At 37.7% G+C, this 72,089-nt stretch overlaps 4 protein-coding genes and 1 pseudogene across 4 annotated transcripts; 1 reads left to right on the forward strand and 4 right to left on the reverse strand.

The window, feature by feature from the left end:
- LOC145060253 (dolichyl-diphosphooligosaccharide--protein glycosyltransferase subunit STT3A-like) overlaps nucleotides 1-493 on the reverse strand; it is a 2,038-nt pseudogene extending 1,545 nt beyond the window's left edge.
- A 22,510-nt stretch (nucleotides 494-23,003) lies between these two features.
- Nucleotides 23,004-23,950, reverse strand: LOC145057074 (thaumatin-like protein 1). Its single transcript, XM_079004839.1, has one exon. It carries the CDS (start codon nucleotides 23,908-23,910, stop codon nucleotides 23,230-23,232), a length of 681 nt encoding a protein of 226 aa, XP_078860965.1. The 5' UTR covers nucleotides 23,911-23,950; the 3' UTR covers nucleotides 23,004-23,229.
- A 10,562-nt stretch (nucleotides 23,951-34,512) lies between these two features.
- Nucleotides 34,513-36,507, forward strand: LOC145060254 (transcription factor MYB3R-1-like). The gene is made up of 7 exons (XM_079007955.1): nucleotides 34,513-34,637; nucleotides 34,748-34,799; nucleotides 35,055-35,112; nucleotides 35,210-35,304; nucleotides 35,387-35,490; nucleotides 35,566-35,694; nucleotides 35,859-36,507. Exons 1-7 carry the CDS (start codon nucleotides 34,513-34,515, stop codon nucleotides 36,505-36,507), a joined length of 1,212 nt encoding a protein of 403 aa, XP_078864081.1.
- A 14,003-nt stretch (nucleotides 36,508-50,510) lies between these two features.
- On the reverse strand, nucleotides 50,511-51,441 carry LOC145057077 (MIZU-KUSSEI-like protein (Protein of unknown function, DUF617)). The gene has a single exon (XM_079004841.1). It carries the CDS (start codon nucleotides 51,313-51,315, stop codon nucleotides 50,563-50,565), a length of 753 nt encoding a protein of 250 aa, XP_078860967.1. The 5' UTR covers nucleotides 51,316-51,441; the 3' UTR covers nucleotides 50,511-50,562.
- Nucleotides 51,442-51,519: 78 nt separating this feature from the next.
- Nucleotides 51,520-55,479, reverse strand: LOC145057075 (protein IQ-DOMAIN 22-like). The gene is made up of 4 exons (XM_079004840.1): nucleotides 54,883-55,479; nucleotides 52,540-52,734; nucleotides 52,269-52,337; nucleotides 51,520-52,191 (listed from the first exon to the last, which is right to left on the reverse strand). Exons 1-4 carry the CDS (start codon nucleotides 55,285-55,287, stop codon nucleotides 51,652-51,654), a joined length of 1,209 nt encoding a protein of 402 aa, XP_078860966.1. The 5' UTR covers nucleotides 55,288-55,479; the 3' UTR covers nucleotides 51,520-51,651.
- Nucleotides 55,480-72,089: the final 16,610 nt, after the last annotated feature.

A 72,089-nucleotide genomic window follows, 5' to 3' on the forward strand; every position in this document is an offset into this window, starting at 1 on the left:
TACTTCATTTTGGGTATTTTCAAATAAACTAAAAACATAGAATTTATTTGATTTTGCGAAAACATCAAAGGCTTCAGAAAGAGCAATTTCGGATAATATGCATGCAGTTGGAGCAAGCACAAGCATTAGTTTTACTTGTCATATCGTTAGACAAAAAAGTTTAAGTTGACAGGAAATTAAACATATGAAAAAAAGGTAAAAATGTAAAATGAGTAGAATCCTTACCATGGCACTACAAAAGTATACAAACATTACTATATAAAGGATCAGAAAGGAACTTGCATCAAATAGAGGTGAAAAGCATGCCTGCAACATCATGAGTGTTCAGCACTCTCGTGTAACATTCCATCTCCCCAATGTTCCTTTACTTCAATCTGTTCCAAAATTAGGCAAAATCAATGTTATATAAATGAGCATTATGCTTATTAAGCAAGAAAATCAATATAAATTACTATATTACCTCTTTGAATCGGGTCAAATAGTATTCAATCATCTGTGTTGTGTATTTTCTTGGTACTTTGACACAACAGCACCAAGAGCACAAGCTCCAGCACTTCCGCGTAAAAAGGTTACATCCCTATCATTATCGATTTCAACAATATGTTAAATATGGATTTATATATCAAGATAATGAGATTGGAGTACTATAGAGGGTACCTAAAGCTTGCAAAACCAGAGTCACAAGCTTCAATAATGCAAGCAGAGGTGTTCAGATCATTCTTGTTGCCATTGACTGGAAAAATTTTCAAGAGCAAGAAAGCGGTCCCCGGAGTACCATCACAAAGAGTAGAGTCGACATGTATTCTTCTTTCAATGGTCTGCCATGTGTTCACCACAACCTGTTAAACATTTCCACAAACACGTTGTAGGCATGCACACAAATGCAGAAAACCAAGAAACACACAGTTCCCCTAAAAGATTTAGTATCTATAACCATGTGTGTGTGTGAGAGAGAGAGAGAGATGGTACCGTGTGCTTGAGATATGTGGCGGCTCTTCTGAATTTTCTACGGATTTGTAAGGAGGGTCAAGGGAAATCAAATTCAGGAATCAAGAACTTGGATTCCATAAATACGAAATCCTAATTGGAAATCAGGCATTCGTTTTTCAACGAGTATTAGACTTTCAGTCAATCCCACATTTGAGTAATAGATTTTTAGCAAATCCCAGGCTTTTAGCGATTGAGCGAGTCTCAGTTTGGTTTCGGTGATAGGCTGCTGGCGACTGACATTTAGAAATCTCAATCTAAAATTAAAATCAGATGGAAGAAATCAGAAATCATAAAATCAGCTGGGAAGAAATCTATGAAAAAGAGTTGAAGTGGAAGGTGCGTTATGAGTGTCGATTCGCTTAGGCGGCGAAGCAGCAGCAATGGTGAAAGTTAAAACCCTAAGTCGTCAGTTAATAGAGAACAACATTACATGCTTCCTTCTGCGGACATTTACCCCAATTTCCCCTTTCGTCTCTCACTCTAGAAACCCTAATCCCTCCGCCACAATGAACACCATTACAGTTTCCACGGCGCCTTGAAAGCCCTAACCTGAATCTCTCGATCAGAAGCGTATCTAGAAGGAAGCAGGTCAAGGAATAGTGCAAGAAAACTATTGGCGAGTATTCTCAATAACAATAGAGAGATGAAGAAGGTGAAACTACAGCAACGATGAAGTAGATGAATGGAAATCAGAAGCCCTTTTTCTTGATTGAGATGATGAAGTTGAGAGATGGAGATGAAATCATAACCTTCAATCTTTGATTGAGAAGTTGCACAACAGTGTGAGGAGAATGAAAGATGCGTGAAAATGCTTAGGGCAGGGAGGGTAGCGGGCTTTTCTTTTTCCGCTTGTAACTAAGGAACGCGCGTTCATTAAAATTATAAAGCGACACATATAGAGGGTACGCATTTAAGGTACAACGCCCTCCGTGTTTTTAATTTTTTTTCTTTTGACACTAATTTAAAGGCACGCAATAATGCGTAACCTAAATCCTTAAATTTTCTGAAGAGATGACACTTTTTTAATGTCACTCTCGTTTGCGTAACATAAATTAATGAGTGTCGTAATTCGCGCGTCGTAAAAGGCCTTTTTTCTAGTAGTGCTTCAACCTTTGAGAACTTAGCACCTCAAATGTGATGCCTCTAATAGATCACAAACACCACAAGAAATGGAAGAATATTAGTGAGAGGGTAAGAGGCACAAAATCGGCTAATGATCCTTCTAGGGTTTCAGTGGTTGCTTTTAGGAGTGCCATAGGGTCCTAATATAGTTGAGCAACTAGGGTTTCAGTTAAAACCCTAATCTAATTGCTTAGTCCTTAAGTAGCCCATAGGATCCTTCCAGAAGGCCCCTTGGACGAATTCTATGTGGACTCCTACATAAATTTAGTCCTTCCCTTCCTTATGAACACTAAGCCCAACTTTGTAACTATCGTATAATTACAGTATCAGTCCCCTTAATTCAATTAATCTCTTTTGACCACAAAATTAATTCTTGACCAATATTAATTAAATAATATGATTTCTCCTTTAATGTATTCTCCGTATAATATATTAATAAATCATAATTAACCTCTTTCTCCATAATTCATCCAGTCAAGTTACTATGGTGAAGGCGATCCATAAGGACCATACTACTATCGGGTCAAGTACATATCAAATATAGTATTGGCCTTAGACACCTAATCCAACATGTTTTACATGTATTAACGCAGATAAATCCTTAACACTTAAGGGTACATGCAACCTATTAGATCTATGTCATAACACTATTAAAGTAACATTGTATTGAACAACAAGAAACCTATGAAACCTATGTAATTTGAAATTAAAAAACAAGTTAAGAATGGCATAGCTTTTTTATTGTTGTAGTAAACTCTCAAAAATCATTTCTTCTTTAATTTGGAAGCTAGCACCACAAGTGTCGTGCCTCTAATGGTTCACACCCAAACCTTAGCAACTTGAACAAAGAGGATATAAGAGACAAAATTTCGACTATACTTTTGGGGAGTCAAGTGGCCAAAATTTAGAGGCTATGAGACCCTATTTATAGCTGACCAAGAAACCCTAGAAAACCCTTACTTGATTAAAATAATAATATACTAAATCAGGTAATTATCTGGTTTCTTAATTATCTCTAAGGGATTAATCTAGAAACCCTAGAATCACCCCAAAAACCATCCACCTCTCATGGGGAAGGTTTTGGACCCCTTTTTGTTCAACTATTAAACAATTACAACTTAGGTCTTTGTACTTTTAATTAATCAAATTAACCCTAAAATTAATCTAATTACTTTCCCGTTAATTCTTAATCACATAATACTATTTCTAATTAATACATTATTCTAATAATATATTAACAGATCATTTATTTTGATTTCTAATTAATTTATTAATCATATAATAAATTAATAAATCTCTCTCTCTCTCTCTCTAAAAGTTATCATATTCAATTACTAGGTTTGAGGGCAACCCAAAAGGACTGTGCCACCATCAATTCATGTATATGCCAATTATAGTAATGGACTTAGACACCTAATCCAACAGTTCCACCATGATGGATGTTTGACCATTATTATGTATGATGCGCCACATGCACATCATGATATTCCACTATGGTTAAGGTGGCCCATCATGTGCGTTGATGAAACACATGTGTTTTATCACATGGAAGAATGTTCCAGAAAATGTTGCATGACGAATTGTGATTGGTTATTTCATACCCCCGACCGACGGTGGAAACGTTTGGATCGATGCATATATATATATATATATATATATATATATATATATATATATATATATATATATATATATATATATATATATAACAAAACACCAAATTATATTACAAACAATATTTTTATTTATTATAAATTATTTTGGGATTGCATTGTTTAAAAGTCAAGCATACATACTAAACATTACTAGAAACGATCAACGGATGGAACTAAACTCCAACAAGCTTCCTCGAAGACCTCATCCTTCTCGTCACAACTATCCTCCACACTCATCTCCATGAGAATACATGTATTTTGAAAACGTCAACATAATGTTGGTGAGTGCACATGTTTTTATAGTTTTCGACTTTTATTTGGTTGTATTAATTAAAGAATCATTTTTTTTGAGAAAAAATTTCCTAAAGTATTTTATCAACCCTAGCTTACTATCTTTTTAGGATATCTAACGATCATATCTTATTATCTTTTAGGATATTTTATTAATCCCAATTTTCTATCTTTGTAGGAAATCTAACAACCCTAACGTGTTTTATCTACCACTCTAAGGTATCTCTAATGGTAGTCGGATCTCTAAGGTGTTTGTAATGTATTACCATGAGCCCCCATAATCGACGCTTTTTGACTAATAATTGCCCCCTCCTCGGAAAACATTTAAAATAGTAAAATTGGGGCCCTGAACTCATGCTAGTCGCAGGAGACCTTTGTAGGTTTGAATCGAGCTCGGGACTTCGGGGACCGCTCCATAGGGCAACAACTTCGGGATTGTTGAGAGAGTAAGTAGTGAGGGTGTGATAAATGAGTTCTGCACAACCCTTTATCTATAGTCATGGATTTGGGGTGCGTGCAGCGCAAGCATCAATGCGTGTCGCGCACGATCATCGTGGATCCATCTAGAGAAGGCCATGTGTCACTTCCTAAATTGGACACATCACTCACAATCTACTCGAATCTAGTGTCAGGCGTGTGACAGGCATAGACGCGCACCTCGCGGGCATGGAATGATTTTGTCAAAAACATATCTCTTTCGTGCGAGCTCCGATCTAAGCCCTCTCTATATCTATGTGATGATCTCAATAGGTACTACAACTCTCCTTTAGGTTGTTTTAGCTAGTTTTGACTTTCATTTTTGTGCCTAACGGGGGTAAAAATAAAAGATTTTTTCAAAAATCATATCTCTCTCGTACAGATCCCGTTTTCGACACTCTTTTTCCTAAAATTTATATCTTAAGGAGTACTACGAAACTCTTTTTTCACTTTTAGTCAAAACTCAACCAATCTTTAAGTACCGTTTTGATGTAATTAATTTTAATTACGTGGTTGATTTTTATTTCTATAAAATCTATAACTCTTTCTTTTGGATTCATATTTTTACGAATCTTATATCCTTGAGATCACGCTAACGAGTACTATCCAAGTATGTTAACCAATTTAGAAAATGGTACAACTTTTCAGATGCTAATTTTTGAGCCTAATGGATGTTTTAACAAATAAATTTAATGACACATTTGTTGGATATAGTGTCTAAGTCCATAACTTTATTTGGTATATACTTGACCCGACCCGACATGGTCCATTTGGGTTGCATGGCATTGCAATACTTGGATAGACAAAATGAGAGAAAGTACACTTGTGATTATTAATATATTATAAATTCTAATATATTAATAATAGTATTATTTAATTAGTCTTGATCAAATATTAATTTAAGTATTAATTTGGTGATCAAGTTGAAACTAATTAAATATATGGGGTTGATTATGACAATCATCTAAACTTTTATAGTGGATTAAATGATCCATGGTTTATGGGTTATGGATATAACTATTTGGAGCTCCATGGATAGTCCATGGGAGTTACAAACACATGGGTCATGAGAATGGAAGAGTCATGACAATTATGAGTCTTCATGATGAAACCCTAATTGTGACACCACTATAAAAGGGACCCCATGGCTAGGAAAATCGATACTAGAGTATTCTTGTGAGGGCATAGCCGATTTTGAAGTGTAGAAGTATTCTCTCTAATTATTCCAAGGTTGTAGTGTTGTGTGAAGCATTTGAGGCACAACATTTGGGGTGCTAGGCTCACAAAGTCTTGAAGGGATCCAAGCAACAACAAGGTATGTATTTCTACTAGTTTTTTTTTTTATGTATTATGTATTCCCCACGCCATGCTAGTTAGGAAATAACCTTGAAATAGAAATTTGCATGTATATAGAGAAAACATAGATTCAAGGTTATTAGGGTTGCATGTACACTTAGGAAGTGTTAGAATGGTCAAAACCCTTCAGTAGTATCAGAGCCTAGGATTGTTTTCTGTATACTCGATGCAAAACTGCTTGAAAATCGAAAATTCTGCACTCTGACGACTGGACTCGCCGAGTTCATGGGGAGGACTCGACGAGTCCATGAACAAATTCATCCTACTCGACGAGTAGAATCATGCACTCGACGAGTAAAAGCGTCGTGGGCAGTTTTTTCGTGTTTTGTTGCTGGAAATGGATTAAAATCATTATCCCAATTTGTTTTGGATTTGTAAAATTTGTTTTTCAAAATGATAACGATTATGTTAACCCGTTTTACATGACTTTTATCAATTTTCAAGTATTGTATATGTTTATATGATTTCTTGAAATTGCTTGACATGAATTTGTGTTCTTATGAGTTTTTAGAAGATCATAGGAATTATGTGTAACCTCCATGTGTGTTTAATTCATGATCTTAATGGCAATGATGGTGTCCATAACTTGTCCTCAAGTTATGGATAACCAAAAGTCACTTCTTTAAATTGTGATTAAAGAACTAAAGAGGTTTCATAAAATGAAGAGTCTTCATTTTTTATGAACCATTAAAACTCATAAGTTACAAATTGAAGAGACTTGGAATAGTTTCAATTCTTGCCCTCAAGTTTTGGAATTTGAAAAGTCTTACTCATTAATACTTTAATTCCAAATTAAACCTTAGATTTTTAAAAAGTTTAAAAATCAACACTTATACTATTATTATAATTTTATTTAGATATGTATAAGAATATGTCATTCTTACCGTTAGTAGGCGTCATTCACGAAGCCGGTCTATAAGGGGTATAAGGTTGTTGCCTATAAAGTGGTGACTTAATGGGTGCCGACTCTCACCCACCGCTTCCTTGATCGGTGGAGGGTCGTTAGCCGAATGGGTAGGATACGACTTTAAATACTCATTAAAAGTATAATGAATTATAAAGTAACTATACATTATAAATTCCCAATCTTAGTTACTTTAGGAAAATGTGAAATTGGTTCTAGCCCATAAAATTACACTATGTACCTTACCAAGTCGTTAGTGGAGCGTGTGTGGTTAACCGGCACACTAACATGGACTAGTAAGAGTGGCAAAGGGTAACTTGAATTTATTATAGATCGGTGGAGCGTGTGTGGTTAACCGGCACATCGATTAGGTAATATTGTTGAGGGTACCAAGTCAATTTGTATGGTTATTCACACATTGTTTGTGATCCTCGACATCCCAGTCACAAACTTGAGAGGGCACAATTGAGATTCAAACATGCCATTGAAAGTTCAATGTATCTCAAAAGATCTAGTAGTTTCAAATCCAATTAAAACTTAATTATATTTCGTTTTTCATGGTGGAAATTGGTAAATCATCATTTACCTACCTTCAACTATTTTATAACTTGGATTACGACATCCCTCTTCCAGTTATAAATAGGTTGTTGGATCCTAGCCTTAATATTTCATATTGGGTGTTATATTAAGGACTTTAAATCAACTAACTTGAATTTCTCCTATTATAGATGTCTAGTTTAGACAGCTATGGTCTTCTCAAATCTTTAGGAACAAGCTTCCTAATGAAGATGATATCCCAAATGGCAACCAAGCTGAAAGATCAATCCCTTTGTTGTGAATTAGTGGGACTGGAAATCATACTTCACTTCCTCCACCTCCTCCATTAAATCCCCCTATCCCACAAGTTTCAGGATCTGATAAGTTCTAAGTCACTCAATCCCTATTGGAAAACAAAGTCTATATGTGCTTAGGTCTTGGAGATTAAGTCACATATTGACAAGCCGGGAGAGTCGGGTGTCGAAGTCTCAAGGTAGCTGGCTGTTGACTTGGTCACTCCCTGATGACAGATCACGACATGACCCTTAATGATCTTACCTATTTGCTTGATGATACTGAATCAGCAATGATTTGGAGCATTGGTAAAGCAAAATTTGATTGGAAGATCAACTTCCCAAACTTCCATGGACATTGACAATGGTAACATTGGAAGTCCAGAAAACCTTTCTCTTGCCAATTGAAAGGGATCGGCCGTAGTCAACTCGGTTGACCAAATGGTAAAGAGAAAGGCTAAGTATGTGATAGTCCCGTGTACCGGTTCCAAAGAGTCCATATGTTTCTGTTGCCAAAGGAAGGGCATTGGTTGCGAAGCTGCCAAATTTACCTAAAAGTCCATAAGGATAGTAAAGTCAAATGTTTGACTCTACTTCAGGTAAAGTCCATTGTCTAACTCTATTAAGTTTCTATTCTAAGATTCTTATTGTATGATGTGACTGGGTCACATGTTGATGTTTTAGGAATCAAAGAAAAGTGAAGAAACTTAAAGGAAGTATATGTTGATTCTGATCGCGAAGAGGGATTTTGATCATATGGTTCGGTGATTAGAATTTTGAGCTGTTACTTAAGAGTTGAGACATATTGCTTAGGAATAGATAACAACAAGGTTTTCATATGGGTTGTAAGGATAAGTTTTCCGCAAACTTTTAAAATAAAGAAAAGTTTTGATTTTATTTATTTTAAGTATCCCTACAATGGCATTTGTGAAAAATTGTTGATTATATGTTTCCATTAATAGCAATATTTGAAAATGGATTTGATTCTTTCATTTGTGGTAGTATCATAATTTACCAAATAAGGAAAGATTCTCATCACCCAAGTTTTAGTTAGATAGAAACTTGGAATCATGCAACTTGTATTGTATGATGAATGAGAAGTTTTCATCTTTGAGAAATTAAGACTAATACCTTGTTCACATGTACATGTGAGTCAAGTGAAGGACAAAAAGATTAGGTACACTTGGTTGTGTGTTGGTCAGGTCCACCACAAAAGGTTTATAATATTATTCATTATGATTTACTAAAGTTTAGTAAATATGTTTATACTTACAAATTTAAGTATAATTCTGGATCATTGAAGAGTTTCAATGATAGACATAATGAGTAAGAAGAATCAAATAAGGTAGAAAGATAAAAGCTTCTCCAATCTGAAGAGATGGGAGAGTACTTGATTATTTTGTTTTATGATTATCTTAGTGATTATGAAACCATATCACAATTGATCCTCTAAGGACACCTTATTTCATTTGTTTGGCTAAGGAGAGGAATCATGAGTTGTTGAAATGGTTAAATCAAAAGAGAAATCATACATCAAAATCAAATCTTAGAGTCATACTCCAAGATTGAGCCATTGAGTGACATAATCTTTAGAAAGTTTATAACACTTATCAAATGTAGAGTAAGATGTGTCCTACTCTTGTACATTTAAGGTTGGTTAGTTGTGATGTTTTGGATAAAACAAAGACCAACTAAGTCCAATTATGGGAAGTGTTTAACTTGATAAGAATCCGCACTAACTATTGAATATTTGTTTTGTCAAAGGAATGGTTCTTGACAAAGAGAATCATATATGTCAAGAGGTCAGTGGGAGTCTTAAAAAGATCTTAAGATAGGTTCAAGAACTAATCAAGAGTTTTGTTAATCACTAGCCCACGACTTGAGGTTTGTAACCTATCGTGTTGACATATTCTGTGCTCATCCCATTTAAGGTTGGCTTTGCATTGGAGTTCTAAGAGTTCTCGGCTGTTTGCATAACTACCTGGAAGCAATAGTATGCCATTGTGCTGCCGGGTGGCAAGAAATTAAGATTGCACAAGTTCAGTCCATATGAATTTGGAAGTGTCACTAACGTAGTCCTGTGATTATGGTTTTGACAAAATTCACATGGAAAAGAACACATACACCATAAAATCTAAGTGTCATAAGGTTTTTCTTCGATTCATGAAAATGATGTTGAGGAAACGCTTCCACTAAGAAGATTTTAAGTAGATAGCGGTTGTGATATTTGCATTCTCATATAGTTAGTGGAGCGTGTGTGGTTAACCGGCACACTAACTAGTGAGAATTGCAAAAGGTCTAGACAAACATGTAAGCTATCTAAGGAAAGGTGTATGTTTTTGATAAAGTATTATCAAAGCAATCTAGTATCAGAAATATGAACTTTGGTAAGAAAGTCAATAAAGTATTGATTTCTAGAAGTCCAGTTGATTTCTGAGTACATGTCAAAGCTAGTGGGTGTTGGATTAGTGTCTAAGTTCATAACTATTTTGGTATGTACTTGACCCGATGGTGCATGGTCCTTTTGGGTTGCCTTCACCAAAGCAACTTGATAGGATGAATTTGGAGAGAAAGGATTAAATATGATTTATTAATATATTATGGGAATAATATATTAAAGGAGAAATCATATTGTTTAATTAATATTAGTCAAGAATTAATAAGAATTAAGTTTGTGATTAAAAGAGATTAATTAAACTTAAGGGACTGGAATTGTAATTATAAGATAATTGCAATTGGGCTATGGATTGCCTTATATTATAAGGTTGGACGAATTCTATGGGGAAACCCATTAGAAATCGTCCAAGGCCTTTAAGGAAAGGAGTCCATGGGTTGCTTAGGGCTTAAGCATCCAAATTAGGGTTTCCTTGTTAGATAACCCTAATAGCCTCACTATATATAGAGCCCTTAAAAAATGTGGACAAGCTTCATTCTAGGGTTTCCACACGTTTTGGGCAGCCTCCTTCTCTTCTCTTCTTCATCCTATTGCTCTTGGTGTTTGTGAACCATTAGAGGAGTGACATTTGTGACTCTAAGCTTTCTAAAGTCTTTACAAGGAGGATTTGAGATTGTTATTGCTACATAACAATCAAGGTATGATCTAAACCCTAATTATATGTTATATTGATTATCATATGCTAGATCTAGGGTTTATAGTCTTGGATAAATTGCATGTACAATAGAGAAACCTAGATCCAAGCATTAGGGTTTGTATGAGCACATAGGATGTTCTTATGGCCAAAACCCATCAGTGGTATCAAAGCCTTGATTGGTTTCTATTGTATTGATGCCTTGTTAATTTGTTCATGCTTGAAAAATTCGATTTTTGTAAGCCTGCCGGATGGAAGTTACGCTTTGAATCTGTGTAAGATTAGAGAACTTAATGCAAGAAGGAATATGGAATTGTTTCCATATGTGGAAGTTACTCTTTGAATCTGTGTAAGATTAAAGAACTTAATGCTAAGAAGGATGTTCAAAGGAATGTACTTTGAATTTGAGACTTCATTTCCATGGAATTGTTTTCCATTGGAATGCTTTATAATGTCTGTTGCCAAGTCTTTGTGACTTATGTGCATAGTCATTACAAGGGGATCATTGCATATCAGTTTAGAATCTAACAGATTACAGTAAATGGCAAGAGTTTGGTATTCTTGCATTTACAACAATGATTGGAATTGTGAAATGAGCATCATTGGAATATTGTCAATTGATCTATTTCACAAAGAGAGGACCATATGTAAACATAGTATGCATACTTCGAGTATGGCATAATTGTTGTTTGGAAAACCATAGTGTACATGCTTGGAGCATGGGACAACTAATGTTTTAATTCAATCATAAAGTTGATTATCGAAACATAAATAATGAGTAATCAATATGGTGCTTAAATAAAAGGTGTTTTATTTACACTCAAAGTGTTGGGGCCATATAAGATTAGTATTATTCTTGTGTTTCACTTTGCATGTTTTGACTTCCAGAATAATTATGTTATGGTATATATCATATTATTCAAACCATCCACAGTCAGTCATATGTTGGAAGTAGATATGAATCAAGACTATCATGAATTTGGCTTGTATGATTTGTCTAAAGTGCTTTAGACAATGCAATGGTTGCTACAACATTCATGAGTACTCATAAGGGCTGAGTATTGGATTCAACCCACACACACTTGCATCACTTCATGGAATTTATTTCGAGTGATCGTGAGACGGTAATATCATATAAATCTTCAAACCTAGAGATATGAGTTGTTAACTATGAGTTGGTTATTCATTCGTTGTACGAAAACACATTGGTAACTCGATGTTATAAAACGTGCCTTTGTGAATAATTCAACAAGTAGTTAGTACAAGCATATCAGTCGAAGTTTATCTGTTCCTTCTAGAAATAGAAGCGATATTTGGGCCCCTCGATGATTTGGTTTTGACCTATGTACCGGGCCCGGTCAGAACCTAATTGATGTGTTCAATTTAGTTCTATGTCGAAACAAATCAGAGACCGAGAAACAAATGCTGGACAATAAGTAAGACCATGTTCCATGTGTTTGTCCGGCTGATATCATGAGAACAAAGGAATATATGATCACTTATCTTAAACGGCGTATCATCATCATCTCAGTTCCGAGAGACTTTGAAAGAGCTACGATTGCTAGTCGGATTTTGAAGTCATATTTGCAAATGTAGTTATTAGACTTATCCAAGTGGGAGACTGTTGGATATAGTGTCTAAGTCCATAACTTTATTTGGTATATACTTGACTCGACCCGACATGGTCCATTTGGGTTGCATGGCATTGCAATACTTGGATAGACAAAATGAGAGAAAGTACACTTGTGATTATTAATATATTATAAGTTCTAATATATTAATAATAGTATTATTTAATTAGTCTTGATCAAATATTAATTTAAGTATTAATTTGGTGATCAAGTTGAAACTAATTAAATATATGGGGTTGATTATGACAATCATCTAAACTTTTATAGTGGATTAAATGATCCATGGTTTATGGGTTATGGATATAACTATCTGGAGCTCCATGGATAGTCCATGGGAGTTACAAACACATGGGTCATGAGAATGGAAGAGTCATGACAATTATGAGTCTTCATGATGAAACCCTAACTGTGACACCACTATAAAAGGGACCCCATAGCTAGGAAAATCGGTACTAGAGTATTCTTGTGAGGGCATAGCCGATTTTGAAGTGTAGAAGTATTCTCTCTAGTTATTCCAAGGTTGTAGTGTTGTGTGAAGCATTTGAGGCACAACATTTGGGGTGATAGGCTCACAAAGTCTTGAAGGGATCTAAGCAACAACAAGGTATGTATTTCTACTAGTTTTTTTTATGTATTATGTATTCCCCATGCCATGCTAGTTAGGAAATAACCTTGAAATAGAAATTTGCATGTATATAGAGAAAACATAGATTCAAGGTTATTAGGGTTGCATGTACACTTAGGAAGTGTTAGAATGCTCAAAACCCTTCAACATTTTATTCTTATTATCTAAAAAATCAAATATTACAATACTTGGCTATTACACCTATCTTCCCTACTCTTTCTTAATGGCGATCAGTGACGGAAACCCCTCGTTTGTCACAGTTGATACCATTCATGGGAAAATAGGCTTGGCCCATTAGTGTTTTAGGTCTGATCCCACAAGTATAAAGTAGATGTGTAACCTCTGGTTTTGAGGCACTTTCATTGTTGACACTTATATTGAGATTTATTGCATATTGGTCCCTAAGTAAATGAAAAGTGCAAGAGCCATTGTGGCATTTTGGTAAAGTTTGGTCTTTAGTCCAAATGCCAAGCGTTTGGCATAGAACGCTCAGCGTTAAAATGCCAGGCGTTCTATGATGGACATCAGGGGTTTGCACACAGAGACGAAACCCTAATTTTTAGGGTTTGCACCCTATTTAAAGAACATTATGGCCTCAAAACCCTTCACCGCTCCAGCCTCAATCCTCATTCCAAAAACCTTATGTGTGTATGAGAGTTTGAAGCCTTGGTTCATCTTTTTGGTATCATTTAGTGTTCTTGATAAGAGAAGGAATATCTTTGGAGTATTGTGGTTGCTCTTTAGCTTGTGGATTTGGAATCTTTACATCTTGAAGCATCATTTTGAGGTATAAAGTTCAGATCTTGATGTCTCATTTGTTAGATCTTGATTTAAGGCTAGTTTATGTCCTTTTTGGTCCCAAAGACTTGATCTTTGTGCGTTTGGAATGCTTTAGAGGTTTAGACTGTCCTTTTAAGCATAATAGTGAGTCTAGAATCATAAAAATGCAATCTTGGGTCTTCATAATCCTCCATGCAAGTTTTGAGGAGTCTTAATAGGTTAAGGAGTTGGAGTTTTAGCTTTTGGGCTCATTATAACCATGCATGGCCATAAAGTTTGCAACTTTATGGCTTTAGACGTTCCATTATGATTGGATCTGAAGTTTGGACATGAGATCTTAAGCCATTGATACATTAGCATAGAAATTGGTGGACAACGAGCAAACACCAGGCGTTTGCAAGGGAACGCTAGGCGTTCGAATGCCATACATCATAGACAAAATGCCATGCATTCTCTAAGAAGCCCAATAGATCGATTTTGGGCCTTGGGCCATTAGGGGTATTTTGGGTATTTTGGATGGTATTTGAGAATTGGTATTTTGGATGGATTGGTGTCGGTTAGAGCTGAGATTCTGTGACATCCCCAATTTCTCAGCCAAAAAAGACCGATTTGTTTATGCTTTGTTTTTAAAATCAGAGTAATCTTTTAAAGAAAACAGTTGCGGAATTTGTTCCCAAAAAAATATGATAAGAACTTATCAAAACATTTCTCAAAGAGAAAGTACTTTTCATTAAATAATAAAATCTCGGGATGTCATGTTCCGATACTAACCAAAAGCATAAACAATATAAAATTGACCTTACAACAGTTATTTATAACTACTGATCTATAATCCAAAATCTCTCGTCAAGTCCACCAACTTATACTCTTGTGCCATTACCTGTAATGCAAAGAAAACTGAGTGGGTCAGGCTTGGGAGCCTGGTGAGCATATAGGGTTTTCAACCCATAATAATATAATTATTATATTCAATTATCAAACAATTAACCCAACTACCCATCCCCATTATCTTCTTTACTCTTAAGGTTTTACCCTAAGAATCAACTATCCTTCATTCACTCATTCCTAAGGATCGACCTAAGGAACTGGCACAAAGTCCATTACTGCCAAAGTTTATTCATCCGGTACTAAATCCATAGCTATCAGGCGCTAACTCCATAGTCACCAAGGTTCACTTAACAGGCGCTAACTCCATAGTCACCAAGGTTTATCTATACGGTACTAAATCCATAGCTACCAAGGTTCATATATACGATACTAAATCCATAGCTACCAAGGTTCTTCTATACGGTACTAAATCCATAACTACCAAGGTTCTTCTATACGGTACTAAATCCATAGCTACCAAGGTTCTTTGTTAGGCACTAAGACAATAGCTGCCAGGGTTCTTTGTTAGGCACTAAGACAATAGTTTCCAAGGTTCTTTATTAGGCACTAAGACAATAGCTGCCAAGGTTCACTCATACCATCTTTCATCACACACCAACTATATCATCTACCCATGTTCTACCCAACATATTTGTAGATATAAATACATATATAGTTTAACTCATTTAAAAACAATATAAATCATCCATACCACACTCATCTAAAATAAAAACAATATATAAACACATAGCACATATTTCATAGCAAATACTTCATATTTATGTGTTAGAAGAAGGTAACTACACAGTCACCCAAAACATATACTTAATACATTCAAACAATACTTGTAATAAAATCACATTTATGAAAGGCACTATACACTCACTTGATCAGAAGATGATCGGACAACACTACGGCTAGTAGAAGTAGTAACTCTTCGGTGAAACCAGGATATCTTCACACACTGGGTTTCTCGCGGACAGAGCTTCGGTTCGGAAACTCTTTTCTTCTCGGGATCTTTGGAGCGTCGGGACTCACTTTGGGTCTCGGGATGATATCGAGGCTTCGGGGGTATTTCTTTGCACGTAAATCGATGCAATACGGGTGAGAGATGTGAGAATGAGCAACCAAACTCGGCTGGCCCTTGAATTCTATTTATAGGGAAAATTTCTCATTTTTCACGTCGTGGGCTTGGTCGACATTGCATGCATCATCGTCCACTTTCTCTATCAGGCTCCAGAAGGCGTCATAAGCCATGCCACGTCGTGGGCACTGTTTCCACATCGTGGTCTCTGACAGTTTTGGGGTTTCGCGCCCCGAACTTCAGAAATTCATAACTTTCGCATACGAACTCCGTTTTCGACGTTCTTTATATCGACGCGTAGGTAAAAACAAGATCTACAACTTTCCTTTAGACTCTATTGGATAATTTTGAATTTATTTTTATTATATTATTTTTATATTATTTTTAGTAGACCGGGACAGAAAAATTCTGTTATAAACTCATAACTCCTTCGTCTGACGTCCGTTTTCGTATGTCTTTCCGTTGCACTACTATTAACGAGATCTTCAATTCTCATTTAGATTGTTTCGGCTAAATATCACTCGATCTCATATTTGAACTTCTGGTTGTACACTGCTAAGCCAAAACTTCGAAAAATCATAACTTCCTCGTACGAAGTCAAATTTAGACATTCTTTTTATGCACGCTTGTGGTTTAATGTATTCTAAGACTTTCATTTAGATTTATAAGGCCAAATATCGCTCTAACGCAAATTCACTATTTACATCGCGTTGTGTCGTGCCGGTTCTTTCGCGAAACTTCGATAGGTCATAACTTCTTCGTTATAACTCGGATTTCGGCGTTCTTTATATGTACGGAATCCTTGTAACATATATTATAACTTAGTTAAGATTAATACTTCTAAATAATCTTCCATGAAAAAGTCATTTTGATGCTTATTGTCTCTAAATTGACTAGCCTGGATCTACGGGCGTTACAGATTCAGAGTCGGGACCGCATCAACTATTGATCAGATCGTGAGGTGAGTTTTTCCTCACTTTACTTACGGGTCAAAGGCACCAAGGCCGACCCATTGGATTAGATATCCTATTATGTGATAGTATGCTATCGTGTTGTAGTGATCTGTTAGATCGGTATCATGATATATAGGATGATGCTATGCTTATTGATATGTAGATCTGCCTGATTTTCTGTTGACTGGTTATATGTTTATCTATAAAATATACACATATTTGGTTGGTGGTTGAGGCTTTATTGCTATGTGTGTGAGCCAACAGACCGGGTGCATTCCTACCTGGAGGTTGATTGGACCCGAACGTATTCCATCCCGAGGATGACTGTACCCGTTATGTATTGGCATTCCAACCTGAGGTATTCCATCTCGATGATGATTAGACCCGGAGGTTGATTGGACCTGTGTATTCCAACCCGATGGTTGACTGGACCCATTGTATATTCACAGTCCAACCTGATGGTTGGTTGGGCCTGGGGTATTCCAACCCGATAGTTGATTGGACCTGACATGTTTTTGTATTCTATCCCGAGGCTGATTGGACCAAACATGCTTATGATACGAGGGTATTCCATCCCAAGGATGATTGGGCCCATCGTAGACATGCATGGTATTCTAGCCCGAGGCTGATTAGGCCTAGAATGAGTGTTTGTGTATGTGAATTGTTTGTGGGTGGTACTTTGGGAGAACTCACTAAGCTTCGTGCTTACAGTTTGTACTTTATGGTTTCAGGTACTTTAGAGGATCGTGGCAAGGCGAAGGCGTGACCGTACACATCATGGGTTTTACGACTGGTCATGGATCTTGAAAGACTTTGACTTTAAATAATGTTTTGGAAACAATAATTTTTAAATACTTTTATTAGTAAATGGTTTGTTTTGAAAAGTTTAAATTTGTTGAAATTTTGGGATGTTACAGGATGCTTACTAAGTCATTTTGTGTCTTTTGTATCCTTAGTGAGTATGACGAATCTCTAGTGAATTTTACTTGTCACCTCTATTTGAGAACTCTGAAATAAAGAATACTCCCCTCCTGCCTGTGGACCTAGGTCATCTAGACCGAACCATGTAAATATTGTGTCTTGTGTGCTTTTGGTTTTGCTAATTATCTGCTTTACTTCCTAACAATTATAAACTTGGTTATCCATTTTTCATTGACATCATTCCAAAGGTGAGTGATCTGTTACATGTTATTGATTTTTATTCAACAAGTCTTGTTGGGTGTTTGTATAAAGTTGTGGCGAAAGAATTAGGAAATTGATTGAAATATGTTATAACTTATTGGTTAGTCTGGTTCAAACTTTGGTCATTAATGGGAGATAAATTCTTCACAGTCATTTCATGGTTAATAAATTAACTATTGGTCAAAGCATTTGAAGAATAAGATTATGTGTTCAAAGTTGATTTTGTAACGCCCTGTTCTAAATATTCGTTTACGGAATTTCAGAGGCCAAGGCCAGGGGCATTTTAGTCCTTTATTAAATTTGAAGTTATTATTCGAGAAGTTTTCGGGTCGAGTTGTGTTGTTAGATACGTAGGGTTTCTCGTCACCTTTCCGTGGACATAAAGTTCGCCGAAAACGGATCAAGAATAATGAAGTTACAATACTTTGAAGATGTTGACAATAATGGACCCTAATGGAAATTTTTTTTGGCAAGGCAGCCCCTTTGCACGCATGTAGTGCACGTGTGTTTAGCTGGGTACGCCCAACGTAAGGCTGCTGTACGCCCAACGTAGAAGAGCAAGTGATCGCGGGTCCAGGCAAGTGTACGCCCGGCGTACGAGAAGTACGCCCAGCGTACGCTCAGAGTCTCAAAACCCTAATTTTTGGGTTAAGCACTATATAAAGGACATTATGGTTCCAACCCTAGCCCCCATATCAGCCTCCCCAACCTCAGAAGAAACCCTAGAACGTCCCTACCTTCATTTTATGAGATCTTGACCTTGGAGAACCCATTTTGGTGGATTAAAGCTTGGAAGCAAAGAGAAGAAGGTTGGCAAGGAGGAACCTTTGAAGCTAGAGCTTGTAGATCTGGGATAAGTGCTTCATTTCGGACCTCTGCAAGGTAAAAAGTCTTGAGCTTGATGATTAACCTCTTAGATCGCCTTAGTACAAGTTTATGGACCTTTTTGGTCCCAATATTGGGACTTTATGACTTAAGCTCGTTTCTAAAACCAGGGATGCCTCCCTTAGAGTCATATGAGTCCCATAAGCAGTAAAGTTCCAATCTTTATGGTCCCAATGAGCTCATGCATGAGATCTAGCCTTGGTTTTAGAAGTGTATGGTCACCTTTTTGAGTTTGAGTGTATTTGGTGGATTGCAAGTCACCAAGTTAGTGACTTCATGGACTAAGACATCAGTAAGGAATCTGATTTAGTAGTCTCTGGAGTGGGGTATTAAGCACTTAATGGAAAAGTGCCTTAATAGGATGGTTACGCCGAGCGTAATTGAAGGTACGCCTCGCGTACTCGCTAGCAGGCCAGTACGCTTAGCATACAATGGAGTACGCCCAACGTACTCAGCAAAGTTGGGTTTTGAGCATTTGGGCCTCGGTGTGGGCTGTGTTTTGGACTATAGGTCCTTGGGCCTTAGTGGGCGAGCAGAAGTCAGATCATGAGCCCAAGGGCAGTTTGGGCTCAGGGAGAGCCATATGTGAAGTAGGCCCAATTTAGTATAATTGGGCCATTGGTGGGCCTTTAATGGGCCAGTGGAGCATTTAGAAAGAATTAAAGAGTTTGGGCCATGATTATGATCCACATCATAGTAGGGGTAAAATAGTCATTTTACCCATCGAAAGGTTCCCCTTTGATTTAGTGTTTGACTTGTCATGATAGCCAGAGAGCAGCCGGGACAGCAGTTGAGGATCTTACACTCGAGTTTTCAGCAGTCAGCATTCCGAGGTGAGCTTCCATCCAGTAAGAACGGGTCTAAGGCCACAATGCTGACCCGTTTAGCTAGTAGTAGTTTCCGGACTTCGGTCTGATGCAGTAGTTAGTATGTTTGATGCCTTCGTGGCTCAGACAGGATTTATGTGTTATGTGTTCTGGGCTACGGCCCGATGCAGCGTGTAGTATATGTGTATTCATGCTAGTTGATATGTTTATGTTATACTATGTTCAGTCAGTTTCCGGACTTCGGTCCGATGTAGGGGGCAAGGCCCCCATTTAGTCCGGACTTCGGTCCAATGCAGGGGACATGGTCCCAATCAGTTTCCGGACTTTGGTCTGATGCAGGGGCAAGGCCCCAGTTAGTCCGGACTTCGGTCCGATGCAGGGGACAAGGTCCCAGTCAGTTTCCGGACTTCGGACCGATGCATGGGGCAAGGCCCCAGTTAGTTCGGACTTCGGTCCGATGCAGGGGACAAGGTCCCAGTCAGTTTCTGGACTTCGGTCCGATGCAGGGGGCAAGGCCCCAGATAGTCTGGACCTCGGTCCGGTGCAGTGGGTGAGGCCCAGTATGTGCTTTATATGTTAATTGTATGGTATGTGGTAGTTTGGGGGAGCTCAGTAAGCTTCGTGCTTATGGTTTCCAGTTTTTAGTTTCATGTACTCGGTTTTCAAAAGAGGAGCTCGGAGAGGTTGCAGTGCACACACCATAGGCAGTTAGCCTGAGAATGTTTTACTCTGATAATGAGATTATGTTTTGAATTAATACTCGAAAATTATGTTATGACTTATGATATGGTTTTTATAAATGTGGTTTTAGTAATGTTTTAAAAGAAATTTTTAGTCGTGATTTTGGGTTGTTACAGATTTGGTGAAGGATTACAATTCATTGAGCTATAAGTAGTAAGTACCATGATTAAGTGATGGAAGCAAGATTATTTTTCAAGTAAATAGAGAAGATAAATACTAATTTTGTTACATTCTTTGTGTTTTTCAATATTAGTTAACATACCACCAATAGAAGAATTCAAGATTTTAAAGCTGATTTTGTGGATGATTGTGATTCATTGAGCTTGATATCATGATTCGGTGATGGAAGAAATATGATTTTCAATTAAGTAGAGAAGATAGATAATATTTTTGTTACATTCTTTGTATTTTTCAAAATTAGTTAACATGCCACCAATAGAAGAATTCAAGATTTTAAAGCACTTTGCCAAGATGATCATTTGTCGTATAAGGTGTTTTAAAATGGTGGGTTGGGTATAAGAATCTTATCTGCTACAAATCGACCATTTTATTCAAAATGACGTTTGGGATTTTTTACTGAATCAGACTTATCATAGGTAAAAGTCATTCAACATGTTCATGGTATGGATGGAATTTTTACGGTTGCGACTTGGGGTCCTAAAATCAACTTTCGAGTACTTCAGGGCAAGTGGTAAATGCAAGTGATAATTTGGTAAAAGATGAATCTCGATAGAGATTATTTTATGGTGTAAAGACATGTAATAACAAACATAGATGATTTTTGAAAGGACAATCAGTTTCAATCAAATTCTTTACGAAGAAGATTCCTTGTATTGTCGTCTGCTTTGGAGAACACAACAAATCATATGGTTTCTTCATATTATTGATTTAGAGGTTGGATTTGGGATTAGGGGAGGGAACAAGATGAAAAAATTAGTTATTTTCAAAGTGATGTTTTAATATATTGTTGAGGTTTCTTGAGTTAAGAGTTGTTCAATCAAGTGTGTTTTTTGTTTCACCGGTTAGATATTATTTAGATATAATATCAGAATAATTTTGTCCCGGTTAAAGTTAATATCATGCGTTAGAGGATCAGTATAGACATTTTGGCTACATGAGCAAATTTGAATAGAAAGGGAATTTAAATGAAGACTCTTTTTTGTATGTTTTGCAGGTTTGAGGTTGAATCTCAATAGCATCTTTTTATCCTTAGTGAGTTCACTAAGGAGGTTTGGGGAAAAGTTATTGAATTATTAGGGTAATATGGTTACGATTCTAACAACTATTAATTATTTATTTGATTTCATGAACCTTTCTACTTTAACGACTTTTAGAAATGTATGGCATGATGTTGTGGTGTTTAATGTGAACGGTATGAGAGAAGTAGCCACGAGAAGAACATGCGAGAAGCAGGTACCCATGTGGAACTAAGGATGTAAAAAAGTCCCGTGGGACCCAAAACTCGTAGGGCCCCGATCCCATATGAAGCGTATTTACTATTTAGTAAAATATTCGGGGACAGAGGCGGGGGCGGGGGCAAGGTTAACCCTTGGTTAAATTTCGGGGACGAGGACCTGAATGGGCAGTCCCATCCCGAACCCTATGGGGGTCGTGTTAATATATTATAGATATTTTTATATATTAATTATATAAATATAATAAATAATAATAATGATTTTAAGTTTCCAAAAATCAACAAAAAAGTCATGCTTTTTTTATCTGTTAGTATAAGTTTTTGAGATGTGATAACATTTTTCTTTTTAGCATGTAAAATTATGTTATAAATAACTATCTTTAACCGGAAAATAGTTTATTTAAGCTTAAAAAACAATTTTTTTTAGCCCAATAAAAATAATCCCAAAATCAAGCGTAGGGGGGGGGGGGGGGGGGGTTGTAAAAAAACTGATGCATATAGTTTAAAAAGCATACCCTCCATTCTTACTCTTTTTATTTATTTATTTATTTTTTATTATGTTTTTTTTTATGGATGCTTTGATGGTATATAGTTTTATTTTTAAGAGAAGCGGTTGAAGGAAGACTTGATTGTTGAACGTCGTTGATACTTGATACCATCATGGGCTATGCCGTATTCTTGATTGATGTCTAGATGTAAAAGGTTTTATTTTTTAATCGGCTAAAAATCCTCAATTGAGAGAGTGCATATAACCACTTATTGATGTTAAAAAGAAATTACTTGTAAAAGTGGATTGTCTGGTTTAAAAAGTAAGGACTTTCAATGTAAAATTTCTATCTCTTTTATAAAAATATATTTGGCTAGAAAAAACAGAGTAAAATGCATCACATTTTTTTTGTGCGATACGTTGGCTTTTAATCATTATGTAATATGAATTACATAATCCACCTTTTTAGTTAATAAAAAATATATCGTTTCAAATAAAAAGAAGTGTAACTATATAGTTTAATTTCTAAAGCATCAATCTAATTAAAAGTGTGTTTCACTTTCAAGATTTAATCCTTTGAATATTACGTTAATCTTTTGGAATATATTATTAACGAAAAAGTTAACTTTATTTGCAATGGATTATTTGGTGGTATATATCTCATAATCTCAACAAGATCGTTATCAAGGATAATGTTGTTACTTGTTATGTCTTTTTCTTGGATAACAAATATATGTTGAAAGTTAAATTCTCTTGGGTCGATTGGCTGATAAAATCCTCATCTAATCCCTTTAATTTGAATATACCAAATTCAGATAAAAGATTTTCATAGGTTGTAAAACATAAATATATAGCCCAATCATGTACATATATGATCAGTTACATACTCTAGAATTTCTCATAATACAGATTCAATATGGATAACACTAGCTATCCTTATTCTTTAATAACAACCTAGAAAAAGTGACACTCGATGATGTCACCCTCCTTAATGTAAACTTATTCTTTCAAAGTTGAAAGTTACATAGAAAGACTTCGATCATGGACAAAACACAACCTTGTAGTTAGTTCCACCAGGGCAAGTAAACAAACTAGACTCATCATCTTGAGGGTAGCTATAAGCATCAGGACACCTATCCTTAAAGAACTTAGAATACTCAGTAGGTCCACAGCTACCACGTTCAATGGTGCAACAATACTCAACAGTATTAAAAACCGTGCATGGGTTATTACATCCTCCCTTAGTTCGCAATTGTTCAGGGCACTGACCATTAATATCAGCAGCACACCTCATAGTCTTGCATGAAGCACCAACTGGGCTAAACTCCATCGGAATATTGAACCCATCGATGACAGATATGTCAACAAAGTCATCGTTGTTGAATTGGTTAAGAGCAAACTCAGCTAGGGTATTGGGTGGTGCTCCATAACCATTACATTCAAGCATTCCATTACAGTCGCCTGTATCACATTTCCCTCTTCCATTTGCATCAAAGTTGCAACCTGTTCTTCCCCAGATACGAGCTTTAGGTGTTCCTGGTGCAACTGTGACTTGCCATGATTGACCTGTTTCAAGCTGTTTACCTCCACCAGTTGAGACAGCGGCCCACACTGTGTATGGACATTGGTTTATGACATCGAAGTTGGCTCCTTGAGTGAAAGAGAAGAAGAAGATTGAAAGAATAGTGAAAGGAATAAGAGAGAGTTTAGCAGGAGTCATGTTTTTTCTGTTTATGGTATATATATAGTGTTTAAGTGTGAGTTAAAATTGTATTTTGTTAGAAGGGTTTATATAGAAGAGAGATGACATAAGTTAGGCATGTGAGTGAGTTATTTTCCATAGAATTTTCAATGATTATGAGATGGCTTTGGAATTTACGTTTGAATTTTAAACATATATAAGTACAAAGTTTGGAAGAATTTGGAAGTATAGGTTGATTAATAGCAAAATGTTGATAAGATAGAAAAATGTAATTAAGAATAGTCAAATAAACACAAGAAAATAGTTACGTCTTCTAGACATTGAATTTTCCTTTGCAGGGGAGATTCACCAAAAATCACATTTCTTAATTATATTTAATTTTTTGACCAACTCCAAAATTAGGTCCGTTAGCAAAGTTTCAAGAAAAATGACATTCATTTAAAAGAATTATATTTTGAATTTTTTACAAATTTCAAAATTTGATCTTAAAAATAAAGAAAAACAAGCTTTATATTGCAAAAAGAAAAAATGTATGATTGTTCTAATTTCGGATAAAACCTAATTAATTGGCCAATACTCGATTGGTATAATTCAAATGTACGATTCGAATATTCAGATTTCTAGATTGGTTTAAGCAAAATCCAAATTAATTGTTGAATTCTAGATTTGTTCATTTAAATTACTAAAACCATAAACAAATATTTCATTACATCGAATAACAATTATTTATATATTTATTTTTATGATATATCTTTAATAACTTTAACAATTTAACATAGTTGTTTAGAAAAGGTTGTGACGGAGAATTTGGAATTTTGAATTGTATTAGGTCCTAAATTCATTTAATCGACAAACAAAACTTTTTAAATAGATTTTCATATGTCAGAAAATAAATTTGATATTTTAACTTTAAAAACCACATATAATACCAACCAATAACCAATTGAAATTTAATTTGATTGTTTTGTATAAGATTTTAATTTTATTCAAATTATTTGGATGTGTAAATTAAAAACTAAAATCAATTTGAGTTAGATGGAATCATATCAACTTATCAAATCAAACTAAAAAAAAAAGGCAATCCAATTTAATAAAGGGATAATGACTTGAAAGGGTAACGAACTTTCGACTTTTTTCACATTTAGTCACTAAATTTTTTTTCGTTATCTATTTGCGATTGAACTATTGAAACTGTTCACATTTTACCCTTATTGACCGGCTGTTACCGGTCATAAGGGTAAAATGTGAACAATTTCAGTAGTTTAGTGGCAAATAGATAACGAAAAAAAGTTTAGTGACTAAATATGAACAAAATCGAAAGTTCGTTTCCCTCTAAAAAGTTCAATGACTAAATGTGAACAAACTTCCTCTTATATTATGTTTTAGCAAATTATTTATTTTTGTTAAATTGTAGCAACATTTGTTAGGGCTTGAATCACTTCATCTTTGGGGTTTTGAATGCCTCAAACCCCTCTTGCAAGTTTGTGTTATAGATCTGGACCCTAATTCATGCGGAATTATGACCATTGGTTTGACATGCGGAATTTGTGACATCGTCTGAACTCCTAATTCATAGTAAGGGGTTAGAGTATCATCGCATGAATAAGTAGTTACAACATCGCCTGAACTCGTAATTCATCACCTACAGGTTATGCGCCTGCTGGCGTTTCCACTGGGTTATCTAGAATAGTCTGTGGTCGCCATCTATACTCTGGTAGATGACTACATCGCCACATTGCCGGTTAAGGTTATGGTATCTCCTTTCATCCTACATCACCTATTCATCATCATCTATTTACTTAATTATCATCACCTATCTCGTATCATTTTATTTCATCATACACCAACTATTTCATCTACCCATGTTTTATCCGCAACATATTTGTAGATATAAAATAAATATACCGTTTAAATCTTTTAAAACATGTATAAAATTGTTCATCCAGCATAGACAGCAAGTATTCAAATAATATGCACACATAGCACGTAATTTATATAAAATACTTCATATCTATGTGTAAGATGAAAGTAACTATATATACCATAAAAATCCCATAAATGCTTCCTAACTTCAAACCCTAAGGTTTACTCTACTAAAACTTCATATTCTCGGCTCTTTGGACCTAGAAGGGTCCAGATTCCTAACTTCAAACCCCAAGGTTTACTCTACTAAAGCTTCATATTCTCGGCTCACTGGACCTAGAAGGGTCCAGATCTATAACACAAACTTGCAAGAGGGGTTTGAGGCATTTAAAACCCCAAAGATGAAGTGATTCAAGCCCTAACAAATGTTGCTAAAATTAAACAAAAATAAATAATTTACTAAAACATAATACAATAGGAAGTTTGTTCACATTTAGCCATTGAACTTTTTAGAGGGAAACAAACTTTCGATTTTGTTCACATTTAGTCATTAAACTTTTTTTCGTTATCTATTTGCCACTAAACTATTGAAATTATTCACATTTTACCCTTATGACCGGTAACAGCCGGTCATAAGGGTAAAATGTGAACAATTTCAATAGTTCAATGGAAAATAGATAACGAAAAAAAGTTTAGTGACTAAATATGAACAAAGTCGAAAGTTCGTTACTCTTTCAAGTCATTATCCCTTTAATAAATAAGTATCTTTTTGTCACTTGTTATATTTTCTTTCATTTTGACATATAATATTTTTTGTAATTTTGATTACTTGTTTTTCACTTGTCGTGATTTTTTATTTTTTTAAAATGTCACCTAATACTATTAATATAAATTTTATAAGACTTTCACAAATTAAGGTTCCTTCCATAATATACGCCCTAAATTTAAGGCCATATACATATCAAATATTAAAATGCTATTTAATATTAATAATCTACCTCTACCTACTCTAATAAACAAAACTTATAATTTGCCACATGTCCCTCTTTCTACATTGCAAAGCTGCCACGTGTCATCTAATGCATTTAATCCTATTTTATAAAATAAATAAAACTTAAAAAATTGCATAAATGTAGAAAAAATCCCAATTTATTTTTAGCTTCCTCATTTTCGGATCATATAACTTTCAAAATTCAAATTAAAAATCCATTTTTTTTGGAAACAATAATAATTTACGTTCAATTTCATTGGCTACAAATCTTATCTTTTTTAAACTCTTTTCAAGATTTGAATGAATCCCAAGAAATCAGGATTTTCAAAATAATATTCTGATTCCGTTTCTATTGTGCTTTGTTGTCTTCAACATCCATTCTCATTATCAATTATAATTCTTCTTTCTCATCTTCAATATTACGATTTCTGCACACTGTCGACATAACAAATCTGGTGAGTTCATCTTCATAACTCAAAATTTATAACCTTTTTGTGAAAATATATTAATACCAATACACTTCTGTTTGCTAACCTTTTTGTGAAAATATATTAATACCAATGCAATTATGTTTGCTAAAAACATCTGTTGTGAAATCATTATTTGTTATTTGTGTTTTGATGTTCTTTGAAGTGTGATTTTCATGGTTGTGCTGGACAGAAAATGGTCTCAGGGATATTTTAGTCTTTTATTGACTTTTTTTACTTTCGTTATTTGTGTTTTGATGTTCTTTGAAGTGTGATGGGCTATTACTAAAAGTGTACCCAACAACAAGAAATTGATGATCAGTATGATTGCTAATGATCAACAATGTTGATATTGTTTTTGTATTTGAATGTGTGTGTTTTGATGCACATATTACCTTTTTGGTGACAACTTTAATTTTGAAAGTTCCAGCACTAAATACCACTCTGGTCCTTTTATTCTTACTTTGGATGTCAAATTTTATGTTATTAAAACATTACCTGAATGTTGTTTATGAATTCATGGCGTTGACATAACCTTTTTTTTTTTTGCATGTTTCTAACCAGTGTAGTTAATCTTTTTTATTTTTCTTAAATTCAAACATATTTGTTGTTAATTTTTAATTTTCAAATAGTTTGTTTGACCCATAAAGTAAGAAATAAAAAACAGTAGGCGAAGTATCCACTTTTTGGATGATTCAAGTTAATTGAAATGTGAAAGTATAAATTTTATTTAAAGTACAAAAAATAACCCTCAAAATTCAATGGTGTTCCAATCAAACCCTCATTGATTTTTGCAAATAAGTTGGCAAAGTTCTGGAATGGAAGATCTTTCTGTAATTCCATTCTATTGATTTTTGCAAATAAGTTAATTTTTTAATGTAAGATATCATTTTTAACGAATGTCATAAAACTACCCCTCAAAGGTCTAAAGCAGAGTTTTTTTTTTTTTTTTTTGTTTTTTCAATTTTGGTCAATAAAAGAAATTGAAGATATTGAAGCTATAAATATAAAATAAATTGAACAAATCAATAATTTTTACCTTTTTGGTCATTTTGGTGATTTTATGTTTTTTTTTTTTTTTTTTTTTGTTTGTTTTCATATAATAGCATCCTACTTTTGTTTTTTGTAGCATCCTACTTTTGTTTTTTGTTTTTTTTTTTTACTTTTGTTTTTTCTAGAGGGCAAAATGGGCAAATGGGTGACCTTTTCATGGTTGTGTTGGACAGAAAATGACCCTAAGGGTATTTTAGTCTTTAATTGACTCTTCTGTTTTCTGTTTTGTCTAACAAATAACCCCTTTATCTTTACCTCATTTAGAGGTACTTTATCTAATTAATCCTAACATAAGGTAAAAAAAATTTTTAGTGAAATCGATTATTTTTACCTTTTTGGTCATTTTGGTGATTTTTAGTAAAATCACATTACTCAGTTAATTAATAATTTTCTGATTATTGGCTCTCAGTTTTTATATAATTGATTTTTTTTTTTAATTTTGTTGTTCATCTTTATATATCAAGTAAACTTATTATAGATTAAAGAGCAGAGAATGATTGAAGTTATTGATTTTAGATAAAGATGATAATTTGACTAATAAAACTTTCAATGTTGTGTTTAAGGAAGAATTTCAAAATCTATGTTGAAGTTTTATGTTTATTTTTTAAAATCAAATAAAGTTGTACTTACTTACCATCCACAATCAAATGTTTTTTTACGTTTATTAATTTTTTTGGTCTATATAAAATTTTTAACTTACCCCCCTTGGTTTCCACGGGTTATAACCTAGTAATAACTATTTTTAAGGTTTTTCTACGGTGTTTTTTTTGAAGGCATGTACACAGTTTATCATGTTGTTGTTTACTTGTCTACCTAATTCTATATTTATTTATTTATTTCCTAAATTAAGGGCTGTTTGGCAAGATCTGAATTTTTAAGATCTGAAATTTTAAGAGATCTGAATTTCTAAGAGGGTCTGAATTTTTAAGATCGTAATTTTTTATTTGCTGTTTGGTTGGAACCTCTTATTTGATGAACTGAATGATAAAAATGACTATTTTACCCTTATGTATTTTCTTTTGTTGAGTTCAATATTTCTGATGTATAAAAATAACTCAACCAACTCCTTGAATATATATATATATATATATATATATATATATATATATATATATATATATATATATATATATATATATATATATATACCATACAAAATCCAAATCAAACATAAATATTTTCAAATCCACTTAAATAATACTAAAGTCCAAATAAAATCCTACAAAATCCGAATCATAATAATATATTCTCAAATCCATGAAACTAATGGCTAGTAGCCATTGATTCAACAACTTTTGCGACTGATTTTGTTGAACCATTCTTCCCGAAACTGTGGATGCTAATGTTGTTTTGATGCTTGAATCTTATGTCAACAAAAATGTCTTTTGATCAACGAAAAACTCTTGCCAAAATCAAAAATATGCACCTGTAACATACAAAAGGAAATCTGGAATCAAAGAAACAACAAAACTTTTGAATATAAATGTTCCATATCATTCTATACAAGAAACTCAAGAAATTGTATCAATTAACAAAAAAGATTTCAAGCAAAAACACATACATATTTCAAGCAAAAACACATACATATTCAAATTTCAATATCAGATTTCAAGCAAAAACACATAGAAATTTCAATCAAAAACACATACAGATTTTAGAAACTCAAGAACTTGCATCAATTACACATCATATTTCATAGCATCTCCAGGTCTGATTTTAAGAACTAGAAATACTAGCATAGAAAGTTCAATGTACTCATTCATTACACTACCAAACATATTATAACAAATCCCATATAACTAAAACTTCATCAATCTCCAACATCAGCTACATAAATTTAAAACCCCAAATTACATATATAAAGTAACTCATCAGCAAGAATTTTTAATTGAACACACATCACAAGTATGGGGTACTGTATAAATCTAATGTGAACACATAGGTTTCGGAAGCTAGATTGAAAAGTTAGGTTTTCCAAAACTCACCTTATAGATAAAACGCCACCACCAGAAACAACTTTTCAATTGCAAATAGATGATTTCTCCACCCTTTCTGTTCTTTCTCGACCTTCTTTGACCGCAAAGTAAACAGCCACAAACTCAATAAACTCAATAGGTCGAAGCCAATATTGGGGTTAGCGACAAAAGAACAAATACTAGTGATATCATCCAGTTGCCGACAATGCAAACCTTAGGCTCGGGTGTGGTTGCAGATCAGAGAGGGGTTGGAGGGAGAAGGTGGCGTGCGAAGATGACGTGTGATGGTGGTGCTGTGCAACGGCCAGCGCCAAAGTCCGACAAGATACAACGAGATACAGGGGAGAGGATGGAGGCGGTTCTTCTTGATTGCTGCAAGAAAAGAGAGAAGAGTGTGACGAGGGTATGATAGGAAAAAATACAAACGTGCGACTTCCTTTTTCTTTTCAGATGCATAGTGAAGTCTGAAAAAAAATAAGAGGTTATTGTCATATTAAGAGGCAAAAAATAAGACTCGACCAAAGAGTCTGAATCTGAACTTTTAAGAGCATGCCTCTTAATTTATCAATTAAGAGGCTACCAAACAACCCCTAAGTTTTATAAGCACTCGGCCAATCAAGTAGCTATCTATTTAATTACGAATTAAGCTATTAAAATATATTAATAGTTCAAATACTCGTATTGATTATTGATAAGAATGTAACACCCAAGATTTTGAAAGCCAAGAAAGTAAAGGAAACCCTAAATTTAAGAGGGACTCGGCGAGTCCAAGGAAGGACTCGGCGAGTCGGAGCGGGATCCGAGTCGAGGAGTAAGTGACCAACTCGGCGAGTCGGCCAAGTGGACTCGGCGAGTCTGGTCTGTGCGAGGAAAACCCTAAATCCGGGGCTTGGAGCCTATTTAAACGTCTCAATCTTCTTCCTAGGGCTCATTTACTGTCTCTCACACCCAGAACGCCGCACCCTAAACCTCCATTGTGTTCATTCAAGCTTTTAGCCATTTTGAGTGGTTTTAAGGAAGAAGAAGGAGTGGGAATCTTTGAAGCATCAAGGAGTAGTCTTGGATCCGAAGTTTGGGGAGCATTTCAGAGCATTTGAAGGTATTAAGTCGTTTCTCTCCTCCAGATTTTCCTTGGTTATGAGTTTTGGGGCTTTTAAGCCATGTTTAAGATCAATCTTGAGCTTGAGGTCCAGATCTGAGGTTGCTACCTCAGATCCATGTTTGTTTTGTTTTAGAATCCCGTAAAGTATCAGCCATTCGGTGGAATTTGGAGCCTTTTGGTCTTAAACCCTAGTTATTAGTGCATTTTGCCTAGATCTCCCTCTCTACACGTAAAGTTTGCAACTTTACGTGGGGAATAGGCTTGGGAAGGGTAGATCTACAGTTTGGAGTTCATGCATGACTCGGAAGTCCTCTGCATGTAAGTGGATCTTAATGGACTCGGCGAGTCCTTCGAGTGGACTCGGCGAGTAGCTTGAAGATGAGGAGGAACTCGACGAGTGGGATGAACAGCTCGTCGAGTCGGATGAAGATAGGTATGAACTCGGCGAGTTGGATGAACAACTCGGCGAGTTGGATGAAGATTGTAGTGTGCTCGGCGAGTCTGTTCTTAGACTCGGCGAGTCAGGTCGCGTGGTCCCAAACCCTTCGATTTGAGTCTCGAGTCAGCGAGTCGAGCCAGGACTCAGTGAGTTGGACAGGACAGGAATCGGGAATCAGTAGACTCGGCGAGTCAGGGGCTGACTCGGCGAGTAGAGTCGCGAGTGGAAGGACTCTGGAATTATGAACTCGGCGAGTCAGTAGGGTGACTCGACGAGTAGGGTTGACCTGGAAGGTTGACTTTGACTAGGACGTTGACTTTGACCATATTTGACTTGGTTGACCTTTGAAGGTCAGTTAGACTAAGTGTTATGTTGATATTGGTAGCTCGGGGAGCTAGCGGAGCAGCAGTTCGGAGTCAGTGGTCAAGTAGCAGTCAAAGGGGTTAGTAGCAGCAGTTCAGCAGTATCAGGTGAGTTTCCCTTTGTATGAATGGGTCTACGGCCACAATGTCGGCCCATGTAGTTATGAGTAGAAGACCTGGGGGTTAGCCCTAGGCACAGTATGCTAGTATGATATTCGGACGAGGTCCAATGATAGAGGGCGGGTGCCCAAGGAGCGGTTTATGTGATAGTTTATACTTGTTGTCTGTGTGATACTTGTATGTGCCTGGTAGGGAGGTGAGTGAGGGCGAGGTCCCGTATCTCACCAATAACAGAGTGTGGATGGTGTTCCACATCTCAGTAGCAGCAGAGCAGGGGCGAGGCCCAAGTTAGGAAAGGAGTGAGGGTGGGTTGGGCCCGTATTTCACTATCAGCAGGAGTATGGACGGGGTTCCATGACTCATCAGTAGCAGGACACGGGCGGGGCCCAGAGATAGGTGAGGCCTTAAAGCAAGAGTTGTTAGTATATGTTTAGTTTATGTAATGTTACGTGATATGTTTATGTGCTATTATATGTTAGTGGGCGAGGCCCTGTGACAGGCGAGGCCTAAGTGAAACAGATCTGTATCCGAGCGGGGCTCGAAGCCAGGCGGGGCCTGGAGCGGCGGGGCCGTTGTATTGGGCGAGGCCCAGGATAACGGGCGTGGCCCAGTATGTGCAGTATGTGATTTTGCATGATATGTGGTAAGGTGGGGAACTCACTAAGCTTCGTGCTTACGGTTTTTAGTTTTGTTTTCAGGTACTTCCGGTAGCGGAGGGAGGAGCTCGGGGTGATCGCATGGCACACACCATAGATTAGTCAGTCTGGGAATGTTTACTCTAATAATAAACATGTGTTTTGAAAACTTATACTCAGATTATGTTTTGGAATGATGTCTTTGTTTAAAGTAATGTTTTATTAAAAAGAAATTTTTTTTGGTCTTGAATTTTAGGATGTTACAAAGAAAGTACGTTAAACTGGATTAAAATTGTGACATCCCTATTTTTACGGCTATTTTAAAGCTTTTTATTTATGCTTATTTAAAATAAAGTTTATTTATAAATGCGGAATTTGGTCCCATCAAAGTATTTTAGAAGAAATGTTTTTCATTGATTTATAAAAGTTTGGGATGTCATAACTAATACAAAACATAAGCATTAACGTGATACAAAGAAGTTGGATATGTTAGGTTGAGAAACCTGATAATTACATGTGGTTTTCAACCCATGATAATATAGTTAATATGTTTAATTATCAAACAGTTAACCCAATTACGTATCCTTGTTTTCTTCTATATTCATTTCCAAAAACCTCTCCTAAGGATCATCACCTATATGGCATTTCATCGTTAATGACTTCTCCTAAGGTTCATCTCTTATCATCGCATTGAAAGTACGACTTTGGAATTCCTCCGTAATACATGTGAGTAGATTATATCGCATGATTCTACGCTTTTAATGCTTCCTTCTTTCACTCTCTACATTCTTGGTTTCGCTCACTCATTTACCCGCTTTTTCATAATCATCTGAATATGGGCTCCGTATTCGTATGTTTTTCATCACTCTTTCTCCCCTCCTAAATCTCCGGTAAAACCAGGGTGCGGACTTTAGTGGAGCCCGGAGGGTCTTGGGCCACTATTCAATTTCCGACACGCAGTGTAAAAAAGAATTGTTTTTTCTATTAGGTGCACAGACTTAAAGTACCATGTGTCGACACCTGTTAAAACATTCTGGGTAGCCAGTGGGTAAAACCCTAACAAAGGTCGGTTACATTTCAAATTTTTTCAATGCTGATTACTATGCAGGTCTTTCTGTATACACAAACACAACTTTCTATTATTTTTTCTTTTCCAATTTTTGTTTTTAATTTGACGGTTACAAAGCTTAACGCAGGTATCTGTCAACTTATCATTGATTCAAAACCAAATCAACCCTTAGCAGGATTTCCTTGTCGTGAATTTATTTGTTTTGCAATCGATTATCTACCTGCAATGCGGATCGATTGAATAGTTCTAATATATGTAGTAGTGGAGAAAATCAACCGATTGAGTCAAATTGTTTGCCAATTTACTATTTTTCACGTTTGATTGTTGAGAAAAATGTACGATTTCTGGTCGCATTTACATGAACCGATTTCTAACTAGCGATGGCATTGGTTTTGATTATTGTTCCTCCGGCTTGGAGTATTGCATGTCTATTTTGGGATTTGTGATTAGTTTGTTTGATTATAGTCTTCTGAGATCTTTTACCATGTTTTGAATGTGATCGTGTTGTGTGTTCAGCATACCTCAATTGGGATGATAGAATTGATGATTGGAGTGAAGAAGGCAAATCCTACATTTGAATCTCCAAAAGAGGTCGGATTCACATCGAGCTCATCAATTTCTGATAGTAGTTGTGATGCTAACACACCAAAATCTCTTAATAGCCATGGGTAAAAGCTTCTTGTATTACTCTTACAGTTTACTAAACCATACTTATGTACTCAATTGACTTTTACCTCACTTTATTCAGTTGTTTGTATCCATTTGTATCGAGCTGCAGTAGCACCAATCAAACTAAACGTTCATCACAAGCAGGCTGGACAGATGATGAGGTTCATTGATACTTACTTAGTAGCCACGTGTCCTAAATCCTATATACACTTCAAACACACTTTAGTTTATGTAGTAGTTCAATAAAAGATTATCTTACATTACTGTAAGAGGCTGTTTGATAAACACTGCCTCTGTCTGCATTCATGTTTGATATAGCCTCTGAACGAATCATTCAGTACTAAATGGTTCAGTTTTATCTAACATCCCCTAAAGCAGAAGCATAACATTTTATTTCTATACATTTTTTGTATTAGGATAATTTGTTAACCGATGTCGTCATGAAATACAACGCGAGGAACTGGAAGAAAATTGGTGAGCTTTCTATCATACATAATTTTATTGGAATTCAACTTTTTTTTTTGTTCAACTTTGATTTGTTTTTTTTTTTTTGGGTGTGTGTGTTGTGAAGCTGAACGAATACCAGGAAGGACAGATGTACAGTGCTTACATCGATGGCAAAAGGTTCTAAATCCTGAAATTGTGAAAGGACCATGGACAAAAGAGGTGAACTTTGACTATTTGTTTCATAATATAGTTATTATGAGTTACGCCATTTATTTGTTTTATGAATTCATATTTTTTACAGGAAGATGACCATATTATAAAAATGGTTGAGGCTCATGGTTGTATGAAATGGTCAGTTATTGCAAAGGATTTACCAGGTCGAATTGGGAAACAATGCAGAGAGAGGTAAAAGTAATGTTCAACCCTTTTATTTTTTACAGTGTTAAAAGTCATAAAAATAGCAATGTACATTGGATCCAGGTGGCATAATCATTTAGATCCTGCTATAAAAAAAGAAGCATGGAGTAAAGAAGAGGAATCAAGCTTAACATATTATCACCAGATATTTGGGAACAAATGGGCAGAAATAGCTAGATTTCTACCTGGAAGGTATATATATATATATATATATATATATATATATATATATATATATATATATATATATATATATATATATATATATATATATATATATATATATATATATATATATATATATGCTTGAATTTTGTAAAACAAAAAGATGATAAATAATCGTTGTGTATTTTTAGGACTGGCAATGCTATAAAAAACCATTGGAATTGCTCATTGAAGAAGAAGTTGGATTTAAACATTCCACACATTCTACCAATTACTGTTCATGAAACTACACACACTGATTCCATTTCTGATGGTGAAAAAAGTGGACTAGAAAATGATTCCATTGCTTGTATAACAAACGTAGCTCTAGGAATGGATGATTCCATTCCCAGCGTTGATGGTGAAGAATGTCTAGGGTTTGCCAGGTTCGCAAAAGGATGCGGGTTTAAACCACCGGTAACTTGTTTTGAACCTCGTAAAAAGCGTAAGATCGACGGAACCAACGATTTGAATCTCGGATCTTCACCAGATTCGTCATTTCTAAGCTTATCGAGATTCGGATCAAGCAAATATGGTGAATCTCCAAGTTTTGGACGTCAAATTGGTCAGTTTTCTTGCTCGACTCCTCCTGATCTCACACTAAGCATCTCGTTTAGTGCGAGTTCTTCTGAATCGATGTTGACGAGCTCTACAACGAGTTGCAAAAACGCGAATTCATCTGCACATGATTGGAATCGAGAAATCGAGACTGGTGATTCGGAAAATGTGAAGCAAAATTCGGATTTGTGGGGTCGTAAATCTCAACCTTGGTTAGGAAGACGTCTGGATTATAATATTTGATTCGGCTTGGGATCCAACGGCTATCAATCGCTGTAGTAACTCCAGTACCAGTTGATTGTGTGCAGAAAGTAATAAAGAGTTGAACACGAATGGTGGTGCATTGCAAAGCTGAGAATAAAATGCAGCTCTTAACTCTTAAGAATCAAAGCTTCATAGGTAACTTCCGATTTTAAAATTGTTATTCAATTTATTTTTGTTGAATACAGAGGTAAATTACACAAAAAAATAAAATTTCTTAGGTAAAATAATTTTTGCACCTTTGCATTTTTTTACGTCTTTGCTAAAAGTCCTCATGACAACTGCATTCATCGTCTTTGCAATGAAAATTACATTTCATATTATGTAAGGTGTTTTCTACTCCTTTAACCATATTTGACATTCTTATATGATATTGACGACATTTTCTATACACCCAAATTCATTTGTAAGAAACACAATGAAACTAATACCTCTTTTATACCCTATTTAGGCCGATTTCAAAGTAAAAAAAAAATACAGTTTTGCATTACCATTGCTAAATTTAATTGCAAAACAATCTAAAAGATATGAAACCATTTTTGCAGTGGGTTACTCAGTTTTATAATGGACCCTATACAAAACCCAAATGGCACGAACTGTTTCGTTGTATGTTCCATAAACATCATATAACTCATGCAAAGTCTTATATATCGAAATGAATATGTAAATGTTAGAATGATTTCTCTATATATTTTAATAAACAATAACTAATATATTAAGACATGGTTTATTTAAATAATGAATATGTGTTTATTAAAAGGGAAAATGACTTATATGGGTAATTATGTTTCAAAATCGTTCAAAAAGTATCATTCAAGTTTGGTGTGTTCAAGAAACACCATCCAAGTAAAACATTTGTACAAAAAACACCAACGAAGTACATTCGTTGTTCAAATTTGACCTTTGGTAACCTACAATTACCGGTAAAAAATAAGTAAAGGAAAAAAAACAATAGGAAATGACTCAAAGAGGTAACTATGTTTCAAAACCGTTCAAAAAACACCATCCAAGTTTGGTATGTTCGAAAAACATAATCCAAGTAAACTTTTTGTACAAAAAACACCAACAAACTATATATTTTGTTTAAATATTATCCACCGGTAATTGGTTCTTACAGGTTAAATGATAACATGCTTAACTATTATGTCATGGCATAATAATGATTGACAAAAAATGATATATTCCTCCTTTAAAAATCGATTTAGGGTTTCTTTATGAACGAATGACTTCTTCTTCTCATATGATTGCTTTTCTTCTTCTAAAGTGATGATCTCGAACTCAAGTCCAAAACCCTAACTCTTAACTTAAGGCAAAAAGGGCTCCTTTACCCCTGCCTCAATGGGACTCCCTCCCCCTAAGGCCCAAATCCATAAAAAGCCCAAAAAGGCATCCAAGCCCAACTAAAAGGCATCTAAGGCCTAAGATGGCCCAAGAACCCCCAACATGGCCTTAAGCCAAAAAAAATGACCTGGTACAATCAGGTGGGCCCGATGCCTAACTTAAACAAGTCCATTCATACGCCCAACGTATGTTGAAGCCTCTGCGATCTGGATTTTATGCAAGTACGCCCAACGTACGCTTACGTACGCCCATTGTACTCAGCTAGGCTAAAAAACCGCCAATCTTCCGAAGGCCATAACTTATTCATTCTAAGTCCAATTTCGTTCTTTATATCGACGTGAAGGAAACGAGAAGCTCTAAAATACTATCAACTCTCCCTTGCCATAAAACTTTTCTAATATAAACCCAAACTTCATAAAGGCTCGAACTGATACTTACTGATATGCCCTTGGGCTCAAACACAAACCGAAGACTCGGTACCTACCCTCGGTTGGACCTTGGAATGACGAAATCTAATTTAGCATTAAGGTAACACTAAGAATTGCAATCTGAAGGCCATAACCCTCGGTATGGCTGTCTGATGCCTAAATTAGCTCCCGTAGATATAAAGAATGACAAAATCACACTTAGAATGAAGAAGTTATGGCCTTCGGAAGATTGGCAGTTCTTGACCCTAGCCGAGTACGTTGGGCGTACGCTAGGAGTACACCGGGCGTACTGGCTCGACATCCGGATCACAGAGGCTTCAACATATGATGGGACTATGCACAAACTTGTTTAAGTTAGGCCTCGGGCCCACCTGATTGTACCAGGTCATTTTTTGGGCTTAAGGCCATGTTGGGGGTTCTTGGGCCATATTAGGCCTTAGATGCCTTGTAGTTGGGCTTGGATGCCTTTTTGGGCTTTTTATGGATTTGGGCCTTAGGGGGAGGGAGGTCCATTGAGGCAGGGGTAAAGGAGCCCTTTTTGCTTTAAGTTAAGAATTATGGTTTTGGACTTGAGTTCGAGATCATCACTTTAGAAGAAGAAGAGCAATCATAGGAGAAGAAGAAGTCATTCGTTCATGAAGAAACCCTAAATCGATTTTTAAAGGAGGAATATATCATTTATTGTTTTGTCAATCATTATAATGTCATGTCATAATAGTTAAGCCAAGTTATCATTTAACCTGTAAGAACCAGTTACCGGTCGGTAATATTTGAACAAAACATATAGTTTGTTGGTGTTTTTTGTACAAAAAGTTTACTTTGATGGTGTTTTTTGAACATACCAAACTTGGATGGTGTTTTTTGAACGATTTTGAAACATAGTTACCTTTTGAGTCATTTTCCTATTGTTTTTTTTCCTTTACTTATTTTTTACCGGTAATTGCCAGTTACCAAAGATCAAATTTGAACAACGAATGTACTTCGTTGGTGTTTTTTATACAAATGCTTTACTTGGATGGTGTTTTTTGGACACACCAAACTTGAATGATATTTTTTGAACGATTTTGAAACATACTTACCCATATAAGTCATTTTCCCTTATTAAAACGATTTTCCTAAGATCTTGGATATAATATCCCTAAGATCCATAAAAGGATATTTGTTTCTTGGATGATGGTAACTTTGTGTAAAAGTACACGAAAGAAGTGGAAGTATACACAATGTAACATTATCTATATGGACAAGATTTTGCGTGGCAGACGTAGAACATTTTAGTAGGGATGATACTAAAAAAAATTTCCGAAAAAATCCACATTAGTAGGGGCACTCGTATTTTAAGCTGGTGCACCTAATATAAAAAACATAAAAAAAAAAAATTACACTACGTACCGGAATCGGAGCAGTGGCCTGGGACCCCCCGGGCACCACTAAGGTTCGCCACTGCTACTATCATCTCAGCTTTACCTTCTAACATCTTAGGCCATCCACACCTTAGCTTTACCTTCTAACATGTTAGGCCATTCAACAGCAATATCACTTATCTTTCAAACATGACATATCAGTTTTGCAACTAAATCACACGACTATTCAATATTAATATTCTTTTTAAAATGGTCCACAAAAATAAAAAACTGTTTTATATATTTTAAAGTATATTTTTTATGTCTATATATGTAATAAATGATATGGGATTATATAATAAAAAAAAAAGGGGACCTTACATTGCAAACCTTTCTATACTTGCGATATTAAGGCCTTGTTTGATATGTGTCTGACCGAGTCGGGTCAGATGTTTTTGGCTGACTCGGTCAGCTAAAGTTGTTTGGTAAGTCAATTTTGGTCATTTGACTCGGAAAGAAAGGTCTGGCTCGGTAAGAAGAAAACAATTGACTGACTGAGAAAGGGAGAAGTGTTTCCAAGTTGTGCCATTCCTTACGTTCCTCTTTCACGCCTCCTTCATGAATTTGTTTTTAAAACCGATTCTTGATATCGATTCTTCGAGCGCCTTCAATCGATTCTTGAAATCGATTCTTCCAACGCCTTCAATCGCAGGTTCTCCTCTTCTCATCAGGTATGCATTCTCCTATTCTCATCAAGTACGCATTCTCCTTTCTTCATCCTCTTTCAGCGGCTCCTTTGTGCTCTTAATTCATGAAATTGATTTCATAAAAGTTCCGATTTTAACTGTTGAGAGGGATAAAAGTTCTGATTATTTTGTTGTTCCGATTTGTGCTCTTGATTTTTCAAAATTTGAATAGGAAAGTTCCGATTTTTGTTGTTTGTTTTTTACTATCTTTTGCTCTTGAATGTTATTTTGCTGTTGAGAGGGATAAAAGTTCTGATTTTTCAAGTGATTTTGATGTTGTTGGTTGTTTAATACCTGAACACATACATACATATCTTCTCTTGAATGTTATTTTTGGAGATTATGAATTCCACGGAACGCTTCCTGGTATTATCCTTTATTCACACTAGGACATGATCCTTCATCAACTAGGTTTATAATCTCACAGAAGATCAGATTTTGATATTGATCAGATTTTTCAAAATCAGGTTTATAATCTCACAGAAGAAAGAAGGTTCTTCATCGTCATCAAAGCTATTGAAACCAAAGTTAGCACTTAGAAAACATTAAAGAGGGAACAAGCTAGGGTTTGTGATTGTGAATACCAAAGATGAAAAGAAAGATGGTAACACAACCATCAACAATAAGATTGAGGGCACTAGTGGAAGAAGAAAAGGTATGGATGTTCCATCAAGAGGTAGGGAATTTATTGCTTATGATGATATTTTGTGACAATGATTGCCCAAATTAAAGTATAACGATCTGATAAGATGATTTGTACACCACGAAGTTATAAGTCTTGTATATTGCTCTTGATTTGAGGATCTTGGAGTAGTAGCCTAGAAGAATATGAATTTCTTGTGGATTGTCAGCAATTGTAAAAGTTTGTAACAATATTAATAATAATTTGATGGTAGATTATTAGTTGCTCTGCTGGGGTTTTAATTTTTGAGTTGTGTTGTTTTGCAATAATTTGTTTGGGTTTTATATCGTATGACCATGTGTATGTTTTTTATAATTATTCGACAACTTCATCCATGCAGGGTAAAATGGTCACTTTTCACCGTTCAGAACATTCAGTTAGATGTACAATCAAACAACCTGCTTTCTTACTCAGACATAATTTATTACCCACACAGATCTCTCTGAGTCAGTACTTTCTCAATCAGCGACTATCAAACGGGTCCTAAGACCGTCCATACCGGGTCTTTCAAAAATCCCTTACAATGCCACTCAGGAAAAATTAAATGCCATTTGGACTTCATCTTTCAAATTCTGCAAGGCTTTCAAATTGATATATTGATAATTTAATCAAATAATTATATCTAAATATTAAAAACCAATTGGTATATTACCTTTCTAATAAAATAATAATATCCAATGATGTGTAATGCAAACAATGTACAAGTGGTATTTACAACCCAATTGCAAGCCTACCACGGATGTGGTTGTTGCTCTAAGGTCATCCGCATCCGTACAATACCAATTAGTCTTTCAAACATGTCACATCACCTTTTACAACTACATCTATATCATTACAATATTATTTATCTTTTAAAATGGTCCACACTGTCAAATCACCCACCACTTTATATTTTTTTTTAAAGATATCATAATATTAAAAATTAATAATAATGAATAATAAATTAACATGAGAATAACTATCTATAATTCAAATAAAAGTTGCTAACATTATAAAACATGAAAATCAAAATATTACATATTGATCATACAATATTTTCAAATTGGTTTTATTATTTAAAACTGTTAAAATTATAAAACATGAGATCCAATAAATTACAATATTGATCATACGTATATCTTTAAATTGGTTTTAATATTTAATTAATGCATTTTGATTAAAAAAGCAATATAAGTCAAGTTGCAAGCCTTGCAGATGGTGAAAGATCCAATCATATGTGGCATTTCAAAGTGATGAAGTTGTTGGAACAAGTGATAACAAAAATAAACTCACGATTTCTAATAATCTTATTCAAGAATAATGAGGCCTTTTATAGGCATTACAAGCTGAAAATAAACAACAGAAAACAACTGGAAATACTAAAAAAAACAAACGGAATTGCAATGTTCCCTAATTTTGCGTTCAACACAAAGAAGAAGGGTGAGACTAAGTAATCCGGGTTACTAAGTCTTCGACTCTTGGCATGGGCCTTATTTCTAGCAGACTTAACTAAACTTGGGCTAACCCAAACACAAGGATTGACCCAATAAATTCCTTCCCTTAAACCAGCAAGCTTTTAAGGTTCTTGTTTAACATTCCTCACTCCGATTTCTTCTCTTATAAACTCAAAGGCAGCCAATGATAGAGGCTTAGTCATCATGTCTGCTAGTTGCTCCTTTGTTCCACAAAACTTCAGTCGAATTACTTCACTATTCACCAGTTCTCTAATATAGTGAAAACGAACATCTATATGTTTTGTTCTTCGATGCATTACCAGATTTTTTGACAACTTTATGGCTAAACAATTGTCACACATTATCTTCACTGTTCCAGCCTTTTCTTCAAGTTCCTCCAAGAGTCCTTTCATCCATACACAATGACAAGCACAATTTGTAGCTGCAACGTATTCCGCTTCTGTAGATGACAATGTGACCACTTCTTATTTCCGAAAGCTCCAGCATATTGCGCCTCCACTGAACAACCACACATATCCAGAAGTACTTTTCCGGTCCTATAGATCACGTGCGTAGTTGCTATCAATGAGCACCTTTAACTTCTGTTTTTAATCCTTCTGATAGTGTAGGCCATAGCTTATAGTTCCTTTTATATACCTTAAGACTCGTTTTGCCACAGCCATGTGTTCTTCCTTGGGTTGTGCCATAAACCTTGCTAACAAACTAACCACATACATTAGATTCGGGCGTGTCACTGTCAGGTACATAAGACTTCCTATGAGGCTCATGTACTTAGTGCTATCCACATCCTTCCCTGCTGTGAACTTCACAAGTTTAGTGCCTGGAACAATTGGATTCTTCACACCATTTGCTTCCCACATTTTAAAACGCTTTAATACTTCCTGTGCGTATTGTGACTGACATAGTGTAATTCCTTCTGAGTTTTGATTTACCTTTACTCCAAGGAAAAACTTCATTTGCCCCAGATCTGTCATTTCAAATTCATTTTGCATGGACCTTTTAAACGATTCACATAATGCAGAATCATTACCAGTATATATCAAATCGTCAACGTACAAGATAACAATGATGATTTTCTCCTGCATTTTCTATATAAATAGAGTATGATCATAGCTACTTTTCTTGAACCCTTCTCGTATGAAGTAACCTTCAATTCGATTGAACCAGGCTCGGGGAGCTTGCTTCAACCCATGCAATGCACGTTTTAGCTTGTACACCTTGGTTTCTTCTCCTTTCTTTACAAACCCCTTTGGTTGAGTGACGTGTACGACCTACTTGAGCTCACCATTTAAGAAGGCGCTTTTAACATCTAATAGGTAAACAGTCCACTTCCTTTGTGCTGCCACTGCTATGAGAGTTCTGATTGTGTCCCAACGAGCCACTGGAGCAAACACTTCGTTGTAGTCTACTCCTTCACGTTGTGCATATCCCTTTACTACTAATCTCGTCATATACTTGTCAAGCTTGCCCAGTTCATTTATTTTTGTCTTGTATACCCACTTTACTCCTATGGGTTTGGTTCCAGTAGGGGGGTCTACCAATTCTCATGTGTGATTTCTTTCTATGGCTGTTATCTCGACATTCATGGCTTGCACCCACTTATCTTCTTTAGAGGCCTCTTCATACGTTGTTGGATCATCCATGGCACTATACATAGCGAATCCAGCTTCATCTTCATTAAAAATTTCTTCACTCATGTAACATCCCAAAAATACAGGCCAAAATTTTCATTTTTAAATACGTCATTATAAAACCAACAGTGTAATAAAACATCTGTAATATCATGTCATGTCAAAACCAAAGTAGAAATAATCAAACATGTTATCATAAAACAATATCAGAGTGTAATCCCAAAGATCTCATGTGCGGAAAACCATAGTGTGATGCGCTACGATCAAGCCGACTCATTTCCCTTCAACACGAAGTACCTGAAACCAAAACTGAAAACCGTAAGCATGAAGCTTAGTGAGTTCCCCCATCATACCACATACCATACAAGCACATACATATATACTGCCGGGCAATTCTGGGGTACCCGACCTACCCGGTACGGCCATTCTGGGGTGCCGACCTACCCATGCGACCATTCAGGATTGTCGTCCTACCCGTGTCAAGCCATTCGGGGGCGCTGACCTACCCATGTCAAGCCATTATGGGGTGCTGACCTACCCGTCGGTCCTAACAACCGACCCTCGGGGACTATTCCACCCCTACTGCTACTATCACATAACATAAACATACTATCAAACATATTTGGGGTGTCCGAACTACCCTTCGATCCTAACAACCAAACTTGGGGACTATTCCCCTCCTACTACCATTATCACATATAACATATCATGCCAACATATAAACATATCATCATATACTGTCAGACATATCTGGGGTGTCTGGCCTACCCTTCGGTCCTAACAACCGAACTCTACTACTATCACATATAACATATCATGCCAGCATATAACATATCAGGTAGTAGCAAACCTGTATGATATCACAAAGACAATCATCTAACATACAACTCCTATTGGTGGGTCGGCATTGTGGTTGTAGACCCACCGCTACTGGAAGGTAACTCACCTCACACTGCTGAAGTCCCGAAGACACAATCCTACACTTGCTGAAGTCCCGCAGACTCGACCCCAACTGCTGGCTGACAGATTCCCAAACTGTCAACACCAAAATAACACCCAATTAATAATTGGGTCCCAATACATAACCATATGTACATTCTTTGGGTAATTACTACATTACCCCTAGCTTGGCTTATTCAAGCCCAAGGCCCAATCCGTAGGCCCAAATTCAATTAAGAATCAAAGCCCAACACATGGCCCAATTTTCCAAATTGGGCCTAAGCCTATACATGGTCTCATTCTAAGGCCCAATATTATATAATCATTAAGGCCCAAACTATGGCCCATCTATGGCCCAATTTTCCAAATTAGGCCCAAGCCCCTTACATGGGCCTTACCCTAGGCCCATTAAATTACTCTAGACCATTTGCTTGATCTTGCATAGCCTATTTAATAACCCAATCATCAAGGACCAATAGAAAGGCCCAACAATAAACCCAAGTGAAATTAGGTTTCACATAAAATGATGATTAGGGTTAAGTTTCCTACTTAACCCATTAAGGACTTAATCCATTAAGTCCAATATTGCTTAGATTAATTTCTGCCAATGATTATTATTTAATATTCCAAGTTATTAATAAGTCCCGTGTGTCTCGATTAATTCCCCAAAATTAGGGGTTTGATGCCATTAGGGTTTTCCAAACCCTAATTAGGGTTTCCAACCCAAATACTAGCCCATTTATTAATTTGTTGGCCTTTTAGATCAATTAGGGCTTTATTGGGCCTATTAAGCCCACTAAAATATTATTAAGCCCATTAGGGTTTTATTGGGTCCATTAAAGTCCATTAAGCTTCATTAGGCCCATTTGAGCTTCTTTGGGCCTATTAGGGTTTCAAGCACCCCAAACGAATCAACACCATGAGGCAAAGCACACCACCACCCGACACGGCAGTCGCTTGCGGCAGGAGGCGGCAGCCCCCACCCTAAGGTGGTGGAATTTCTTTTCATTATTCCATTTTACAATTTACAAAGAAAAATACTAAAAAAATAAACGCACACACACTACACTAAGCAAAGTAAACACACACACAACCACCTAATGGTGGCCGGTGGTGGTGTTGGCCTTCCTCGATTTTCCGATCAAACACAACCCTACACAACACACACATACATGCTTCTGATTGTGAGATGTACCCCAACCACCCACCTAGTGGCTCACGGTGGCGACAACAACAATTTTGGGACGGCAGCCACCACCTCACGGTGGTGGCGGTGATTCCTTTTTGGTTCTCAATCAAGCATCAACACACCCCTACACGACTTTGCTCGACGCCAATGAGGCTGAGACTCAACGCCGGCGAAGAGACGTCGTGCATAACAGGAAGGCAGTGACAACATCTCCGACCTCCGGCTGGTACAGCTGCCTTTGACCGTTCTCGGTGGTTTTCCTTGGTTAAACACGTCATCTGATAGCAGCGATGGGGGAGCAAACAGTGGCCTAGAAGTGGCGTTTAAGAGAGCTACGGAGGATGGTGACAGTCGAACGGAGAGGCGGATGCTGGTGGTCCTCGTCGTCTTCGCTGATTGAGAACGACATGGCGGCTCACGACTTCAACGACAGCAGATTGACGCCGGAAGTGGAAGAGAAGGTGGCAGAGGAAAGATGGTGTCGGTTGGGGAAACGGCATGCTTGCTAGAGTCATATGATCGGAGCCACAAGGCAGGGTGGCGGCTGAAAGTGAAGAAGAAGAGGGTGACGGCTGGAATAGTCAAAATAGGGTTAGGGTTTCATAGCGCATGCATATATATCCGACACACACAAACATATTGCTATATTGGCAGGATAGGTGTCTCCCATCCAATTTCCTTTCAATATCACTCCATAATTTACACTTTAAACCCCACTTCTGAAATTCTTTACATTTTAAGTTTAGAATTTACTTTTAGCCCCTTACTCCATAAAATCTTTTCACCTTAATCCAATACTTACCTTTCAACCCCTGACTTCAAAATCCTTTATAAATTAATCCGAAAAATGGTATTTTTAGCCCATTAAACTTTCAATTATGACTTTTAAACCCCCGTAACTAACTTCTTGCTACACTATTCCGCTTTTAGGGTTATTATGTATTTATTACTTTATTTATTTATTAAATAAATAAACGACGTATTACAACTCATGTAGTAATCATTTGTCCATGCAGGTGGCCTTCTATTACGAACAGGTGACCTAATTTGAGGAATCGGTGTATTGTGAACACGTGAATTTTCGGAATCAGGTGAGACAGGACTGTTTGAGACTATACTTGTTTCTTTAGGTTGAGACATGCTTTGAATTTGTGGGTTTGTTCCTCCAGAGTTTGGTGTTGGAAGTGATTGTGACGGAGTCTGACGACCTTCATCTTCCTGTTGACTTTCTTGAACTTCATCATCTTCTATAATTAGTTCTTGTTGTACTTGATTTTCTTTAGACTAATTCCACGATGCATCTTCATCAAATATGACATTTCTGCTGATCACAATTTTTTTGTTTGTTGGGTCATACAATCTATAAGCTTTTGATTCTTGACTGACACCCAAAAATACACACTTGTGGCTTCTTGCATCCAACTTCTTTCGTAGTTGAGCAGGCACATGGACATGTCCTATACAACCAAATATCTTGAAGTGTTCAACACTTGGCTTTGATCCTGTCCAGAGTTCTTCAGGTACCTTCTCATCTAGACTCCTGCTCACGCACCTGTTTATCACATGACATGCCCATCTAGTGGCTTTTGGCCAGAAAAACTTAGGCATATATTTCTCAGTTAGTAAACATCGAACCATGTTTTCTAAGGTTCGGTTTCGTCGCTCTGCAACCCCATTTTGCTGTGGGGTGTAGGCAGCTGTAAGCTGTCTTTTAATTCCTTGAGTTTCACAATACTTATTAAAAGGATTTGAGGTGAACTCCCCTCCCCTGTCACTTCTCAAACATTTAATCTTTATGCCAGTTTCCATTTCAACATATTTTTTAAAGGTTTTAAATATTTCAAAGCTTTCATCTTTCTGTGACAGAAAATAAACCCAAGTTTTTCTAGTGTAGTCATCTATGAATACGAGTATGTACCTCTTTCCACTGGCAGAAGCTGGAGTGATGGGACCACATAGATATGTGTGTATCAATTCCAGTTTCTCTGTTGCACGCCAGTAACTCTTCTTGGGTATTGTGTTTCTGTGTTGTTTTCCTATGGCACTTATTTCACATACACCTTGCTTCTCTGCAATTGATGGGAGTCCGATCACCATTTGTTTGTACAACATGGTTCTAATGGCTTTGTGGTTGACGTGTCCAAACCTCTTGTGCCATAGTTGAGTGTTAGACTCAACACTCACTTGCATACACTTCGCTTGGTGAGACTGAGATGTGACATAGACAGGAAACATCCTATTCTTTGTCATATTTGATGAGATAATCAAGCCCTTTGTAGGATGGAAAACTCTACACACGTTTCCTTGAATAACAAAAGTTAACGACTTTTCCTGGAGCTGTCCAACACTCAAGAGATTTGATGTTAAAGACGGTACAAAGTAGACATTTGTGATCACCTGTGTTATATCGCCCATGGTGATACGAATGTCTTCCTTTCCTTTGACTTCCAATTTGTGATCATTACCAAGTCTGACCTTGTGTTGATACGTCTCATCAAGATGAATGAACCACTCCTTGATACTCGTCATATGATTTGAGCAGGCTGAGTCAAGGAACCAAAAAGCCTTTTTATTGTTTTTATCTTCTTTCACTGTCATCATCAGCCTTTCAGTTTCCTTTTCATATGCTTGGATATCGTCAGCCGCCATCAACAACGGTTCTTCATTGTCTTCGAATTCTACGTAATTCACTTGTCGAGTGTCGTTTGGACATCCGTATTGGAAATGTCCAAACTGGTGACACTTATAACATTCAATTTGGGACTTATCGAATGGGGCCCTGTTATCGCGCTGTGATCTACCTCGTCCACGTCCTCTTCCTCTGGTTGGATTTCCTCTACCTCGACCAGAGTTGTGATCACTTTCAACTTTTAGAACCTGTTCATCATTCACCTTTCTTCTAATCTTCTGTTCGTGGATCAGTAATGAGCTTTGGAGTTCATCTACTGTCATGCTATCGATGTCCTTTGATTCTTCAATGGTACATACCACAAAATTGAAGTTTTCTGTCATGGTTCTTAGCACCTTCTCTACAATCTTCACGTCGCTCATGTCTTCCCCTACATTCCGCATATCATTTGCAATCACTATGACACGTCCAAGGTAATCGGTGACTGTTTCTCCCGCTTTCATCTCTAACATCTCGAAATCCCTCCGAAGTCGTTGTAATTGAGCTCGCTTTACTCTGGCGTTTCCTCGGAATTTGAGCTTCATGGCATCCCATATCTGTTTTGCCGTTTCTTTCTGCTGAATTGTCTTCAAGATCGATTTGTCTATCGATTGGAATAGATAATTACAAGCCTTTAAGTCTTTAAGCTTGTTTTTTTCATAATTTTTCTGTTGTGTCGCTGTTGCCTGCTGTCCAGGTTTGATCACTTGGTACCCTTCATCCACCACTCGCTAATATTCTTTCGATCGGAGAAGATTCTCCATTACCATACTCCAATGGTCGTAGTCTCCGTCGAACTTGGGTACGCTAGGGCCATGGAACTGTCCTGTTTCCTCCCCCATAGCAGCGATTTCTTGTTCTCTCTCAGAAACTCTCGTGAAAGGAATAACGCTCTGATACCACTTGTTGGAACAAGTGATAACAAAATTAAACTCACAATTTCTGATAATCTTATTCAAGAATAATGAGGCCTTTTATAGGCATTACAAGCTGAAAATAAACAACAGAAAACAACTGGAAATACTGAAAAAACAAACGGAATTGCAACGTTCCCTAATTCTGCGTTCAACACAAAGAAGAAGGGTGAGACCAAGTAATCCGGGTTACTAAGTCTTCAACTCTTGGCATGGGCCTTATTGAGTTATTTCTAGCAGACTCAACTAAACTTGGGCTAACCCGAACACGAGGATTGACCCAATAAATTAGTGGCATTGCAAGTATATTTGCAAGTCCTTGATGTGGAACGTCTAAATCAAACGTGGTATTTGAAATCATTTGCAAGACACCGATGGAGATGGTCTTACATTATTCTTGTTTATAAGATTATTTCCTAGTTTAATGGCTTATTATAATAATAATAATAATAATAATAATAATAATAATAATAATAATAATAACAACTCAAGTACCATTTAAAACTGAAAGCTATAGTTTTTAGAGTTTTAATGATAACAACCCAATCAAAACGATATCACAAATCAATTGAAAGTTAAATATTTTTCCTACTCTAACATCAAAGTTCTTAAACGCCCCTAACATGTTTACAAACCCTACCCAAATTCACCCATAAACAAAAAGATTACGATCCAATTTCAATTTAAAAACAAAAAAATTCAAGATCATATCCTTACAAAGAAAATACTCAATTCAGGCCCATTGTTCCCATCAGGGCTCAACATATAAAGCGTCTCTGAATCCCTTGACCCCACCACCCGGTCAAAGTGTGCCCTCATGTATGCAATCTCACCGTCGGAACCTTCCACCTCAGATTTCCCCGGCAAAACTCCGGCACCCATCGCCACCGCCGCAAGCGTCTCCATCACGTAATAATCCTCCTCCGTTGGTTCCCTCTTCACCCCACGACCACCTTTTCTCCCATTGAAAAACATCGTCCATAACGGCTCTTCCAGAAGCTTCACCTTCTCCTTTTCCTGTTGTTTCTCGCACTCTAACGCGATTCGAACCATTCCCACATTCATTTCGTTCTGCAACTCGTTCGTTTCGAGCTCCAATTCCAGAATCATGATCGGTAACGTTTTGGTGTTCTCTTGAATCGCAAGGGCGACACACCCTTTTCTGTATCCGTACAGCGTTCCAGTGACGCAGTTTGTTCCACGATGACCTTCCGGCGGACGGCCGCTGGGGAAGAGTGGGATTTTGGCTTGTGTTACGATTGGGAACGACCGGAAAACGGAGCGAACGACTCGGAATACTTTGGTGTGTTTGCCTTTTTTGTAGGACGATCGTGTGAGACCGGTGGTCGGTGGTTCCGGCGGAGGCGGCGGTGGTGGTTGTTTATGTGATTTTAATGATGGCGATGGCGATGAGGATGGTGGCATGGTGGTGAGATTGGGACTTTTTAACTCCCCCATTACCGGAATCTTATGCAGATTCAGCAACGGGAGAAAGATTAGGGATTGTTTTGGATTGTGTTTCTAAAATATGGCTATTAAAAATTTAATAATTTATCCACACTTTTAGCAAAATATTTAACCAATTTAAGTCTTTATTTGTGGTCTATTCTTTTTTTCTTGAATTGGGTGGCTTAGGCTAATTTCAACATTAACCCAAAAAAATCTACAAAGAATAACAAGTAAAATCTATTAATAACTAAATAATTAATCCCACTTTCTTTGAGACAAGTTGTTTGTATTTTCAAACACTACAATACATATTAACTTAAACCTACCAACCCATTATAAAAAGTATCAATTCCAATATCCAACACAAAACTCAGTTTCCTCCATATCATAAACCGGCATTCCAAGTCGGTCAAGCCTGCCTGAGCCCGGATACGCCTTCCGTGCAAAACTATCACGCACTGTGGGAACCCATTGCACACCCGACCCGTATTTATAACCCGGATCCCTTTTCGCTCCACTAGCAACCTCGTTATGACTCCTTAGTCTTGGAGCACTTAGTGACCTAACTTTAGCCCGTGATGACTCTGTGTAAGCCATATAGTTGGGGTGCTCAGAGTACCCGCTAACATAGCTTCTTGAACCCTCATATGAATTAACTTCACAAGATGCACATGGGCTCGAACTTGTGGGTTGAACCGTTGACCCTCTTGAAGTTGTCGGTTGAACCGTTGACCCTTTTGAAGTAGTCAAACTTTGACTAGACCCGAAGTTGATTTGGTCTTGTTGATAGAGCTTCTTTCCTTTAGTTGTTATCGTATCGATTTCGACAATTTTGTCGTTTTCTTGAGTAATTACATCTCGATTGTAACATTTTGAGTTGTTCTTCTGTGGTTGTTTGAGGATTGGGTTAATTTCAATAAATTGCATTAAATAAATTGAATCTTGTTTTTGAAATAGCATACCTTTAATATAGAACGATGATCGTGTTTATTACATGGTATTTGTTCAAATTTTTCCGGAGTCACAGGTTGCTACAAATACAAGGCACACATCACATTCATGTACAAAAATAAAAGTGACTAGATAATACTGTATTTTTGCCGTTCTAAAATAACAAAATTAATATTGTATTTGAAACCAATAACTTTTACTATTATTTTTGAAGCCAAAATTTTAAATTGTTATTTGGAATTCAAAAAAAAATTAAAAATATGGAGGGGAAAAGGTGCATACATGGTGGTGTAAATAAGAGGGGAGTTTGGTTGTTGAATCGGATAAGTGGGACCGGAGTGCACGTGCACGTGCCTGAGCACGGAGGAGGGCCTGAAAACGCCGCATCATATCGGCGGTTTGCTTCCGCAGAATGTGACCTCTCACCACCGCCTGAAGCTTCACTAGTGCTTTCAATGCCCTTAATGCCCTTCTAGCCTGAAAAATAATTCAAAATTATAAGTTAAAAATAATATATACATTTTTTAAATCAAAATTAAATGAAAATATATTATTGAGTTGACATGTCAAAGGAATAATGTAATGCCACGTCAACAAAGATACGCCTAAAATTAGTTGTGCATTTAATTGTGGGAAGATAAGATATAGTTAAAATCAGAAAATGAGCATACAAAATTGAAAGGTGGTTTACGAAGGGAGAGTCGATTTTAGTAGGAAGATGATGACAACTCACCAGCCACCTTAATAAAACAAAAAACATTAAGTTCATGGGACATATATCATGTGTTACAATAATAACAGAAAATAAAATGTCCTTAGTTTATTAAATTAGTCAGGAGATAATTTTAGTATATGTTGGTTCGTTGGAAATGGCCTAGATATTGAAACACGCATTATCGATATCATTGAATAGAATAGAATGAAAATATATATATTTTTCATGCATATGGATTAAGGACATTCACCACTTTTCATCCAATTTCATTATTTTATTTCTATAGTCCATTAAATTATATATAGAATTCAATAGACTGTAATATTGGCCATCATCATCTTTTTTTTCGTTCACTATTTAACTCTAATCTACTATAATAAATAAATGTTTTTTTTGTCATATGTCCTCTTCTCTTTTATTTTGACACATGGCATTTTCTAAAATTTTTAAAATTTTCTATTTTCCACTTGTCATTTTATTGTATTTTTCATTTTATTAAATTAAAATTTCACATTTAATATATAAGGTAATATATATGTAAGGTATTTATTAGAAATAGTTTATTTATATATATAATGTAATCAATACGTTAAAGTCTCATTAATTTTAATAATTCAAAAAATTTCTCATTTTTCTTATAAATTCAAACTTTTCAAATTGTTAAATTTCATATTTAATTTTTTTTTAAATAAACCCATGTAATACATGGGTCTCACACCTAGGTTCATTATATGACAACTTGTCATCCTACTATCGAGTTTAACCATTATATCTCAACTTCTCATTCCAACTCATCCAATCTTTTTATTCACCTGGTGCATTGTGAATGCCCAAACAATTATAGTAATTCATCGATTAAAAGTTTTAACACATATTTATACAATTTGGAAGTATTTCGAAAAGCTTTAATGTTTTGAGTTCATTATCGATAAAGTCATAGCTTTTCATTTTTTCTCATTTTTAACATAAAAGGATACAATATCAAGAATTTTTAAAGAAAATGACAAGAACCGGAAATCATTTATATAGTTTGGATTTTAGTGGGTGATCTTCAAAAAACTTATTCATTGCCTTACTCGGCTCATTAACAGTAAAGTCATGATATATCTTGAACAAAAAATGATAGCGATTTTATCTTAGTATAATTTTATTGTATTCTCTATGCATAACATAGTGTATTATTTCATTGTAATATTTTGTCTGTTAAAGGGTATATCTCTTACTTCTTGTCTTATAGTTATCTTACTGAATTCTCTTTATCTCATAAAGAAATATTAACTTAAAGTAATTTTTTGTATTATCTTTGTCTAATAGTGGATTTTGTCTTAATATAATCTTACTATATTCAGGGGCGGAGCTTCAACATTTGATTTTGGGGAGGAAACATAATACATATAAAAATCGGTAAAGAGGAGGAGTTATAGTCAAAATTTTATAAGTTGAACCATAATCACATTTTTATCCAAAAGCATAGTGAAACATATGTTTGTCCTTGCATTAAATGATCAAATTCTTCAAAATTCTTGAAAAGGAGATGTTTTGGAAGCCATCACATAAACTTGTTTCTAATCTTAAGTGGTACCTTCTGCATGTTACATTGTTACATCACAATGCAGAAAGTGGTACCACGTAAACTAAGGTACAACTTTTACTGCATTATTTACCATTGTCTGGATATTTCTTATTTTCTTTGTTTAGATATTTTTAATTAATCATAATACATTTAACAAAAATATTCTAAACGTGAACATAGACATTTTATCGTTAATTTAAAAAAAATAAAATTCTCTTGTTTTTATGCTATGTTCTCAATTTTAGGAATAACCAAAATTTATACTATTAAAATAATAATACTAAACTAAACTTTATTTTTTACTAATATAAACTTTTAATAAAACTATTTTACGCACCAGATAAGCTCGGAAACATGACTGGATTTTAACGGCAGCCAAATCCTCACGAACACCGTAGCCGGTGGTTCTTCTAGTTATTCGTACTACCTCCGCCGCCGCCTGAGCTGCTGCTACGGCTGCATCGACTACTGCGGCGGTGGCCGCTGCAAGCGCAATAGCGTGCTTATTGGGATCTTCATTGTCGGTTGGATTACGACGATAATGATGGAGTGAGACTCCGTCGAAAGATTTGGAAGTGTCCCGGAGTCGACGCTGCGGAATCTCTTTCTGCGATTTCACAAAACTCCACCGTCGCTTTGCCGGCTTTGGTTGTTTAGGCTCTGAACGTGAAGATTGTGTGGTGGAGGCTTCGGTGGTCCTGAATCCGAGGAGCGATTTGAAGAATTTCGAGGCCTTCCCCATTTTGGAATGTGGTTAACTGTGGTGTATTGAGAGGTGCTCCGGCAAGTAGTTTGTTTGGGAATGCATTTTAGAGAGAGAGAGAGAGAGAGAGAGAGAGAGAGAGAGAGAGAAAACGATCTCTGTGTGTGTGTGTGTTTGAGAGAGAGAGAGAGAGAGAGAGAGAGAGAGAGAGAGAGAGGAGGAGGAGGAGGGGAGGGGAAGGAGAAGTTATGGTTGAGAGGAGTATGGTCTTGTTTTTGTTTGTTTTTATAAATAATTTTTTTTATTAATTTTGGCGGTGGACAATGCACATTTTGTCTCCTTTTTGTTTCAATTTACTATAATAGATTTGTAAAATAATTAGACATGAAAAAGTTATTATCTTGTTGGGTTGTCTAGACAATAATGAAAGGAGGTATAATATATAATGAAAACGATGTTATATGTATTAAATAGATCAACAATTGTGTTGTTTTGAGCGATATCTTAAGACCTCAGAGTAAATAGCAGTGGGTTACTCCCTCTCTAAGCTTTGTTTGTTTTACATCTTGCATAAGAAGTTGTATGAAAATGTGTTTGTATAGTAATTTTAATTAGTTCTGTATAATTTTAATTTTTTTGTATTTATTTTATATAAAAAAATTGAGTAAGTTATAAATTTTCATGTACTGTGGAATGTGAATGATAAAATTACAATGAAAGAAAAAAAAAATTGATGTGAAGAAAAGGGGTGGAACAGCCTATCATCCCAATTTTCAAAAGGTTTTTCCTTTTTTAAATTTCGGAGTAAAACATCAAATCCATTTTCCCATAAAAGATGTAGGTACCAAATTGTTTGATAATAAAATGTATTAGAAAGATCTCAAACAGGGAAGTCTCAAACAAAAAAATAAATAAATAAACATTGATATGAATGTGGTACAATTCCATCAAGCTTTTTACCCGGTCCATAGAATGATAAGCATAAAATTTAGTGAGTTTTCTAAAAATACTATAAAGTTTAATACATATATAATGCCTACAAACAAATGGTTCGCAAGCTCACGTTGTTCCGTGTGACTAAGCCTAGTGTTGTTCCATCATCAATAGTTGACTTTGTAACTTTCCAAAAACACTGATATAATTTTTTATTTTGAACTTCAAAGAAACCATTGTTTTCAAACCAAAATCATATCAAATCAAATGTCAAATACAAACATTCTCAAGATCATGGTATCATAAAATCTCCAAAAAAATATCATTAAAGGATGTGTACAATTACGCATTCGTCTTTCCATGATCTTCTGAAGTACCTGAAACAATAAACTAAAACTGTAAGTCAAAATTTAGTGATTTCCCCAAAGTACCACCACACAACATAACATATACAACATTGCATGTTGGATACAATTAGTCATCGAACTGGAATACCCCCGGCCTAATCAGTCATCGGACTGGAATACCAATATACAACGGGTCCGCTCAGTCATCGGACTAGAATACCCTCAGCTCAGGGTATCATAAAATCTCCAAAAAGAATATCATTAAAGGATGTGTACAATTACGCATTCGCCTTGCCACGATCTTCTGAAGTACCTGAAACAATAAACTGAAACTGTAAGCCAAAGCTTAGTGATTTTCCCAAAGTACCACCACACAACATAACATATACAACATTGCATGTTGGGTATAATTAGTCATCGAACTGGAATACCCCCGGCCTAATCAGTCATCGTACTGGAATACCAATATACAACGGGTCCGCTCAGTCATCGGACTAGAATACCCTCGGCTCACTCCGTCATCGGATTGGAATACCCCTGGTCTATTGGCTCACACACATAGCAGTAAATCCTCAACCCAAACAATAACATGTCGACATATACATAACAGATAGCATATAACCAGTTAACAGGCAAACATGCAGACATATCAAGACTCGATTCTAATATTCAATACAACATAGCAACATCCTTTAACCAGGATACATGATTCGGTGGGTTGGCATTGGTGCATTCGACCCACAAGTATAGTGAGGAAAACTCACCTCCCAATCTGAACAAATAGCTTAATAGGTCTCTGCTCCGAATATCAGCTCCCTGTCACCTATTCATCATATAGTGACCAATCTCAAATACAACCCAAAATACCCTTAGTCAAACTTGGTCAAATCCTGGTCAAAGTCAAACATGGTCAACACAATTGAGTACGCGGGGCGTACTCATGCCTTGACCAAAAACGAGTGGTTGACCGCGTACGCACAACATACCATGTGGTCTGGCCCTTTTTCTTTCTTAGTAAGAGCTTATTCCTTAAGCTCTTTTACTCAAATTCCAGGTTGGAAACCTTATGGTCTTGCATGGCTATTAAGTGCTAAATACCAAAAACCATGGCCTCTTAACCCATTAAGGCATCCAAACTCGTGCATGGAAGGGAAATAATGACCAAGACCATATTTTTATGCTTCTAAACATTCCAAAACATATGAAAGGTCAACTTAGATGGATTAGAGTAACCCATACTCAAAATACCATACTAATGGGACCAAAAGAACACAAACTTCACGGTCAAACTAAATCTAAGCATAGCCTCGTCATGTTCATAGATTTTTACCTCCAAAGGGTGTCCAAAGATGATGTAATTCTAGATCCAAGGTGCTCCACACTTCTAGGATGATCTCCTTTTCTTTCTTCTCCTTCAAGTTCACCAAAACACACACACCAAGCTAAAAGATGCTCTCAAATGGATTAGGGTTTGCAAATGGGTCGAAATGGGGCTGGAGGCTGTCAAGACCGATTTCTGCAATACTTGTCTTTCCCATAGCCCCATATGTGACAATATACTTTAATTTACACAAGACGTGTAATTTGTAGGCCAAAAACATGGACAATGTTTTGCAAAAAAATTTCAGAAATTCCATTGTATTGTATTACACGACCATATAAAATAATAATAAACTCTAAACGACCTGTGTAAACCTTTTGTTTGCGTATGAATTTTTTTAATACATTACTTGTTTGTCTTCAACAAACCAATAAAAGGTATTTTTGACTCCTAAAAACATTCTAAGACATTACAAAGCATAAAAACTTATTTAGAACATACAAATATGTAAATAAATTGTTTTAAATAAATATTGAAAAAAAACATAAACGACTTGGGTTCCCTCCTGATTTGCGTATTTTTAATGTTGTTGGCTCGACATGGCCCCTTGATTTCTTCAGTCCTCTTAATTAGGTCATTCCAACATGTGAACCTCCTTGTTTTTAACTTGGAAGTTTCATAAAATGGCTTCAATCAGTGTTTGTTCACTTCGAAAATCTTTTTTTTTGCTTTTAACTTCTATATCAGTAACAATAAATGGGCTCACCCAACGAGGTTGAAGCTTACTCGAAAACAAGTTAAGACACAAATGGTAAAGTAAACATTTTTTGTACATTTTCAAAGAACTTTTGGCTATTGGTCTTGTCACAAAAACCTTTAGTCTTGACTTTGTAAGTTCGAGATTCTTATGAGCATCATTACGAATTATTTATAAGTGTAACACCTATGTCCAAATTGGTTAAACTTAATTGTAGCAAGTACCAAAGATGGAGTTTTGAAAGAACCTCTATGCCACGATGTGGCCAAAGAAGGCCACGACGTGGCAATCGTTAATTGGTCGCGTGATATTTTTGGACCACCATGACGTGGCAGCTAATCAGGCCCAAGCCCATGACTCTTTAGGGTTCCCTTCATATTTAAGCCCCAATAACTCGATTCTAGGGTTCATTTCTCGGCTTCTATCCCCCTCAAACTCATAAAAACCCTAATCCTTTTCCCTCTTGGTGGTTTTGCTTCATTTTGGATGGTTTTAGTGCTTTTGAAAGGAAGCGGAGAAGAATTTGTGCAAGGATCAAGCAAGCAACACCTTATTATCTTGGTTTTCACCTTCTAGACCATTTGTAAGGATCCAAGTCTCTATCTTTTGAGTTATTCTCTTATATCTAGGCTGTTTTGGTCCCTTTTGGTTCATAGAGTTGATTTGGGTTAATGTATAGAATAAAGTTGGCAACTTTATTGCTCTCTAGTGTCCCTTGAGCATCATATCGTATGGATCTAAAGTTTGGTTGTGATTTATGAATCTTGCATAAGTTATAGGTCATTTTCTTGCCATTTGACCTAAGTTGAGTTAAGGACATGAATGGGGCATGCATGTCCATCAAGTAATCATTTTTATGGACCTTTGGTACCCCACTTTAGCTTCTGGAAGAGTTGGAGTTAAGGACTTTTTTGGATCAAGGGCTTAATGGTTAAGACATTATGGATTTTGGCTTTATTTGGACCTAGGGTTGAGATCTTCATCTCTATGGGTGTCTTAATGGATAAAGTTAGAAACTTTATTCATTTAGACCATAGTTCAGACCAGATCTGAGCTTTGGAGCTGCTGGAAACCCAGTGCCCATGACATGGCCATAGGTCACCACGACATTTGATATCGAAAACCTTTATGGGCGGGTGATCGGCCAGATTTCAGCCTTTGATATCGATAGTTGAGGGCTTCTGACTCTTCATGAGTGGGTTTAGGTACCTTATGCGGGTGAGGAACGATGGATTTTGATGGAGGAGGCCCACAAGTCGAGGTTTTCCATTCATCCAGGGGCTACCAAGATGTATCTCGATCTGAAGCATTGTTACTAGTGGCCATGTATGAAGAGAGATGTGGTTTGGTTTGTGGAGCAATGTTTGACCTGCCGGAAGGTCAAGGCTGAGCACCAACACCCTCATGGAAAATTGCAGCCATTAGAGGTTCCCAAATGGAAGTGGGAGCTATTCACTATGGATTTTATTATAAAATTGTTGAGGACTACAAGGGGTGTTGATGCTGTCTGGGTGATAGTGGATCGTTTGATGAAGAGTGCTCACTTTGTAGCCATTAGCGAGAGCTCTTCTGTAGAGAAACTGGCTGAGATTTATGTTTGGGAGGTGGTGGCTCAGCATGGGGTAACGACTTCAATTATGTCAGACCGGGATGTTCTTTTGACTTCAAGGTTCTGGAAGACGTTTCATGAGGAGTTGGGTACCCAATGATATGTGCATATCTACATATATATTTTACATCATATTTTAATATTTTATGTTATGCTTATTATATAACAAAAGGTACTTATTATGTTTAACATATATTATGTAGCATAAAATACATGCTCGGAAGAAATATGGAAGTTGGAAGTAGGAAAATGTGAGCGTAGACAAGAAGAAGACACAAGAAGGATGTTGTTGGATAGCTTGACCCCTCGTCAATATTTTGAACATATCTCATGACTCGTAACTCCGATTGATGTGATTCAAAATGATATGAAAACTAAACACAATTTTGGACAACTTTCAAGTTTTGAGAAAATGTTGATTCTCGATAACCACGACGTGGTGATCCCACAACGACATGGTGAATAGAATCTCCGTGATCCTTGGCGCTGACTTGGAAAATACGGGATATACACGAAGACCACGACGTGGTGCCGTTACCACATCGTGGTGGCCAATTTTAGGCAAATGTATATATATCCAAACATTAGGATGAATTGGGGGACTTGGAGGTGACTTTCTGGAGAAGTATTATGACAAAAACCTTTCTAAGAACCCTTTGGGGTCGATTTTGAAGCTAGGAAGTCAATTAGAGCTAGGATTCGCATCTACACATTCGGTTTGCTTAGTTTAAATATTTTTATCTTTGCTTACCTTTTTTTATGCATTCATCAGTTGTGATCATGGGCTAAAACTCTTGCTTTCGTTTAGATTAGATAAACTCCTGAATATTATGTGTTGATTTCTTGTTTTATGGATTGACAAAGTTGGCTTTTGCTTTAAATATTGTTTGATAAATCTAAACCTAGATTGTTAAAGTTTCTATCTTTATTTCCTCGTCTCAAGTTTTGTGTAGTTAAACTGCAGTTAATTGAATGAAAATTGTTTTACATAGTTGTTTATGACCATTAAATTGCTAGAGCTAGAGATTAACCATATCCTAGTGTAGGTGATAAGTTAGTTGCTTAACTGTGTTAGAGAGTAGTATTTCATCATAATATTTGCTTGATTACTAGACTTGACCATAGAATAGTAGTCTATAGATTCTATCATAATATTTGCTGCTGGACCGACTCACGAACTGTCTAATGTCGCCCCTCAGCATCTCGTGGTATCGAGCCTTCTTCATCTCCTCGTTCGCCACATACTGCGGAACAAGAAGGGCTTTCTCTCTGAACTTGGCGGTGATATCCACCACTATCTCTGTAGTCTGTTGGAGATCATGGAACTCTCGTACTAACTGTTGCATCTCAATAACTGGTGAAAACTAGGCCTTGAACCTGGACGAGAAGTCACCCCATGTCATCGCGTCCAATGCGGAATCATCTCCAATAGCATGTCCAACCTCCTCCCACCAATCACGTGCTCTGTCCTTCAGAAGACAGGAGGCGGGTCGGACCATGTCCCCCTCGGGACATCAGCTAGAACGAAAGGCATTGGCAACATCTTCCAACCACTGGGTGCTAGTGCTAGCAATGGCGTCCTTAGCCTCATGATAGTCTGGAGCTCCATAGGCTCTGAACTCCCTGAACGTTAATGTGTGTGCCTCCATCATGACCGCCATCTCGGTGTGGATTGCACACAATCTCTCTTCCAAAATATCCATGATGGCCTCCTTTACCATACCAAAGATCATAGGATTCTGGTCTAAAATATTGTGCGTAATCTCAGCCGAAATAAACTCTCTCATATGCTCATCCAGCTGCCCGGCTCCAGAGCCCGATTTTGATCCCTCACCGGCACCTGAACTGCCCTCTGGTCTGCCACGTACCGTCACCATGCTGCAACATATCATAACAACCATCAGAATTCTCGTCACTATCGAGTGATCACACACACACTACAAGTTTCCCCAGTTTCATCTCACCCTTCCTTGATTCGAGTACAAATCCTCTGCTTTCAGTAGTACGGGCCCATACTACCTTCCACATATATCCGTACTTTCCTCAAGAACTGCCTTGACTCCACCAAGTCCCTTCTACTACTACTGCTTCACGAGCTAATCTCATCCTAGGCTTGCCCTAGGGTAATCACCGACCCACTATCTGCCATGAGCTGCATAAGAAGTCCCTGATATCTCCCCTTAACTAGCTTGCGAATACTATTACATATTACTAAGACTAGATAATTCTTCGAATGAGAGGTCCTTCCATACAACGGTTGGACTCATACAAGAGCTGCGCAATAGAGCCGGAACTAACCTTTTGAAATTATTTAGTCCTCGTAATATGTAACTTAACATATTCGTTTACTAGTTAGTAAAAGATAACTAGAACTCCTAAAAGCACAAAGCAAGCAACATTCGATCATCGAGTAAACATAATCAAGCATATCTTATTCAGGTCATCCCTGACTAATTTGTACTAGCATGCGGTTCATAAAGCTGAGATACATATAACAGGTATGTAAGGCATCCTTCCTAGATCCTTAGCCCTAATCTAGCATGCAGTTATCATAAAGTTGATACACATACAACAGGAACATAAGGCATCCTTCCTAGATCCTTAGTCCTACTCTAGCATGCAGTTCTCATAACATAAAATTGTATGGGTAATTTGGTAATACTTACTTGAGCGCGGCTGATTGCATATTTTTAAATTCTTTTCTCTTTTCAAAGTTCTTTTATAAAAATGATTTTCTTTTGAAAATTTCCATACCAAGTCCTCAGTTTGAGTTCAGAAACACTCGAGAGTGTGTCCGAATCCCTCAAACCAAGGCTCTAACACCAACTTGAAACATCCCAAAAATACAGTCAAAAAATTTCGTTTTTAAATCATTAATAAAACCATAAATATCATCATCATATAAAAATCGTAAATCATGTATCTCAAAAATATCATAACAACTATCAACGTATCAAAATCACATGTCAAAACATCAGAGTAAATCATCCCCGGCTAAAAGTTGTGGTGTGTTCCATGCAGTCATCCCGAGCTTTTTCCCTTTGCTATCGGAAGTACCTGAAACCAAACTACCACATATCATACACATAATCACATAACAACATACATGGGCCTAGCCCGCTACCTCGAGCCCCGCCCGATATCGGACTAATCCGACATCAGGCCCCGCCTGGCATCGACCCCCCACTTGGTATACAGATCTATTTCTACCAGGCCCCGCCTGTCTCTAGGCCCCGCCCGCTAAACACATACAAACGATATCATATAGTCATGCTAGTACACAAAGAATCATACGCTACACTACATACTCTAGTCTAAGGCCTCACCTATCATGGGCCCCGCCCCTACTCTGCTAATGTGAGATATGGAACCCCGTCCACTCTCGGCTAATGATGAGATACGGGACCTCGCCCACACTCACCTCTCTACCAGGCACATACAAGTATCACAAAGACAACAAGAATAAATAAACATACATTCCTTCCTCGGGCCCCGCCCAACATCTGACCGAAATCCGAAAACATATAAACATTCATCAAGCTTGCCTCAGTATCGGACCGAAGCCCGACACATGTAACACATAACATATAAGTTATACTCGGGCTTGCCACGACATCGGACCAAAGTCTGGAAACATGGACCGGAAGGTCGGATATGTTATGGTTTGTATGCATCGTATATGATAAGTTAATCGTTTATATGTGCTATGTATGCTATGCTTGTTACGGGCCGGAAGACATATATGTTATGGGCCGGAAGGCATTGTGATGAGGACTGGAAGGTTTACCGAGTCGGGACGGAAGTCCCCTGAGACACATGGACCGGAAGGTCAGGGCCTGGAAAGGTGTATGTGCGTAAGTAGTATATTAGGGAACTCACTAAGCATTTATGTTTACAGTTGTTGTGTTATGTGTTTCAGGTACTAGCGAGGACCGTGGGAAGGCGCCGGCGTGATCTGTACACACTGATGGAGGATTTATGATCTTGGGATTATATGATTTGTATTATGATATGATACATTGGATCTTTATGGCTTGTTCTGGATGAAAACATGTTTTTAAGAAATGAAAATTTTGTTTTGAAAATTTACGTTGTTACAAGTTGGTATCAGAGCCTTGGTTTGAGGGATTCAGATGCACCTTCGGGCGTAACTGAACTCAAACACAGGATTTGAGGAATTTTTCAATTAATAAAGGCATAAAAATTTTATAAGAGATTTTGTAATAACCAAAGGAGAAGCAGTGTGTACGGTTAGCCAGCGCCCAAACGGTAAAATCCCCAAAATACCCTTACGATATGTGTTATAAGATATGTTGCGATATGTTATGCATGCTAGAGTAGACTAGGTATTCATATTAGGACTAGAGTGGCCTGATTTGTGATGCCTTAGTCTAGGGGAAATCTGCTGCTATGAGATGCTTTGAGAGCGAGTAGGTAATCAGTGCATAGCAAGAAGAGAGTACTCGTGATCCGGGGTCCAAGGAGGAGGAATTGGGGTGAACGTTGATGCGGTGTAGTCAGTAGTATAGGGCCCGTACTACTGAAGACACGGGATCAGTGGGCAGTCCAAGTAAGAATCCTTTGGGTATCGGAGGTCGAGTAGGGTTGCGTTATCGAGTGCGAGTATGCTCGATTGGGTCTCTGATATTTTTATGTTGTATTTCAGAGGCATCATGGTTGGGACACGCCACAGACCTGAGACGAGCGGTGTGAGTGACGAGGAGATTCGTCAGATGATCCACGATGAGGTGGCTGCGGCAATCCGGGCCAAGATTCCGGAGATGTTTGGGTCTATCAAGACCATGCTGTTGGAGACTTTTGATGAGTAGTACGTCGCGGTCACTGAGGCCGCAGCCGCTGTAGCTACGGCAGCTGTGGCTGCTGCCAGGCCTTAGGGAGGTGACTCGTTGTTGTTCCGGGAGTTCAGCAACACGAAGCCACCTAAGTTTGATGGGACGCAGGACCCGATCGCTGCGATGCGATGGATTGCTGACATTGAGGGATGCTTCTACACGTGTTCATGTCTGGAGCATCTGAGGGTGCGGTTCGCTTTGAACCAGCTCCGCCTGGGAGCAAAGGATTGGTGGAAGTTCGTGACGGTGAACTTCACTCTTGAGGAGATTTCAGCGGTGACTTGGGAGAAATTCACCACCATGTTCCGAGATGAGTATGTTCCCCCGGTGGAGAGGGAACGATTGGTTCAGGAGTTCTTGACCCTCAAGCAGGGTAATGATTCAGTTGCTGTGGTCACCCGGAAGTTTCATGAGAGGGCGATGTTCTGCCCTGAGCAGGTGTCTTCTGAGCAGGCACGGATGAGCCGATATTTGGGTATACTGAGGAGGGACATTCGGGAGTTCGTATCGAACTCGATATACCGGACATTTGTTGAGCTCCAGGAAAATGCCCGAAAGAGGGAGATCGAGTTGGAGACCCAGGCCAGGGAGGAGGTCGAGTCTCAGCTGGTGGATCGGCGGCCGGCTCAGTCCCAGCCGGTAGCCAAGCGGACCAAGTCCGCCGATTTGAGGACAGGAGGTCAGAAGGGCCGCACTTGCGGAAAGTGCGGCAAGGGTCATGAGGGGGTCTGTCGATTAGGTGCTTGCTACAAATGTGGCAAGGAGGGGAACATCGCTAGGGATTGTCCCAAGGGATTTATGGTTTGCTTCCATTGCAACCAGACCGGCCATCGGAAGGTCGAGTGTCCTCAGCTTCTCCAAGGATCTGCACCTGCTGCTAGGGCTGCTGAGACTCGACCAGTGAAGGCCGAGGCCCCGAGGGCTCGTGGGAGAGCTTTTCAGTTGACTGCAGAGGAGGTCCGTGCGGCGCCCGATGTCGTGGCTGGTATGTATTCTTTCGTGTATTTATTTTTTATGCTGAGATGATGTGCTTTTTTATGATATGTGTAGGTACTTTTCTTGTGAATTCTGTACCTGCCTTGGTATTATTTGACTTGGGTGCGAGTCGGTCTTTTGTATCTCTGGCTTTTAGTCAGCACCTTGGTATTGAGCGAGAGGTGATGAGTCGACCTCTGAGGGTTTCCATAGCTGATGAGAAAGCGGTATATGCCACCGACGTGATTCGAGGATGTGTGCTCGAGATTTTTGGTGTCGATTTTCCTATAGACCTAGTTCCTATCGCTATAGGAGATGTCTGTGTCATCGTGGGCATGGACTGGTTGAGTAAGTTTTGAGCGGCCATTGACTGCGAGAGACAGCTGGTGACTATGCGAGACCCTAGTGGGGGAGTGCTTACTGTGTATGGCGAGGGGACCCGGTGTGGGTCAGCATTCTGTTCGGCTGCCAGGGCGAGGTAGAGTTTGCAGCAGGGCTGCAGTGAATTCATAGCCTATGTGATGGACGCACGAGTGGCCACTGGGAGGCCAAGTTCAGTTGACGAGGTTCTGGTAGTGCGCGAGTTCCCGGATGTTTTCCTGAGGAACTGTCGGGTGTGCCTCCGGAAAGACAAGTGGAGTTCCGTATTGACTTGATTCCGGGAGAAGCACCTATCGCCAAGGCGCCTTATCACCTCGCACCACCGGAGATGCAGGAGTTATCCTCGCAGCTTCAGGAGCTGTTGGGGAAGGGGTTTATTCGACCAAGTAGCTCGCCTTGGGGAGCACCGATCCTTTTTGTCAAGAAGAAAGATGGTTCACACCGGATGTGTATCGATTACCGGGAGTTGAACAAGTTGACGGTCAAGAACCGGTATCTGTTACCTAGGATCGATGATCTATTCGATCAGTTGCAGGGGGCATCTTGGTTCTCTAAGATAGACTTGAGGTCGGGTTATCATCAGATGAGGGTTCGGGATGAAGATATCCAGAAGACTGCATTCAGAACTCGTTATGGACATTACGAGTTTGTGGTGATGCCTTTTGGGCTCACCAATGGCCCAGCTGCGTTCATGGATCTCATGAACAGGGTGTGCAGGCCGATGCTGGATCGGTCAGTGATCGTATTCATTGATGATATTTTGGTATATTCGAGGTCTAGAGAGTAGCATGAGGAGCATTTGAGGGAGATCCTTGGAGTTCTGAGATCGGAGAGGCTGTATGCCAAATTCTCCAAGTGTGAGTTCTGGTTACGAGAGGTCCAGTTCCTAGGACACCTTGTTAATCAGGAAGGGATATTGGTCGATTCGGCCAAGATTGAGGCAGTGATGAGATGGGAGGTGCCGAGATCACCCACTGAGATCAGGAGCTTTCTGGGATTGGTCGGATATTATCGGAGGTTTATTAGGGATTTTTCCAAGATCGTCGTGCCACTTACCAAGATGACCCGGAAGGGTGTTTCATTTTCTTGGGGTCCGGAGCAGCAGTCCTCATTTGAGACGCTTCGTCAGAAGTTGTGCGAGGCCCCGGTGCTCGCACTCCCGGAAGGGATGGAGGATTTTGTGGTATATTGTGATGCATCTATATCTGGGTTAGGGGCAGTGCTTATGCAGAGGGGGCACGTTATAGCGTATGCATCGAGGCAGCTGAAGCCTTATGAGTCGAGATATCCCACCCACGATCTGGAGTTGGGGGCTGTGGTGTTTGCCCTCAAGATCTGGCGGCACTATCTATATGGGGTTCGGTGTACCATATACACGGACCACAAGAGTATGAAGTACTTGATGGATCAGCCAAACCTGAATATGCGCCAGGGGAGATGGTTGGATGTGGTGAAGGATTATGATTGCGAGATCTTGTACCACCCAGGCAAGGCTAATGTCGTAGCCGATGCTTTGAGCCGTAGGTCAGAGAGCGCCACGATCCGAGACATTTGTATGAGGTTGACGGTGATGACTCCGGTATTGGACACCATCCGAGGGACCCAAGTTGAGGCTGCGAGACCAGAGAACCGAAAGCGGGAGCGGGTTGTTAGGCAGGTGTCGGAGTTCGTTACCGATAGTCGGGGACTTATGACATTTCAGGGTCGGATTTGGGTACCATTTGTGGGCGGGATGCGTACCATTTTGATGGAGGAGGCACATCGATCGAAGTTCTCGATCCATCCCGGGGCTACTAAGATGTATTTGGACCTAAAGAAGGAGTATTGGTGGCCCTGTATGAAGAGGGATGTTGCATGGTTCGTCGAGAGGTGTCTAACTTGTCGCCAAGTTAAGGCCGAGCACCAGCGTCCGCATGGTAAGCTGCAATCGCTGGAGATTCTCGAGTGGAAGTGGGAACAGATTACCATGGATTTTATCACCAAATTGCCAAGGACTGCGAGAGGATTCGATGCAATTTGGGTGATTGTGGACAGGTTGACGAAGAGCGCTCACTTTCTTGCTATCAGTGAGAGCTCTTCTGCTAAGAGGTTGGCAGAGTTGTATGTGAGGGAGGTGGTATCGCGGCATGGGGTTCCAATGTCGATTGTTTCAGATCGAGACGTGCGATTTACTTCCAGATTTTGTAAGAAGTTTCACGAGGAGTTGGGTACAAGACTGCATTTCAGTACCGCATACCACCCACAGACGGACGGGCAGAGTGAGCGGATGATTCAGACGCTCGAGGATATGCTCCGAGCGTGTGTTTTGGATTTTGGAGGGAGTTGGGACACCTATTTACCCTTGGCAGAGTTTTCGTACAACAACAGCCATCATTCGAGCATTGGTATGCCACCCTTTGAGCTGTTGTATGGGAGGAGGTATCGGACCCCCATCTGCTGGGGAGAGGTGGGGCATCGGGTAATGGGTAGTATGGAGATTGTGCTTCAGACGACAAAGCAGATACAGCAGGTTAGGCAGAGATTGTTGACCGCTCAGAGTCGCTAGAAGAGTTATGCGGACAGGCGTCGTTCTGAGCTCGAGTTTCAGGTTGGTGACCTTGTACTCTTAAAGGTCTCTCCTTGGAAAGGAGTGATTCGATTCAGGAAGAGGGGAAAATTGGGACCTCGATACATTGGACCTTTCAGGGTAATTGCGAGAGTAGGCAGGGTAGCCTACCGTTTGGATCTACCTGTAGAGCTCGGTCAGATTCACGACACCTTTCATGTGTCGTAGTTGAGGAAGTGTATTACCGACGAGTCGGCTGTGGTTCCATTAGAGGATATTCAGGTGGATGCGGGTCTGAACTATGTTGAGAGACCAGTGGCAATTAGGGATCGAAAGGTTAAGGTTCTGAGGAACAAGGACTTGCCCTTGGTGCAAGTGCAGTGGCAGCATCGGAAGGGGTCCGAGCTGACGTGGGAGTCCGAGTCGGAGATGCGGGAGCAGCATCCAGAATTGTTTTCGGTATAAGACTTCGGGGACGAAGTCTAGTTCTAGTGGGGGAGAATTGTAACAACCGAAATTCAGGTACAACTGATTAGCCACTTATCTTTATTTATTTGTCATTTTGGGCCTTTGTGCTGGGCGAGTACGTTGGGCGTACAAGGAGTACGCTGCACGTACTCGCGCGCCTCATTTAAACACGTCATCGTTGGGTACGCTGGGCATACCCAAGGTTACGCCGGGCGTAATCGCTCCAGACCCAAAACCCTAATTTGAGTTGTTGGCTATAAAAGGAATGAGATGGCTTGGCTCCTCAGCCACCATTCCTCAGAAAGAAACCCTAAGAGAGTGTTCCTTCATTCCTAGCCCTTTTGTGAGTGCTCTAAGCTTGGTGGTGTCATTTCAAGGTAGCAAAGGAGAAGAAGAGTCCATTGAGAAGGCTAGGAGCTGGTGTTCAAGTGTAGATCCGGGCTTAGCAAAGGTTGGAGCTTCTTTCTAAGGTAAAAAGTTCGGATCTTGACTTGTAGATCTTGTGGTATGCTTTATGGACCATTTTCTAGGATTTTGGTCCCAAAGGTGGAGACTTTATGAGCAAGTGGTCTCCATTAGCTTAGATCCATCATATTTCTGGTCCATTTGAGTTGTAGATCCATAAAAATGTAATCTTGGACGTGAATGATTAGTCATGCATGAGATCTAGATCCTTGAGTTGAAATGGAAAGGTGTTAAGGAGTGTAAGAGCCTTTACAGCCATGCCAAGGCTTAAAGGTTCCGACTTTATGAGTAAGGATGCTTAAATAAGGCCGGATCTAGAAGTTGAAGTAGTGGCTTAACCGATTAAGACCAGAAATGAAGTGTGTCTAGATCTGACTATTACGCTGGGCGTAACTCCCAGTACGCGCAGCGTACTGGGTGGAGACCCCGATTATTGAGTTGGCGATGAACGCCCCGCGTACATCAGTCTATACGCCCCGCGTACTGAAGATGTTGACTTTTGCTGACTTTTAGGGTTTTGGTCAACTTGTGGACTTTGAGTCAAGGGAGGGTAAAATGGTCTTTTACCCCTCTGAGGAATGTTAATAAGGGGTGAATTCTAGTGGTGGAAGTCTATATTAATTAAAATGATATTCGTTATGATTAGGCGAGGTTGAGTCTTCGTGTGGGATTCGGAGATAGCGAGCACGTGAGATTCTAGACTTTCCACGAGGTGAGTTTTCTCACTATACTGTACCCAGAAGGGTTTTATTGTGTGACCGAAAGGTCGGATATGTTATGGTTTGTATGCATCGTATATGATAAGTTAATCGTTTATATGTGCTATGTATGTTATGCTTGTTATGGGCCGGAAGGCATATATGTTACGGGCCGGAAGGCATTGTGATGAGGACCGTAAGGTAGGACCGGAAGGTTTACCGAGTCGGGACGGAAGTCCCCTGAGACACATGGACCGGAAGGTCAGGGCCTGGAAAGGCGTATGTGCGTAAGTAGTATATTGGGGAACTCACTAAGCATTTATGCTTACAGTTGTTGTGTTATGTGTTTCAGGTACTAGCGAGGACCGTGGGAAGGCGCCGGCGTGATCTGTACACATTGATGGAGGATTTATGATCTTGGGATTATAAGATTTGTATTATGATATAATACATCGTATCTTTATGGCTTGTTCTGGATGAAAACATGTTTTTAAGAAATGAAAATTTTGTTTTGAAAATTTACGTTGTTACAAATTTACTATTATTTTTATATATTAAAATAAAAACATATTTGGGGATTAGGGATTTAGGTTATTAGTAAACGAGCTTCTGAACGAGCTCGAGCCGAGCTTAAGCTTATTTAGACACGTCAAACAAAAAACGAGTCGAGCCCGAGCGCAAGTCGAGCTTGTATAATTATTTACGAGCTCGATCCGAGCCTCGTATAACTTAAACGAGACCGAGCTGAGCCTGACCAAGCTCGGGCTCGGCTCGGCTCGTTTGCACCCCTACTTAGACCCATTCCTACATGATAAACTCACCTCACAAGCTGACTGTAGATTCATGCGAATAAACCTCTCACTGCTAGCTGGTGGATCCCTGAACTGTTTATCTCTCGACTCCTCGAGCTACCATTACCAAAATAACAATTAGTCCAAACCAACAATCCTCCTTAGGGTAAAATGACCATCTTACCCCTTATCTAAATTGGTCCAAAACTAAGGCCCCAAAAACCATAATATGAAAGGCCTAATACTAGGTAGACTTCCCAAGCCCACTAATGGCCCAATTTGCTAAATTGGGCCCAATCCCTCTTATGGGCCTTACCCTAAAGCCCAAACGTATTCTTAGCCTAAATATCTAACTTCTGATGGCCCACTAAGTCCCAAAGAAACCAAATCCAAAGCATGTCGCAACCCGAGGCCCAAAACACGCCAAGCCCATATCTGTTGAGTACGCAGGGCGTACTCCTCTAAATGGTATGTATGCCCAGCATACTTCTCTGTTAAGTCAGTTTTCTCATTAAGCACTTAATACTTTATTCCAACGACTATAATCACAGATCCAATTCATCTTCAACGTCTTAATCTATAAAGTCACTGACTTGGTGATGTGCACAAAAGTACCCACTAATTTTAATATTTATAACCTAACAAACTTAGACTATCTATGCACTTAAAGGCAGTGTACCTAGTCAGATTACAGTATA

Source organism: Lactuca serriola, chromosome 6, assembly GCF_051521515.1.
Source record: "Lactuca serriola cultivar US96UC23 chromosome 6, Lser_US96UC23_V15, whole genome shotgun sequence".
NCBI lineage: Eukaryota > Viridiplantae > Streptophyta > Magnoliopsida > Asterales > Asteraceae > Lactuca > Lactuca serriola.

Excerpts from the sequence above, each read along its gene's own strand:
- LOC145060254 (XM_079007955.1), top strand. The coding sequence starts at position 34,513 with ATGATTGGAGTGAAGAAGGCAAATCCTACATTTGAATCTCCAAAAGAG. Across the intron at positions 34,638-34,747 it reads AAATCTCTTAATAGCCATGG|TAGCACCAATCAAACTAAAC; the intron begins GTAAAAGCTTCT and ends ATCGAGCTGCAG. Across the intron at positions 35,491-35,565 it reads GGGAAACAATGCAGAGAGAG|GTGGCATAATCATTTAGATC; the intron begins GTAAAAGTAATG and ends CATTGGATCCAG.
- LOC145057074 (XM_079004839.1), bottom strand. The coding sequence starts at position 23,910 with ATGACTCCTGCTAAACTCTCTCTTATTCCTTTCACTATTCTTTCAATC.
- LOC145057077 (XM_079004841.1), bottom strand. The coding sequence starts at position 51,315 with ATGGGGGAGTTAAAAAGTCCCAATCTCACCACCATGCCACCATCCTCA.
- LOC145057075 (XM_079004840.1), bottom strand. The coding sequence starts at position 55,287 with ATGGGGAAGGCCTCGAAATTCTTCAAATCGCTCCTCGGATTCAGGACC. Across the intron at positions 52,735-54,882 it reads CATGTTTCCGAGCTTATCTG|GCTAGAAGGGCATTAAGGGC; the intron begins GTGCGTAAAATA and ends ATTATTTTTCAG. Across the intron at positions 52,192-52,268 it reads ATCATCGTTCTATATTAAAG|AAGAACAACTCAAAATGTTA; the intron begins GTATGCTATTTC and ends AAACAACCACAG.